Source organism: Panthera onca (assembly GCF_046562875.1).
Source record: "Panthera onca isolate mPanOnc1 chromosome E1 unlocalized genomic scaffold, mPanOnc1 haplotype 2 h2.Chr16_ul_7, whole genome shotgun sequence".
Taxonomy (NCBI): Eukaryota; Metazoa; Chordata; class Mammalia; order Carnivora; family Felidae; genus Panthera; species Panthera onca.
This window is the reverse complement of record NW_027675821.1, coordinates 912,004-983,550: the sequence shown is the minus strand read 5'-3', so window position 1 is coordinate 983,550 and position 71,547 is coordinate 912,004. Positions and strand designations below refer to the sequence as shown.

At 44.2% G+C, this 71,547-nt stretch overlaps 2 protein-coding genes and 2 long non-coding RNA genes across 5 annotated transcripts in view; 2 read left to right on the top strand and 2 right to left on the bottom strand.

The window, feature by feature from the left end:
* LOC144615178 (pleckstrin homology domain-containing family M member 1-like) overlaps positions 1–4,826 on the bottom strand; it is a 19,489-nt gene extending 14,663 nt beyond the window's left edge. Inside the window, exons 1-2 of one of the 2 annotated variants that reach the window (XM_078442054.2) lie at positions 4,686–4,825; positions 2,116–2,258 (exon numbers count right to left, since the gene is read on the bottom strand). The gene's annotated coding sequence lies outside the window, so the exon portion shown is untranslated. Of the gene's footprint in view, positions 1–2,115; positions 2,259–4,685 lie in introns of both variants that reach the window. The other variant, XM_078442055.2, reaches the window with a different exon arrangement.
* Positions 4,827–15,745: 10,919 nt separating this feature from the next.
* On the bottom strand, positions 15,746–67,441 carry LOC144615175 (uncharacterized). The gene is made up of 16 exons (XM_081794855.1): positions 67,343–67,441; positions 61,135–64,675; positions 59,807–60,777; positions 57,468–57,539; positions 52,129–52,200; positions 36,389–36,460; positions 35,751–35,825; positions 27,816–27,934; positions 25,505–25,782; positions 25,037–25,237; positions 23,798–24,865; positions 23,311–23,415; positions 19,081–19,130; positions 17,495–17,549; positions 17,273–17,415; positions 15,746–17,171 (listed from the first exon to the last, which is right to left on the bottom strand). The coding sequence occupies exons 2-16, from the start codon at positions 64,615–64,617 to the stop codon at positions 17,069–17,071; spliced, it is 6,867 nt and encodes a 2,288-aa protein (XP_081650981.1). The 5' UTR covers positions 64,618–64,675; positions 67,343–67,441; the 3' UTR covers positions 15,746–17,068.
* LOC144615185 (uncharacterized) lies at positions 29,385–42,079 on the top strand. Its single transcript, XR_013553664.1, has 2 exons — positions 29,385–29,467; positions 42,043–42,079. It is a non-coding gene; the product is annotated as an uncharacterized LOC144615185 (long non-coding RNA).
* On the top strand, positions 46,208–53,676 carry LOC144615182 (uncharacterized). The gene is made up of 3 exons (XR_013553660.2): positions 46,208–46,487; positions 47,178–47,232; positions 51,519–53,676. It is a non-coding gene; the product is annotated as an uncharacterized LOC144615182 (long non-coding RNA).
* Positions 67,442–71,547: the final 4,106 nt, after the last annotated feature.

Genomic DNA, 71,547 nt, shown 5'->3' with positions numbered 1-71,547 from the left:
CAAAGAAGTTATCAAATGGAGGCATGATGAATGGATTTTGTACTGTTTACACACATTGCTTCATTCATTCCTTGTAACCACCCTAGGCGAGCTCTTTTATTATCCAGATAAATCAAAGCTGACCCAGGTCAGGGAACTTCCCAAGATCCCAGGGCTGATCAGTGGCGGGCTCTACCACCTTCGGCCAGGATGACATCCACCCTTCTGGAAGAGGCGGGTGTGAGCTAGGGCTAAGGGGTGGCTGGGGAGGGGGCAGGGAAGTCTTGGGAGGAGGGCTCTCCAGCTGGGGGCCCAGGTGGCGGGATGCAAGGGAGCATCAGGGTTGAGTCTGGCAGGAAAGGTTTACAGGCGAACAGTGAGGCATGGAGAACGGCAGGGTGGCCCTAAATGATGAAAGACGCTCTGATTCAAGCCCTGGCCTCTGGATCCGGCAGAGGGTGAACAGGACCCAGCGCCGACCTTCCTAAGTAAGGACATGCAAAGGCAGATAGGTGTGTGGAGGACGGCCCCCACGAAACCAGCTCTGGTCAGCGCACAACAGACTGACAGGAGGAACACTAGCCCCTGGCCACAGCCCATCAGACTGTCTCTCCCTCCACCACTTTCCCAGCTCCTACCCACTGGGAATCCTCAGGACCCTTCGCTGGAGACCAGCTCCATGCTCTGGCCACCAGGGCACCGGGAGAAGGGGACATACTATAGAGTCGGTCCTGAAACCGTGCCTGATCCTAGAGGCTGGGTTTCTTCAAGGCTACCCTACGCAGCCCTGCAGGCCACGTTCAGGCTCGCTGGCTTTGAGACCCTGGCATCCAATCCCCTCTGGCAATTCCGGGGGCCTGCCCTTCTAGACAGAGCCTCAAGCCCTAAAACTGCCCTTCCCTCAGCCGGCCTCAAGGCTTGGGCCTCAGCAATCTGAAGAGGAAGACCATTGAGGCCTCATCAACTAATTCACTGAATATAATATTCACTGGAGGGAGGGAGGCTTATCATTAAGTGGGTGCTCTGGCCAAGTCAGGGTCTGCTGAAAAAACAAAGTAAACTGACACTGAGGTCAGAGCAGGGCCAGACAAGAGACAACTGTGACCTAAAACAGTGTCGGGAACGTCACAAAAGGACAACAGTGCAGAGAAACCTAGAAGAATTGCCACTTGACAATTCACAAAACAGAACTGAGACGTGGGGGTCAGGCCAAAGTTCCGGGCACATCTTTCCTTGCAGGAAGCCAAAGCTCCCTACCTACATAGGCCTGTCGGTTCTAGAACGCCTCAGGAAGGCAGGAAATGGCTCAGAGGCAGGACCACGACCATCTACGATGTGAGATCTCTGGGCTCTGGGTCTCCTGACTGCTAGGTCAGCACTCCAGCAGGCTCCTTGGGTGAGCCAGACCCCCATCTACCATGCTATGGGACTGGTTTCACTTTCTATCTTCAGAGCTGTCTTCACTGACACCAAGAAGCAAACGAAAGAGGGGTGGGTCTTCAGGAGACCCAGAAGAAAGAGAGCAAGTAGAGAGTTCAAACATCCCTGATACAGTGGAGCAGAAAAGGTGAGTGCCGTGTGCCTTTAGGAAACTCTTAAGTCACCCTTCGTCTACCTCTGCCCCTCTGTATTGGTTCACTCTGGCACAGGATCTCATTCTCTATCCTCATTTAATTCTTAAAACAATCCTGTGAGAGAAGGATGAGTATCCCTCATTCACAGAAGAGAAAACTGAGGCTCAGTAGAAACATGCCTCAGGTGAGGGACAGAATTTTCTCATTCCAAGCTCTGTGCCTTTCGTCAGTTCATACTGTCCCAGGTCCTTGGTTCAAAGAGTTTCAGGCAAACTTATTATTCACAGACTCTTCAGAAGCTCCACCTTATCAAAGAAGGCCTAACACTGACAAGAAACAATCTTGCCCATCAGATCTGTGGCCCCAACTAGCTGACCACAGGTCCTTTCCATGGCAGCCAGGTTTCCGAGCTGTCCCTCCTCAAATGTTCCAACACACAGGAAGGAATCGTTGGGGTTGATTCTCTTCGTGATACTGCCTGGCCTTCTATAAACATCCAATTTCACTTCCTCCAGAGACTAAGGAAGAACGAAAAGAGGAGAAGGACTCAGATGAGACTTACATTAGAAGAAGAAATGGATAACCTGGCTTCACCACTTTCGAAACACTCCGTTCATCAGTAAACAGCAACCTCTTCTTCTTAGAGACTTCCCCGCCATCCGCGACAGCCTCGTCTCTACGGCCTGACTCCGATCCTGCACCTGGCTATGCAGGACAACAGGCCGGTGTTTAAGCCCTCCAGCTGCTGTACCAGGTGATGAGTCAGGGTTTTCAGCTGGAAACAAATGACAAAGTTATCTTCTGATTCAGAAAGACAGCTGATACTTCAGACATGTGAGTGCTGAGTAAACAGCACCTCCTTCTACCTGAAGAAAGTTGGATTTCTAGACAAGAGCCCTGTGGGGGGTGGGATGGGTGTGGGGGGGGGGGAGTGGGTAGGGCGACAAAGCAACTGAATATCAGCTGGAGGGCAAGCAACTTCTAGCTCGTGATTCCCAGTCCAAAGGCTAGTGGGTGAGGCCAGAAATGTGAGGTCTAGGAACACTGGGTATCTTTCTTTCCTCCCTCCCTCCTTCCATCCAACAACACCCATCTCTCCCATATTCTTGTCCCAGATCCCTTAAGATTCTGGCAAGGACCAAACTCTGAGTGAATGAAAGCAGGACCTTTGCCTGACTCATTCACCATTGTCTTTCTAATGCTTCAAACAGTGCACGGCACACAGTGGTGCTCACAAAATACTTGCTGAATGAACAGATGAGTAAAATAAAAAGGCTCAGACCGTTTCAGACTGTAAGAAGTTGAGGTATACAACTTCTCAGTGGTGGGGTCACTGCAGAACTCCTTCCATTACACCAAGCTGCCAACAGGCTGAAACCCTTCAGAGATCACACCTTAACGGAAGGGGATATTGAAGGTAAAAGGACATCCGATTCTCAAAGGCGTGAGACTATAAATGCAAGCAAACACAAGGGGTCTTCTTTGGGGTCCTTTACAATGGCTGTCAAGTGGCCAATCCTTTGGAGTTTGGTCACCAGAACTTAGAGGGGATGTGCACCCCCAAATCCCAGGAGATTATAAATGTTAACCATGGAGCCTGGGTGCCTCAAGAATGTCTAGCTACTCTGAGATAACTTGACTCTCTGTGTTCATGGGTAATCAAAATGGTCAAAACTCAATGATCCAGCACCTGCAAAAAGAGGAAGCAATTCAACAGCCTCCACGGAGGCCTCGGCGTCCCCAGGATCCACTCATCTCTACTCTTCACAACATGTAACGTCACCTCTGGCACATTCGGTAGCGGGACTAATCTACAACCAGTTCTGGCCAGGAGGAGCACTGGGTGAGGGTCCTTTCTGAGCGGCAGGGCAATGCACATGGACATGATTCTGTGACCACAGCCAACCCCACACAGTGGAACCGCTTGAGTTTCTCCAGATCGTCACCCAAAAGGAAGTGATAAGCTTCCACTGCCCCAGCTGAATGAGTAGCTCCCTCACCTTCCAGGTATTTGGATGATACCTATCATTCCAGCAGCCAACGCGAGTAATGTAATATGGATGCCAGGAATACAATCCTTAAGGACAGGTACAGGGGGCCTGACATCCAGGAAAAGCACTTGACCCACGGGAGAAGGATCTCTACTCCTCCACACTTACTTACCATCTGAGGCCCTGCCTCAATTGAGGTGTTCGGCAAGTGCCTGGCTCTGAGAAAGCAGGTGGGGTTGGCAGGGGACTGCACTAGGTTCTCAGATCAAATGGGGACCACATCAAGGGAAGAGTGGGCACAGAGCTGGGATGAAGAGTTGAAATGGGGATAGGAAGACGTCAATCTAACAAGATTGGGTAGGGGTGGTGGGAACTAGGGCAGCAAGAGTTGGGGGGTGGTTTAGCAAAGACTCAGGAATGAAGTGTCCTCAGGCTGGCTGGGGATGGAAAGAAAGTATGCGGTGGGCTTGGAAGTTAGGGGTTGAGTGGGTGAGGGCAAGAAGATACATACAAGACTTGAGATAGGGCTGAGATCAGAGTTATCAAGAAGAGGGGGGTAAGCGCAATAGGGCATCTACTGTAGTGGTAGGTATTAAATGAGTGGGGGGAGGTGGGTGTTTTGGCTGAGCAGACCTTGGGGGGCTGAGCAGGGGGGCTGGGATAAGAAAGCTGAGCCTGAAAAGGGGTAAGCCAGAAAGACGGGGAGGGGGAGGGGGGGCTCGAGGAGGTTTGCGTGGAGCACTGGGATTGCCAAAGGGGTTGAGGGGTGAGAAGGAGATGCGTTAGAGGGAGGCGGAGGGAAGTGGCTGTCCTAGGGGTTGGAAGTGGGCTACCGTGGGGTCGAGTGTGGCTGCACTTACGCAAGACCAGTGGTGAAGGGGTGAGGGTAAGGGCTGGGCTCGGGTCACGGGTGGAGAAGAGGAAGGGGACGGGTCAGCACTGGCTGTTTGGGCTGAAGGCTCGGGTCCGAGTGGGGTAGGGTGCGGGGCTCAGGCCGGGCAGGGAAAAGGCTCTGAAGCAGGACAGTTTCAAAGCAACCAAGGGTTTGCGATCACGGACAGGGCTGGTGACCCATCGCCCGTTCTCGTCTCGGCCCCGCCGTCCCCTTCTCACCCTCCTCGCCCTCTGACCCCTAACTCACCAGAGGGAGCGGGGAGGGGGCGCGGGGCACTCCTGGCCACTGCAGCCCCTAAGCCTCCGACCAGGCGCTGCGGCCTCCGGGCCAGGGACAACAGGAAACGGCGCTCGCGGCGCCTGACGCCATCACGTTGGTTCGGCGTCCGGCCCCGCCCCCGGACCGCGGAGCCCAGCGCAGGGCCGGCGGAGCCTCGGGGCGGGGCCAGCGCTCAGGAAAGCCCAAGTTCCCAGCTCCAGAGCAGGTGAGTGATCTGGGAGGCTGGGGACTCTGCGACCCGAGATGCGCACGAAGAGGCGAGGCCACCAGGCTAGCCCACCAGTGTCGGGCGGAACGTGTCCTACTGCCCGCCCCCAGCAGTGTCTGCGTCTCACTAGATCCCGGCCGCCTTCTGGGTTCACGACCTTGCCTGGGCACAGCACTATCTACCGTGCTGTCTACGGAGGCTGTCTGTTGGCCTCCTGCCCGGAAGGTTCCCACTTGTAAAATCGGACCAATAACGTCTACCCTAGTTTTGCCTCCCTGAGGGCATCAGTGCAGTTGGTGCTTCCCGCCTGGTGGTTCTCAGGACAAGCATACAGGTTTTGATCACCCCTATCACCAAGGGAGCACCTTTAGGTACCCGTCAGCCCCCAGGCATGAAGCTTAAGGTTCTGGTTATTCTCATCTAGCCAGGAAGTTGTTTGTTTCCTTTACTTGGTAGAGTTGACATTTCTCTTTCACATGGACCCAGAACAAAAGGTCAAGAGTGTGTGTTGGTGGGGGTGGGGACAGATGTCTTGTGCTTTGGACACTTCATACCTGCAGGCTCAGGTCAAGTGGGATCTTAGGGCCTGAGTGTGGGGTGAGTACTGGGGTGGAGAGGTACTGCTACCTGCAGGTCCAGGGGGACTTTGGGGGTGTCTACAGGGCTGGTCTGGGAACGGGACAGTTCTTGGAAGAAAGCTCCACTGATCTGGGCCAGGCTCTCCATCAGCCTTTCTGGGAAGGGGAGAAGAAGGGGTCCCAGTGCCTGTTTCCATTTATAAAACCAGCTGTTGGAGATGTGGCACCTGAGTGTGTGCGGGCTGCCTCTTCAATAATTCTGTCTCTAGGAGCGAGAACCACCTCTCCTCGATTTTAGACTAGATGAATCTGAGTACATTTAGTATGGTTAACAGTTGAACAGAAAGTTAGAAATAAGGACACGGAGGGATGCCTGGGTGGCTCGGTCGGTTAAGTGTCTGACTTCGGCTCAGGTCACAATCTCACAGTTGTGAGTTCCAGCCCTGCATTGGGCTCTGCGCTGACCGTGCAGAGCCTGCTTGGGATTCTCTCTCTCTCTCTCTCTCTCTCTCTCTCTCTGCCCCTCCCTCGCTTGTGCTCTCCCTCTCCAAAGTAAATAAACGTTAAAGATAAATAAATAAGGACACAGAAGCAAAGCATTATCTTAGCGTTAAACAACTTGGAAAGTAAGGAATTTACTGGGAAATCCAGTTTCCTGGGCAAAAGGATAGTGTTTCTGGTTATAATTATAGCACATCAAGAGCATCAGTGTCTTGATACAAGCATGCCCTCCCCCAGATGGAGCCAGCAACATTCCTCAGTTCTTCCAATGAATTTTTGCGCAGCCGCTGTCTGCAAAAGCTGTGGGAACCCCGCATGGTAATCTCTTATCTATCTTTTCAGGAGCCCCTGTCTCCTGGTCTTCTCTTACTTCTCAGGCCTCTCGGCCCCTCTGCAAAGTCTACGGGCTTGTCCTCCTCTCTCCATCTTACTCTGGCGCACATTTCCACCATTCGTGGGCCACGAGTCCACCAGGTAATCTGAGGCCGGAAAAAAAAATCTCCCATTACCCTGTTATTTGAGCAATAATAAAGGTACGTGCAAAGTGCCATGGTGCCAGGGAAGAGGCCTTGAAGGTTATCCTGGCGGAAGCAACTTTTATCTGAGCCTTCCGGGTGGACACAGGAAAGGGCAATGCCTGCGAAGAGACTGGTAGAGAAACGGCCGGTGGGTAGGAATGCAGACTGAGCTCAGGGGAGGGTGCACGGAGAGGTGGAGAGGAAGCTAGGAAGTAAGGCTAGAGTAAGGGGAGGGGGCTTAGAATGGAAGGGGGAGATAAAGACAGATTGGGCAATGGGGAAAGGGAGGAGGCACAGACACAGCTGGAGGCCAGTGCAGGAAGGGCTCAGACGCTCACAAAGGCACTGGTCTGTCAGATTTCAAGCACTACGCATAGTCATTCAAAGCCAGGCAGGAGGACTGCAGGCATCTGAATTTCTCGGGGGTCTAAGGTGTAGATTCCTGAACCCCGCCCCTGCCCTGGAGAGTCACTCTGGGATGAGGTCCAAGTATTTAGCCTTGACCCAAACCTTTTCTGTCTCTTGCCCTACCACCCGTGGATCTGAAGGGTGAGAAAATGTGAGAATCTCTCCTTAACCTAGGAGCTGAAGGGCAAGGCATTTAACAGGTGTGGAAAATAGAGGCTCCTATTTGCCAGATAGGAATTTTGATTTATCCTTAGCAACCACCCTGAAGGTAAGCACCATTGTTATCCCCATGGCATAGATGATAAAACAGGCTTAAGAGAGGTTAAGGAACTTGGGGGCCCAAGGCCATACAACTCATAATTACTACAGGTGGGATCCTCACCCAGCTCTGATTCTAGCTGGAGAACTAGCATAATTCAGTGGCCGAGCAAGTGGGCTTTGGAGCCGGGAATGCTTAGGTTTGAATACCGGCTCTACCCCATACTGTTTTCTAGGCCTTCCCTAAGACAGCGCAGGGCCCAGCACAACCCAGCAAGTGTGGGCCTGAGACCACTGCCACAGTCAGTGGTTTTCATAGGCCCCTCGAGATGGCACCAGAGATAGAAACTTCTAAGTTTGATTGGTGGTTAGAAAAGAGAAGTAAATCACAACACGCTGAGGCCCCTCCGCCTCAGGCAGAGGGGCCAGAGTGTGTGACTTCCGGGAAGTTCCCCAAACTATCTGAGCCTCAGTTCCTCATCTGTAAATTGGGGAAAATATCAGTTGCCATGAGGATTAAATAAGATAATATCCTCAGGACGGTTTCTGGTCTGAAGTAAGCACTTGAGGATAACTAGCTATATTATTATTATTATTATTATTATTATTGTTACAGTTTTGGCTAATTCGTACCTACCCAGTTCAGTCAGATCTCCGTTTTCTAACTGGTCTTTGAGCACTGGAGTGAGAGCCTCTCTTGTTTGAACCCCAGATGTATGCTTACTTGGTCTCTGACCGAAATCATCTAAGCAGAACTAATGCCACCATTTCTTTTGAAACCGGAATAGGTAATGTTCTCATGGCTTCTGTTGCAGGAAGCTGGTTCTTCCCACTCTCTTTAAAAAATGGATTTAAAGGGTTCGTAAAAATTATGTGTCAATTCTATCTCAATAAAGTTGGACACAAATACAGCTTTGAGGTGCCGTTGACAAAAGAATGGACTCTTTAAGCCTCCCAAATGTTATCACACATAGTTTACAGTTCAAATAGTACGAAATGAAGTGGTGAGGAAACAGAATGACCCGCAGCAGCTTCTTGCCTCGACCATCCCCACCCTCCTGGGCCAGCTCGCCAGTCCTCGGTCCTCCTTACCTCTCGCTGGATCTTCTGGTGCTTATCTCCACCTATCTTGTGTTTCTAGCTCTTAATTCTTCCATTTAAAAGAGTTTTTTAATTTTTTTTTTTTTTTGAAAGAGAGAGAAGGAGAGAGAGAATCCCAAGCAGGCTCTGCGCTGTCAACACAAAGTCCGATGCGGGGCTCGAACCCACGAACCGTGAAATCGTGACCTGAGCTGACGTCAGACGCTCAACCGACTGAGCCACCCAGGTGCTCTGATTCACCCATTTTAGACGCTATCTGTGGACTTCCTAGCAACACAGGCAAGGAGTTAGGTCTTTAACACCCCCCACCCATTCCATTCTTGGGGTTTAGTTTTGTCACTCTTGCCCCATGATTGATAGTGGTTGCAGAATTGTGACTAGGTAAGCATTGTTCACCGCAGAGCTTGCTCATGTAGTCCGATGGCACTCGTTTCTGTCCCCTGACCCCCCGGGGTTTAATTTCTTCTCCTTCTCTTTCTGTGCTGCCCGCCACGATCACTCCTCCACTCCGCTCCAGTGCTCTGGCATGACAGTTAGTGCCGTTTCCCTCGGCTACCTCCTTGACCTGTCATACGCTGCTGTCCTGGAACCTTCCTTCGCTGCTTCCTGGGCTGGGGTTTTCCTGGCTCCCTTCTCTTCTTGCTTTCTTTACTCTCTCTCTTAATCTGCAGTTAAGAATCCCTTTCTAATATTAAAAAATAGAATGGTCTTCGGACCTGCTCGTGATCGTAGGGATCCTTTCGATATCTATTAATTGGGACAAAAAATACAGAAAGACCAAAAGTTACTATGAAGGCACTCCTGCTCTTAAGTGAATTTGTGTTTTACTCACAATAGCATCTATGAACGTGTGAAAGCCTGTTCAAAGTTTAGGCTTAGGGTTAGTTCAATCTAGCCTCAATGTCTGGTCTTCCATTTGTCACCTCGCCCCCTCAACTTGCCGTGAGACAACCCCCTCTCTTGACTTTCTATTCAGTTCCTGTGCCCTAGCAGAGACTTAAGTACTGGTTTAAGGCCCACCTTGCAGGTGCACGCTGACCATGGCTGGCCAATCAGGGTCTCCTCCTGCCAGATACAGGGTCCAAGCAGACCAATCAGAGGCTTTTTGAAGACTGGCTTTCCTTTATGAGGCTTGCTCAACCTCAGTGGAGAGTTGGAGTTACTAAGGACTATCTTTGCAGTCTTGGGGCATCCATCCTGTGGCCTGAAGCCGTCATGGAGGAAAGCACAACTGAGGGATAGTTGGGGAGAGAATGACGTTTGAGCGCTAGATGCGGCCAGCTTGAAGATCTTAGGCTTCCCGGTTATGTGAGCCGATACACCGTATGACATTTTTGGCTTAAGCATATTTTAGTTGGATTTCTTTCACTGGGAGCATAAAGAGCGGCGACTGATATCCTGTCTTTGTGAACTTGGGCAGGTTATACAAGCGGTGCGTACAGACTTGGACCGTGACAACGCAGCTCCCACTAGGTCCCCTATGGCTGCCCTGTTATCAGCCTGAGCCTGAGACAGCTTGACATTGAATAGCCCGTTTTAGGGACTGGAGGAAACGACTTACCATGAGTCACTGCCCTAAAATATGCTTTCTACCCACATGCCCGGTGCCTGGAATTCTGTGGTGATGGTGGCATTCGTCAGGGTTAACCATGGCTCTCTTCAAACGGTTCTCCTTTGGAGTGTGAAGTCTGCGATATTTAACTTGTAGAAGTCCTTTCTTCTGGAGGTCCCTCTGGCAGGCAGTGGATCCAGGATGCGGTGTAGACAGACCTAGGTACACATCTCAGTTCCCAATGGCACAGTCCCTTTGCAGCTTTGCGGGCAAACCCCTAGCACTGTGTGCTGACCTTTAGGAGGTCAGTCTGTATCACATAAGGAATCCGACGCAGAGAGTGAAGAAATGGTCTCAGATTCACCCAGTAATCTCCCTGAGTCAGCCCTGAGGGCAGGGCCTGGCCCTAGGCGTTGGGAAGAGGAAGGAGATGTGATTCTTGTCTTGTCAGGGCTCCTGACCTGATAGAGAACTGCGGTTGAGTCTTCACATGGACGGACGCTGTCTTTCACTCTGCGCCATTCGTAGGTGACGCCTAGAAGAGCAGGGCCACCGTGTTGTAGCCTCTGACCCAGGACTCTGTCACATTCTGGGAGAGAGAATTATGGGCCCTCCCCGCATCCCCGCTCCTGCTGTGTCTCCTCGTGGCCACAGTGTACTTTCCCATCCCCTGGCTTGGGGCTGGGGGCTGGTTCCGTGCTTAGGCTCGAAGAGGCCCGATGGCTCTTTTGCTTGCTCTCTTACGCTTCTCTTGGGTAGCCGCTGCCTCTTCAGCCTGGGTCCCGGCAGCAACACAGGGAGAAAAGACCAGCAGTGAGAAGCAGCGCCGATCCAGCCAGCAGGGCATTAAAGTACAGCGGTAACGGCCAACCTGTGAGAATCGGTTTCCCAGCCTCCTCTGAGTTTTGAGGATGGTCTATTAGTTAGCACTGTTGTGGCAAAAGATAACAGATACATGGATTCCCTCCGTTATCAGGTTACGTACAGGTTCAGCTGCTGCAGTAGAGACCCAACACAACAGTGGTTAAGTGATTTTTTTTAATTCTTTTTTTTTAATCCTTTTTTTCGGGGGGCGGGGGGGAGAGTGCAAGCGGGGGAGGGGCAGAGAGAGTGGGGCAGAGGATCCAAAGCGGGCTCTGTGCTGACAGGCTGACAGCACAGAACCCGATGTGGGACTCAAACTCACGAACCCCGAGATCGTGACCTGAGCTGAAGTTGGATGCTTAACCGACTGAGCCACCCAGGCGCCCTTTAATTCCTTTGTTTTTAAATGTTTATTTATTTTTGAGACAGAGACAGAGATTGAGTGGGGGAAGGGCAGAGGGAGACACAGAGTCTGAAGCGGGCTCCAGGCTCCGAGCCGTCAGCACAGAGCCCGATGTGGGGCTTGAACCCACGAACGGTGAGATCCTGACCTGAGCCGAAGTCGGACACCTAACCGACTGAGCCATCCAGGCGCCCCAACAGTGGGTTAAATTAAAAAACAGCTTCTTGGGGGCACCCGGGTGGCTCAGTCGGTCAGGTGTCTGACTTTGGCTCAGGTCACGATCTTGCCGTTCATGGGTTCGAGCCCCATGTCGGGATGTGTGCGGACGGCTCAGAGCCTGGAGCCTGCTTCACGTTCTGTGTCTCCCTCTCTCTCTGCCCCTCCCCTGCTCGTGCTCTGTCTCTGTCTCTCAAAAATAAGTAAACATTGAAAAGAAATTTTTTTAAGAAGCAGCTTCTTGATCTCTCATATGATAATCCGGTTAAGTACTGGATCTGGGGCTGGTTCGGTGGCTCTTATGTCAGGGAGCCAGGCTCCTTCTGTTTTCCTGCTCTACCACCCTGGGGTGTAGCCCTCATCCAGACGAGGCCTTTGTACCGTTGAAATCTTCATTTCCTCCACAGTGTGGCGCCAGACCGCTCTCTGCCGCTGCCCTGGAAACACACGCAGCCTAAGCACCATTCCTGCCTCTGCTCTGGGCCTCGGGACTTTTCTTCTTCTTGAATGAGTGTGCTCCCGCCCCCCAGCTGGTGCTCCACGCCATCCCCCAGGTCTCAACAACATACCCCCACCAGGACCACAGGAGCCAGAGCTGGTCGTGCCTGGTGGTCCTCAGGACTGAGAGGCCCTGACCTCCGTGGGGGCAGGAGCCGGCCAGCATGACCAGTCGGGACTCCCAGGTTAAGAATCCAGTTGAGCCTCCTGGTCATCCTCAATCTGCTCTGCCCTTCGTCTCCCACCCCCAAATCCCTGCCGACCTCCAGCCCTGAAGAAGCCGGAGAACCTCTGCTTCCCCCACCTCCCCGTCCGCCTTGTCCTACTTCAGTCGTTTGGTGAGCATAAAAAGGCCTGTCAAAGTGGTCCCTCTGTTTGGGGGATGGGCTCAGGAGGGGTGGGCATGTGGGTTCGGAGGGTGACAGATTCTTTCTCCAAATGCTCGCCAGGCTCCTCCGAGCCCTCTTCTTGATTCGACCTTGCTTGGCCTGTGAAGGCGAACAAACACGGACGTGGTTGCTGGCAGCTCGTGGCCGCATCCCTAGTAGGACCCTAGCCTCCCTTAAAGTGCCTGCCTGCAAAACTCCCGGCTGTCTAAAGGATTGGCTGCTGAGTCCAGCCAACGCCTGAAGATCGGGCCCCTGTCTCCCAGCTTCTGTGAGAGGGCAGGAGCTTAACTTTGAGAAGTGTCAGCAAAGCCAGATGGGTCTCATATGGGCCAGCGTCCCTTCCTGCTTTTTGTCATCTTTCACTTCTGATTATAGAGCCCCCCACTCATTCCCTTCCCTAGTCCCTCATTCTCCCTGTGAAATACCCCATCACCTCTGTAATAATCCCAGTCGGGTGCCTGCTCACGATGAACCCTTTCCCCTACGGCACTGCAATACTATGTTACTGACTGAAATCTGTCTGGATTACTTTAAGTAGTGTCTGCTTTTGTTTGTTTTCATCAGGGGAGGTGTGCAGGATCAGCCTTTTAATTTTTTTATTTTTAATATTTATTTTTGAGAGAGAGGCAGGGTGCAAGCAGGGGGGTGGGGGAGGGGCAGAGAGCGAGTTAGACACAGACTCCAAAGCGGGCTCCAGGCTCCGCGCTGTCAGCACAGAGCCCGACGTGGGGCTCAAACCCAAGAACCGTGAGATCATGACCTGAGCCGAAGTCGGTCGCTCAACTGACTGAACCACCCAGGTGCCCCAACAGCCTTTGAAATTAAATTATTTTCAGGATCAGCTTTTTAAGTAAGCATCCCAGGGATGTTTGCGTATAGAGGTCCAAAGGCTGTATTTTGAGAAAACATGTTTCCCTGTGGAGATCTTTTCTCTGGCAGCCCTTTTGAATGGGGGCTATGTTTTCTCAGATACTGCATTGCCAATAGTCCATCCAGCTTTAATTCCAGTGAGAACGTTCCAGAGATGAAACTAAGAATCAACTCCAGGCGCTTCTCCAGTCACCTCTGGGGATGAGTGTATGTCGTCAGCATCCAGCGCCTCACCTGCTGCCCAGCTAGAATGACACCTTTCAGGGTTTCCGACTTAGAAACACGACCACCAGGTTACTCCACGTGGACACCACCCCCCTTTTACAAAGCCTTTGAACACCCCCCCATCAGGAGGGGTTTGCTGGATGATGTTGGTTGGCTCTTGACACCCATTTCTAGCCCCTTCTTTGCAGGTCCTGGAAACCCACGAACCATCGTTGACAGATTCCCTCGACAGCAGAATTGTGCCAATAAAGCGTACCTGTGTGAAATTTGGAAGGCGGAGGTGGAAGGAGGTGGAAGCCATGCTTTTCTCCTCTGTAGCAGCAGACATGCGGGCCGAATGTTGGAGTCCATACTCCCCACCAGTCAGGCTTGGGGCCATGGGGCTGTAGTGACCCCGGCAGTGGCTTCCCGAAGTTTCCTGACCGAGTGGCAGCAGCAGCTTTGAATCTATGGAGAGCAACTGTGGTAAAGTAACCTGAGAGCTAGTGGTGCGATTCCCCCCTGGCCCTGACCTTCACCACCGCGAGCCCCACCAGTGGTGAGCACCAATTGCTTGTATGACCTTTGTGTGTGTGTGTGTGTTTGCAATATCTAGAATGGTTTGTTTTCCTGGCTATGGTAGTTTTAAAATATGTTCACAAAACTGACGGTTGATGGGGGGTGGGAGGGAGGGGAGGGTTGGGGATGGGTATTGCGCCTGGGTGGCTCAGTTGGTTGAGCGTCTGACTTTGGCTCAGGTCATGGTCTCACCATTCATGGCTTCGGGCCCCGCATTGGGCTCTGTGCTGACAGCTCAGAGCCTGGAGCCTGCTTCAGATTCTGTGTCTCCCTCTCTCTCTTGTTCTCTCTTCAAAATAAACATTAAAAAAGATGTTTTTTGAGGAATAAATGTTTATTGTTGTTTTTAAAAAATTTTTTTAAATGTTTATTTTGGAGAGAGAAAGAGACAGAGACATAGAGTGCGAGTGGAGGGGTGGCAGAGAGGGTCATAATCTCGTGGTTGGTTCATGGGTTCGAGACCCGCATCGGGCTCTGTGCTGACAGCTCAGAGCCTGGAGCCTGCTTCATATTCTGTGTCTCCCTCTCTCTCTGCCCGCATGCTCTGTCTCTCTCTCTCCCTCTCTCTCAAAAATAAACATTAAAAAAATTAAAAGAAATACGGCAAGGTAGCATTTGAGACTGATAAGTATTGTGCAAATTTGAGGTCGTGTTATAGAAACAACATTTTCTAAGCTTCACTTTATGAACCACATTTGAGCTAATGGAAATATTCCAAAATAGGAGAATGGAGTTGCCTGGAATCCCGGCCCACACTTCGGGAAGCCCAACTATGCACAGATGGGTCTTCTTGGTTTCTCGTCAGCTCTGTCTCTGTGTCCACCTCTCTTCTTCAAAAAGTCACCACCGGCCCCCGCTCCACCCAGCTCATGAAGGAGTTTGAGCTGGCATGAGGAGTTTCTGCCCTTGTGACCTAAGAGTGACTAAAGGGCCTAGTACTGCGCCTGGCTCAAAGCAGGTGCTCAACAAACAGTAGCGGCCACCATCCTCATCGTTATAATTATTGATTCTTTGATGGTAACCATGGCTTAGACGTCTCTGTACCCCTGCACCCTGCAGCAGGGCAGTATAACCGTCAGCAGGCTTTGGAGTTAACAGGCCTGGATTAAACCCCTACCTGGCAGTTTTGGATTTGCGGCCTTGGGCACCTGAACAGGGTACCTACATCCTTTAAGCCCTGTCCCCTTATCTGCCAGATGGGGATAATAAAGTATGTTTTCACGGACTGTTGGGCTAAATTAAGACTGCAAAACACCCAACCCAGGCCTTGACACCAAGTAAGCAAATAGTAAACTAGGTGCTGCTGCCGCTTCCGATTACTGTTACTCTCTAGTCTTGTGCTTTCAACACAGTTATTTGTTGGCTGACGTCACCACACAGAGACAGACACTTGGTGGCCGTTCTCACTAAAACGCTGGGGGAACGGGAGCAGGCACCAGGAGAACAGGTGTCCTTGCCCAGCAGCAGCAAACTAATAAAGCCGAAGAGGCACTGATGGGCCAATCACCCCGCTTGGAACCGTTCCTACCAACCCTGCCAAACCTGCTGGGCTGTGCCCCAGTCCTACTGTCCCCTCGGGGGACTCTGTTGGTGGCCAGCGGTTGGTGCCATATTCCATCACCTATCGCTAAGCCACCAGCATTTATTTGGGGGCATTTAAAGAGATTGTCAGGGGCGCCTGGGCGGCTCAGTCGGTTAAGCATCCGACTCTTGACTTCAGCTCAGGCTGTGATCTCACGGTCGTAAGATCGAGTCCCTCGCATCGGGTTCCACACTGAGCACACAGCCCGCTTGGGACTCTTTCTCTCCCTCTCTCTCTGCCCCTCCCCCCTTGCTCTCTTTCAAAATAAACAGACATTAAGAAAAGAGATTATCAAACCTTGTTAATTCAGGATTTCTTTTATTCACTACTGTATTTTGACTCTGACGTCCTTTTTCTAAAACCTGTCATTCATGTACTCAGAAAGCATAGATGACTTCATTATTTTTAATGTTTATCTATTTTTGAGAGACAGTGTGTGAGCTGGGGGGAGGGACAGAGAGAAAGGGAGACAGAGGATCTGAAGTGGGCTCTGTGCTGACAGCAGAGAGCCCAATGCAGGGCTCAAACTCCCACACCATGAGGTCATGACCTGAGCCAAAGTCGGATGCTCACTGGACTGAGCCACCCAGGCACCCCGACTCCTCCCAACATCCTAAATGTGACTGGTTAACGCCCTCCTCTGCAGAAGTGGAGGGATGTTTGCGTCTTCTGCACGTTGTGCTGCATTATCTCTTGGAATCGTGCAGCCCTGATCTGAGCTGGGTAGGAAAGCAGTGGTAGGTGTGGTGCTGCGCTGAACTGGAGAGAGCCCAGCCGCACGCATCCGACCCTCAGTGGGGTCAGCAGAGGCTAGTGGGGTACAGGTGAACAGTAAGTGCCCCCACCAATAAGTTTTCTGAAATAAAGGCCTGAGCAGGGCAGTCCTGGGTAATTACTGCTCTCACACATTCTTTACTCTAACCCTCCAGCATCTCCCTGCTAGCTCTCTGAGGGTGGGGACTTTTTTTTTTTTTTTTTTTTTTAAAGAAAACAAACAAAAAAACCCAATGGGAATTATCTACTAGCTTGTAAGGTTGAGGAACACCCTACTTCCAACTACACATTTTGTGTCTGAGTTTGAGCTCTTGGGAAGAAAGACAGGCCTCAGCCCTACAGTGGAGGTCGGCTCAGCGATCCAAATATTCTGGCAACCCCAAAGACCTCACAGAGGGGCCAGAGAGAGATGATCCTCTATGGGCAGGGGGTCAAGCGCGTTGTGAATAACTGGTATTTGGTGAGCCAGGGGAGAGAGCACCAGAATAGGCTGTTAATTAACTTAATAGTCTAAGCCCCTTGAAGATACGTTTTCCAGTTTCCAGAGACTGACCGTATCAGGGAAATGACGGAAAGACGCCCCGTTCACCCTACTTTGCCCATACTGTGTCTTGTGGAAATACTGGCTACCACGAGGGACTCTGGCTTCAGTCCTGCTTCTCTCGCCTGTGGCCCCTGTTGTCTGTAGATAAATATTTAACCGTTTACGTTTTAATTCCTTACCACGTGGCTAGAATTGGTTATGGATTTATACATTTTAATATGAGAAAAAAAGTATTTTACAAGCAATGCTGAGAAGCCAGTATCGGAAAGTAAACTTTGTAGGTGGCCTGAGGCAGGACGGCGTTCACTCTGTGACAATCTCACGTGCTGTCTCACTCTCGTCACCCAGCTCTTCAGTAGTGGAATCTGTGGTCCGAGTCTTCTCTGCTGTGGCTTTGCCAGCCTCCCTGGGAAAAGGAGGAGAATGCCAAGGCTTTGACTCTCGAAAGGAACAATTCAACTCTTCATAATTTCCTCATTTTAGAGAAAATCTTCCCCAATCACGTACCCTAGTTCCATGTTGAAAATCTCATCTTCATCAGAAGAATCCTTGTCGTGTAGCTTCTGTGCCATGTTTTTCTTGCGTGTGGCATTGAGAGGTCTGTACATGTCCCTAAGCCAAAGTGGCCGCCTTCTCCAGAAAAAGCCCTTCTAGAAACCAGAAAGGACAACGTTAGGTCTGTTTCCCCTGCCTTCTCCAGCCACGGTACTTTATCCTCCTCAGATTTACCTGATTGTCACTTTCCTCTGAGCATCTCTTACGCAGCAGAGATCCAAAGAAGCCCCTGGAAGGAAACACACACACAGACAATTGGTGATTCGTACCATTTTCCGTGCCTCTCACAATGTATTTCTCCAGTCTTATTAGCAAGCAAAATCAACACAGACCTGGGATCTCAGAAATAATTCCATACATGCTGGGCTTTCAGAATTTTCCTGTGTCTGTCCATAATGGCCCCACAGTGTCCCTGGGAGACCTTTGTATGTAACTTGACATGAAGTATAGGCAGGATTTTCACCCTGCTCACCTTCTGGCCCTTGGCCAAGTGCCCTTGTGCAGTCAACAAACTGGGTGACCACACGGCAGAAGCACCTAACTCTCTCCAGAAGCATTTTACATCAGTCCCCGCCAGGCTTAGCCTCACAGGCATCATTTGCTGGTGGGTGGGGAGGTGTTTCTATTTTCCTAGCTGCTTTACCTTACAAGATGAATCGCACCGAGTGAATGCCTGAGTCCAACCAGCAGTTATCTAGCTCACTGACTTTCACACTGCAGGCAGATGAGTGAGTGAGTCGTGAAATCACCTGAAAACACACGGCTAGCGCTAAAACACAAAATACTCTTTTTGAATACAAACGGAATAGGGGATACCTGGGTGGCTCAGTCAGGTGAGCAGCCCAAGTCTCGATTTTGCCTCAAGTGATGATCTCACAGATTGTGACATTGAGCCCTGTGTCTGGCTCTGTGCTGATAGTGTAGAACCTGCTTGGGATTCTCTCTCTCTCTCTCTCTCTGCTCCACCCTCCCCCCCAAATAAATAATAAACTTAAAAAAAACAGAACAGAAAGAATCAAGAGTGTATGGTAAGTTTGTTTTAGAAGGTACTTATGTCTATACGGTATGTGTGCACTGAGTTGTGACATAAAATGCAGTTCACAGCCCAAGAACAGTGTAGTCAGAGACGTGCCCAACTGGAAAGGAACCATCTTCTTTCTGGTTCTAGTGGTACTAGTGATACAACCGTCCGGCAAGACATCTTCCTTTTCTCCTTCTCCATCTCATTATTATAAAAGGAAGAGATAAATGATTATCTAAGGTCTCTCCCAGTTCAAATTCTATTGGGTCTGGATAAAGGGAATGGAGAGCGGGGCCTCGAAAACCAGAAGGAGGAAGAAGGAAGTTTTCCCCCTACTTTACGGGGGGGACTCATGTATTCTACCCTCCATCATGCTTGAAGACTAGCGCCTTCACCCCACGACTTTTGGCCCTCCCTATCCCTTCTCCAGAGCCTCTGAGAAGGTCTGTGGCCAGGCCTGATGCCCACCGCCAGCGGGAACGGGTCTGAACATTTCCACCCCCATCCCCCCACGATCTTTCTTTAAAGGTCTAGTGAGCAGGTGCTCTGTGCCAGTCCCATTCTAACTCGGGTTTGGCTGGGCAGCTAACTTTGCTGGATCCAGGCAAAGCATTAGGCCAAATATGTATTCTTTCTGCCTTTGGTGATTTCCTGGCTGTAAGACAAGGGGATTGAAATAGATGAGTTTGAAAATCTAGTTCTAAAATTCTACTTTAACGATTGCCAGACTAATATTTACCTTGAGCTTCCTTCTTTACCTTCCTTGGCTGCTGTTCTATGAGAATAAATCTGTTTTGGAAGAAAACATGATCACAGTTACCCATCACAATAACCACTCCCTCCACATCTTTATTCATTCCTTTGCATTTTAGGTCTTATCTACCCAGTGAGATGATAACTTTTCCTAGGACAGGAATTTGTTGAATAGTCCTTTGACTCTTCAATAACACCTAACTCGTGTGCAGCTGGTAATACATTTTACTGACTGCCTCAGATAACATTCAACAGGTAATTCCTAATAAAAATTCTTGGGAGGAGGAAAAGAAAAGTGTCTACCAGAAACCTAAACAGCAGCACTGTTTTAAAATCAAGGACAAGAGTAGGATGTCTGTTATCACTGCTGCTATTCATTGGTGTTGAGGGGGTCCTAACTGATGCACTGGGAAAAAATGGAGTCGTGGAAAGGAAGAACTAAGATGTATTTGCATACGAAATTACAGACAAACTAAAAGGCCCAAGAGAATCAACTAAAATTTTATTGGAAGAAACATGAGAATTCAGCAAGATGGCTAGATATATATAAAATCAAGAGATCAACATGTAAACCTCAATGACTTTCCTATGTTCCATAAACAATTAATCAAAAAACGGAAGAATTATCCCATTTACAATTATCAGTAAAAAGGCATAAAGTACCTAGGAATAAACTTAGCAAAGAATGGGTAAGACCTATGAGATGAAAACACTAAAGCTCTTCTGAAGGACATTAAGAAGAAACAAATACGTGATCTGAGACACCTTTTTCCTGGAATAGTGTAAAGATGTCAGTTCCCTTCAAATTAACCTACAAATTCGAGGCAATCCCATTCAAATCCCAAGACAGTTTTTTAAACAAAAACTGGCCAGCTGACATTTGGTAGAGAAAATGTGCAAGCATAGCTACAAAATGGATGAAAAAGAAGATCACAGAGCAGACGTTAAAATACGTTCTTACAGAGCAACTGCAGTTAAGTATGTAGCGTGATACTGATACAGGAAAAGAAAACCAGGTTGATAGAATAGAGTCCAGATAAAAATAGTATTTTGGATCCATGAAGAAAGAATGAACCATTCAATAAAAGATTTTAAAGTAACTGGATCTTTATGCAAGGGAAAAAAGTTAGATCCCCTACCTCGACCGTACCAAAACACCAGACAGATTCCATACAGATTAAAAATAAATAAATCACAACAAATATTATAAGAGTACAGAAGAAAATATCAGAGACTATTTTTATACCATGAGGCGAAAAGGCCTTGTTAACGAGGCCCATGTCCCATAAGCCATGAGGCAGATATGGTGACGGACTGTCCACACCTCCTGTTCATCGTAGTCCTTGCCCCCTTGATCCCCTGGATTGTTTGTCCTCTTCCTGTTGATTTATAAAACTCTCTTCATATGAAATATATTAATCCTTTCAAGGGCTTTCACTGAATTTCAATGTTTCAAATATTTGTCAGTGTTTTTATCGTGAAGGAGACGGAACAGTGGGATAGGAGCACAGGCTGGCTGCAGGCACAGCTGGGTTCTGCTTTGGATTTTGCCACAGTGGCCTTAAGCTGATCCCCTTCTATGTAGGAAAGAAGGATGGTGATATCATCCTCACAGGACTGTGGGGATTAAATCAGATGTCTGGTTTATTCCAAGCAGAAATCAGACAAGACGATCAAATCTATCAAATGTTTCTGCATGTGGTATCAGGTCACAAAGCTTTTTCTCACCACAAGATTATAAAAGTATTGATTCTATTTTCTTCTAGTACTTTGATGGGTTCTTGTTTCTCTTTTTTTACATGTACTGAAATATGTTTTTTTAAGGTGAGAAATAGGGATCTGTTGTTATTTTCCTCCCAAATAATTAAGCAGTTGTTCTATTACCATTTATTTATTTTCTTCCACTGATTTGAATACTAAAAGGTAACATTTCAATGTTTATTTATTTATTTTTGAGAGCGACAGAGAGAGAGAGTAAGAGTGAGAGAGGGGCAAAGAGAGAGAGACACACACACAGAATCCAGAGCAGGCTCCAGGTTCTGAGCTGTCAGCACAGAGCCCAACACAGGGCTCGAACTCCTGAACCATGAAATTATGACCTGAGCCAAAGTAGGACGCTTAACCAACTGAGCCACCCAGGCGCCTCTAAAAGGTAACATTTTAAAAGTCCTCGTCACCCACGGATCTGTCTATTGCTGGACTCTGTAGGCTACTTCACATAAATATTACGTTGCATTATTCCTCATTGTGAAATTGACACAATGCCTCATCTCTTCCTTTGAACATCATTATTGTCCACTACAGGAAAAAAACTGCATGGTCTCTGACCTCAAAAAGTGTATCATCTAAGTAGGGAGAGGAAATAATGAAACCACATAAAAAAATATAAACACAAGGTTAAACCACATAGGAATTTAAAACAGCAATAGGAGTTTATAGAACTTCCCAAAAGCAAAAGGCTGCAGGCCACCTCAAGATGCAGAGTACTGACTGGACAATGGCCAATGATTTCTCTTCCCAGAGGTCATGGTAAGTTGACCCCATGCTAGTTCCTAGGCTCTTAGGCTGAGAAATCAGACTCTGATCTCATCAAGAGAGAACACACTTCTTTCTGCATGGAGGCAATATCACCTTACCAATGTCACAGGATTGATCAAAATCAGAATGTCAGGTCATGACTTGACAATAAGGAAAACATCCATTCCACAGATAGGGCATCTGTGTCCACATGATTGGGCATCACCTCCTGTGGAGACAGGCCTCTGTGGCACACTGAAGTATAATCAGAAGGCTATTTGGTGAGAAGAGAAGTGGAAGAAAAGTAATTAGCTGAATCCAGTGTTTCATGGAAAGGACGGAGGTAGCTAGATCCATCCATCTGCCCCGCGGGCACAGCCCGGCTGGTGGGCCTGACTCTCATCTGCTGCCTGAGGTGCCATCTCTACTCTTAGGCAAGGCTAGGTGGGCACTGCCCATGTTGGTCTCTTCCTCACCATTTCTATGCTTTTACTACTGACCAACCCTCCAGAAGACAGACATGTTTCTCCTTAGCAGTTAATACATCCAGTCAGGTTTTACTCAAATCTGATAGACCAGGAAGCCTTACATATCTCTGCTCTGATCCATGACCTTGATATTTCTCTCTTGAGGAGCTGCCTTTTAACAAACTGTTTAGCATATTTTTGTTATCAGGGGAGGGGAATGCGTCACTGTAGACCCTAAGAAATGGTGACAATCTCACAGAAGGACTAGGTCCAGGAGTATTACAGTATTCGGGGAAGGCTTTGTGAAGAAAGATGAACTCGAGTTGGCTTTTGAAGGCTCACGGGACTTCCACCAGCAGAGTGAAATAAAGGAATTTCAAGTGGGCAAAGTCACCAACAAAAGTAGGAATGGGCATGGTCTGACTAGGGGATGGTGAGGGGCTGTTTTGGCTGAAATGGAGGGTTGCCATGACAGATGGCAATATATATATATCTATATATAGATAGATAGATAGATAGATAGATAGATATAGATATAGATATATAATAAGCATATGTATATTTGAATAAATATATTGAATATATATTCAATTCATACATAATTGAATAAAAGGTAAACAGGCAAGCTCCAGGAATAGGCAACTGTAATTATGACACGCTCTGAGTAGCCTGATGCAGGATTTTAGCTGCAGGGTTTTAACTGAACCTGTTTACACAATGCCTTGCGAAGTGGGGGAGAGAGCTGTAGGCACATCTAATTAATCAACAAGATGACACTTTTATCTCTAAGCCATGCCCTTTCTTCCAAGATGACTGATAGCTCCATGAAGGTGAAGACTATTTCTCTCTCATCATTTTAGCCAACGAGGAAAGAAATCAGTGGTAGTAGGAGGATGACTGGTGAGTGCATCGAATCGACATCATTTTTTTGAGTTGAAGAAATTTTACTATCATGTCAACTGTGGCCTTCTTAGACCTAATGTCTCAGAACAAGCTAATGGCTTGTTATCTTGGTTACAATCCACAGATGTCTCCCGGCAGTGGGGTTCCTTTTAAAATCCCTGGAATATACTTTGCAATAAAAGGACAAAGCATATCTCAGTCCTCCAGACTGAAGAGGGATATCAAGTCGTGATAGGTGGGAAAGTGGCTTTGATTTTCAGTTTGTGGGTTCTGAATCTATTATAAAGAAGGAATATAGTCTGGGAATCTGAACTAATTGTTGTCCTTACCTCAATGAGACAGAACACTATGATCAAAATCATCACTACTACAGTCACAGATATTGCCAAGATGAGTTTGTTGTTATAGCCATAGCCTGGAACTTCTTTTGTGAGCTAAAAAAAAGGGAAAGAACAATTTTTTTAGAAAACAGAGATAGGATGAAAGTTAACTATTCTTTAACGACTCTAAAACCCCATTCTTTCCGATGAATCGCTTATAGGTTCTTAAGGAATATACCAAATCTAATGTGATATGTAATCTTAATCATTAGCATTTTCTTCAAGACTTGATGTATCTTGTATGTTAGGTCCTCTTTTTGTCTCCTCTGGGAACAGCGGCACTGTTTCCTAAATGAGCAAAGTGGCAGATCACTGCCTTAGCCAAAATTATGTGGCCAAGACAAGACCCGGACTAGGAGCCCCTGGTCCTTGTGCTTGGGTCCATGTCCTAAACCACCTAAATGTCGAGACCCCACATTTGGGGATTTATCCTCACCTCCCTTGACTCCTGCCCTCTCTGTTCACTCTGGACTTCTGTGCTCTCATTGATATAATTCTCATTTTTCCATTGGTCCGTATCCCACTCTGCCTTGGACACCTTTACTTCTTGCTGCTCGCTGAGAAGCTTCATCAGGAGGCCTGTTCTGGAGATGAGCTTGGCACAGGCCAGCTGCACCTGGGTCTCAGAGCAGTCCATTTTCAAAGTCCGGATAACATGAGAAATGAGCCTTCTCACGTCATTGCTGGGGATGAGGGACTGTAGCTGCTGGTTTAACTGAATTTCAAACAGATCACCTGGGGACGAGAGCTTTGACACAGTGAAGCCTGTGGCTTTTGGGGGCAAGCCAGTGCCCGCATTGTGGTATTCCCGTTGTGTATCATTGGTTTGTTTAATGGTCGGCATAGAGTTGTCTGCAGTAACAGTAGAATTAGCAGTGGAAAGATTCTTACGGTCTGTGAATTCAGGGAGGGTTTGTTCTGGCACAGTAGTGTTTCCTGTAGAAATATTTTCTTCAGAAACATTTTGGGCAGTAGTGTTCTCTACAGTAGTGTTTTCTCTGTAAGTTCCTGAAGGAGCAAATAATTCTGGAAAAGGATTTTTCTGAGGACTCAGTTCTCCCGGAGATGAAAAATCCTCTCGTGAAGGGGAATTTATGAGGCTCCTGACTGCAGAGGATGGAGGCCTCTTTGCAAGCAGCTGTCTATTACTGAGTGAACTTTCCTTTCTGGACTTTCGATTCAGTTTGGCCTTGGGTGTTCTGTGGACCACACGGGAGCGACTTTTATGAAAGCGGTGTGTCTTTCTGGGGAGTGAGGCTGGTCTGAAAGGCTTCATATTTCTAACTCTAGCATTTGCATCTTCTAAAACAAAAATGGTGTACGTTAAGTCTTTTGATTCTTTTTTCACGTCAGGTGGGGATTTTGGAGCGGGGGTGGCAGAAGGCCTGCCCAAAGAGTATTGCTTCAGGAAAGAAGAGACCGCTGCCTTGTGCTCATCTACGAACGAAGGCTCTGTATTGAAGGAGCTTCCCACTAATTTGCTGGGCCTGTGCGCCACGGGAAGCTCCCCTGGGGATGGTCTCCTGAGCCTTCTTTCCTTGGGAGCGGGGGTGGCAGAAGGCCTGTCCAAAAAGTATTGCTTCATGAGAGAAGAGACCGCTGCCTTGTGCTCATCTATGAACGAAGGCTCTGTATTGAAGGAGCTTCCCACTGATTTGCTGGGCCTGTGCGCCACGGGAAGCTCCCCCGGGGATGGTGTCCTGAGCCTTCTTTCCTTGGCCATGTTCTCCACAGATGGCTGGGCGCTCTGTTTCCTCTGGATGTTCTGACGTCTCAGTTCTTTTAAGTGCCTTTTCCGTATGCCCTTTGGGCCCTTGATGACCTTGTTCACTCTCAGGAACTTTTTCCCCACACTCTCAACCTCGTCTAGGCTCTTCTCCTGCGGTTGGGCAGTTTCCAATTTCTTTGGAAAGATTTGACGTTTAAACTTGGGACCTAAAAGGCTGGAATGTATAAGCATGGCCATTTTTTCTTTCTTTTTCACGTCATCAATTTTTTCCTGAATTTCTGCATCTACCAAATTTTCCAGAAAGTAGAGTTTTCTCAGTTTATTCTTGTAAGTTGAATTGTTGGATCCAGGTTTAAGAGAAGGGTCCCCTGTGTCGTTCATCGAGTGACCCACGGGCTTGTCTCCCTCTTGCACATTTGAAAACAGAAGTTTAATGAACGGTAACAGCGTCGATTCTACGTCTTCTAGATTGCCCTCCGAGAAATAAGGCAATATGTAATTCAGTGCACTAATGACATCACTTTCGTCATTGAAGTCTAGCTGCTCGTTCATAAAGGCTGACAAACTGACACGATCTATGTCTGAGGACGCCTTCTCTGGCTCAATAGTCAGCTCCGTGCTGGCGCTCTTCTTTCGAGCTGTCAATACCTTCATGAATGATCCCTCTGCCTTCCTTAGGTATACTTCCTGATCTGTCGAAGAAGAAGAAGAGATGAGTTCTGATAATGGAAGACTGACAGCACAGCTCTTTGTCAATGCACAGTCATACGTCCCAGTCAAGCAAATTAAGAATCAGCAAATACTCGAGCGCCATTTAGAGAGGAGACGAACTCAAACTTGGACCCACGATTGGCAACAACAAAAGGACAAAAAGATGTGTTTTGAAAAAGTAGCTATTTCCTCAGAACATTCCACAGTGTGAATAAGTATATTTAGAGTTATTCCATTGGTCCCTAAGGGCCGATTGCCCAGGCCTCAAGAAAAGCCAAGGCCGGAAGATACTCGGCTAAACTGTGTGCAGCTCTAGTGCGACTCCTGGCATTCACATACCCCACCCTGTCCTGCTTCGGGGGCAGAGGGAGCGCGAGTCTTCCTCCTTCTACGTCTTCAGTGGGCTTGAGTTCTTGCTACCATCACATATGCACGGGACAACACCCGTCACCAGCAGGCCCTCATCTGGACACGCCCTCTCCGCCCACCCACCAATTCCTTCGCTTGGTCCCTGCTCCCATATATCGCACCTCCCGTAACATAAGCTCTAGACAGAAAAAACTAAACACAAGACCCGCTAAGTCCACCCTGGTTCTTTGCTTAAATTTGGGCAGAGATGTGGGGTATAGGTTAAGAGATTTTCCAGCTATGAGAGAGATGCCACTGTGGGGCATTCAAAAAAATCAACGGAATGATACTTGAGGTTTTAAAATGCAGAAGGGATAAAGAAACTTTGGTCAAATGCCTACTTTGCTTTCATTTCCTTTCATTTCCAGATTTCTAGCTTTACTGAGGGAACCATCCAGAGCTTCCAACTACATGAAGGTCAAGCGTACAGCTTGTGTACACTGAACAGCACTGTGCAGCTGGGTTTTTCCAGAAGAATTAAAAGTATTTTTAGTGGTGCTGGTGAGAATCGGAGGAGGAGGTGATAAAGGTCACGAGAGAGGAGGAGCAGCGGGCTGGCGGAGCGCCCAAAACGGGAGAGGAGACTCGAGTGCTAGGCTAAGGCACCTCTGATCTCATTTTTCCTCGCCTGTCAAAGGAGATAAAAAAAAAAAATGCCTATTCTGCCCACCTCTAAGGGAGAAGGGAGTAAGATAATTGGTAAAACATTGTTTTGGAAAACAAGCAACACCACTTATAGAAGTAGCAAAGTGTAATTTATGCTGTGCCCTAGACCATTGACAGGGACCCATATTCAAGCTATCCAGGTGCAAAAGCACATTTTGGAAGTCACCAAGTTAGTGCCAATAAAACCTAAGAACAGAAAAATACCTAAAAGCACCTGTGTTTTGGATAGAAAAGCTTAAGATTCAGAACAAGAGTTGGACAGCCCAAGAATAGAAGAGCCCTCTCATCTGTTAGAACGGTTGGGTAGCAGCTTCTGGTTAGGGCACAGAAACACAGAGGCTCCAAATAAAACTTTTTCAGAAATCAGCATCACTTGTACTCTTACACACTTATAAAAACAACAAAATAAACAAAAAGGTATCTCCACCTGTCCTATAAGACAAAGGGCACCTGAGACCTAACGCACGTAAAATCAGCTTATAAGCTGTGATGCACTATGTGAACAGGTTTTCATTTGGGGGTGGGTAGTTGACTTAATAATGTAACTGAGAATCTGACTTTTAACAAAGGAATAGTTCTTAGAAATTTAGGGATCTGAACTCTGAATGAGTAAAAATAATGCAATGACATCATTAGTTTAAAAATTTACCATTGTTAGGGTGCCTGGGTGGCCCAGTCAGTTAAGCATCCGACTTTGGCTCAGGTCATGATATCACAGTTCAGCCCCGCATGGGGCTTGCTGCTGTCAGTGTAGAGCCTGCTTCGGATTCTCTGTCCCCCTCACTCACTCTCTGCCCCCTCCCAGCTCACGCACGTGCATGCTCTCTCTCTCAAAAATGAATAAACATTAAAAAAAATTATCATTGTTGATTAAAAATAAAAGTTAAACCACAAATAAAATAAAAATTTACAAATTTATCATCAGGCAATTAGGACTTACCACAACGTGTGCCATTTGTCAGACATGCACTGTCACAATGTAGCTTGACTGTCTTACAGACAACCTCAATAGTATTTTTAAATTGGCAGAGACAGCAGGCCATACGGCTAGGTAAAATCCTATAAATGGAAACACAGACAATTAAATTAGTGGTAAAGGAGTTACTCGAGCAGGTAGAAGAGGCGGGCCAAAGTCATCACAGGGCTGTGCAAAAAGGAATTCTTGAGGCACATGGCCTGGATGGTTGGGTAGGGACCAGTTGGCCAACTGCTGCTCTTGAATATTATAAATACACAGATAGAAGGACAGAGGTGCCCAACGGAAAGGTAAGGATGACATGGGGTATGGTACCCTTAGAATGAGATAGAGATTAGAACTGGGTGACACTGATCAGTAGTTTAATACACAGGTAACTCCTTCCAAGCCAAAAGTCTCACTTCGGGTTGAGAGCACACAGAAAGAGGGTAGACTTCTAAGAGTTTGAATAAATCTGAAATATGGCCCATACTGAGGATAAAAAGCAATCAACTTTGGCTCAGGTCATAATCTCGTGGTTCATGGGTTTGAGCCCCACATCAGGCTCTGTGCTGAGAGCTCGGAGTCTGGAACCTGCTTCAGATTTAACTTCCTCTCTCTCTACCCCTTCCCTGATCACTCTCTGTGTCTTAAAAATAAACAAATGTTAAATTTTTTTTTTAAAAAAGCAATCAATCAAAAACTAATCCATAATCTACACAAATGCTACAATTAGCAGACAAGGGCATTTAAAAAAGTTATTATAACAGTATTTCATATATGGAAAAAACCCCATGCCTCTCCTTAACTCAATGAATTGTGCAACAACTTCAAGTGGCCTAATATATGTATACTTAGAGTCCACGAAGGAGAGGAGATATAAAAAAAATTTGAAAAACTAATAGCCCCCACATTTCCAAATAAGTAAACCCTATAAACTCACAAATCCAGCAAGGTCAATGAAATCTGAGCACAACATGGATTAAACTACATGTTTAGTTTAATCCATTAAACACGGATAAAACTACACCACGGCACATGATAATCAAACTGGTCAAAGCCAGCGATAAAGAGCAAATCTTAAAAGCAGCCAAAGGAACAAAACCACACATGACACACAGAGCAACAAAGATATAACAATGACAACATATTTCTTGTTGGAAATAATGTAAGCCAGAACTCGGTGGGGCAACATCTTTCAAGCAGTGAAAAGGAGAGGGGGACCAAATAGCTATCAAGCTAGAATTCTATACCCAAATCTTTCAAAAATAAAAGCAAGACAGACTATCTGAGACATACAAGAGCTGGAAGAATTCATCATTAGCAGGCTTACACTGTAGAAATGCCAAAGGAAGTATTTTTTTAAATGTTTATTTGAGAGACAGAGAGAGAGGGCACGTGCAGTATGCGTGTGCAAGGGGGAAAGAGCACTGAGGAGACAGAGAATCCCAAGCAAAGCCCAACGCGGGACTTGAGCTCACAAACTGTGAGATTATGACCTGAGCCAAAATCAAGAGTTGGATGCTTAACTGACTGAGCCACCCAGGTGCCCCTAAAGAAAGTATTTTTAAGCAGAAGGAAAAGGATAGCAGACGGAAATGTGGATCCACACAAAGGAATGAAGAACATTAGAACTGGTAACTATATAGGTTATGATTTCACTTCACTATATGTATGTATATCATTTCACTATATGATTTCACTTATATGTAGAATCTCAGAAAAAAACAAACAAACAAGGGGTGCCTGGATGGGCTAAGTCGATGAAGCATCCTACTCTTGATTTCGGCTCAGGATCTCAGGGTCGTGAGATCGAGCCCTGTGTCAGGCTCCACACTCAGCATGGATTAGATTAAGATTCTCTTAAGATTCTCTCTCTCTCTCTCTCTCTCTCTCTCTCTCTCTCTCTCTCCTCTGCCCCTCTCCCCAACTTGTACACTCTGACTCTAAAATTAAAAAAAAAATACACCAAAAACCATAAGATACCTAGGAATAAACCTAATCAAAGAGGTAAAAGATCTGTATGCTGAAAACAATGGAACGCTTATGAAAATAAATTGAAGAAGACAGAAAGAAATGGAAAAACATCCCATGCTCAAGGATTGGAAGAACAAATATTGTTAAAATGTCTATACTACTCAAAGCAAACTACACATTCAATTCAATCCCTATCAAACACCAGTATTTTTCACAGAGCGAGAACAAACAATTCTAAAAGTTGTATGGAACAAGAAAAGACCCCGAATTATAATGTTGGGAAAAAACAAACAAACAAAGCTGGAGGCATCATGATTCTGGACTTCAAACTGTATTACAAAGCTGGAATCATCAAGACAGTGTGGTACTGCACAAAAACAGACACATAGATCAATAGAATAGAATAGAGAACCGAGAAATGGAGCCACAAATATATGGTCAACTAATCTTCGATAAAGCAGAATATCCAGTGGAAAAAAGATAGTCTTCGCAATAAATGGTGTTGGGAAAACTGGACCGTAACGTGCAGAAGAATGAAACTAAACCACTTTTTTACACCATACACAAAAATAAATTCAAAATGGATGAAAGACCTAAATGTGAGACGGGAAACCATCAAAATCCTAGAGGAGAACACAGGCAGAAACCTCTTTGATCTCAGCTAAAGCAACTTCTTACTAGAGACATGTCTCCAGAGGCAAGGGAAACAAAAGTACAAATGAACTACTGAGGAGTGCCTGGGTGGCTTAGCGGGTTGAATGCCTGACTCTTGGTGTTGGCTCAGGTCGTGATCTCAGGGTCGTGGATTGAATCCCGCATCAGGATTCTCTCTCCACTTGAGATTCTCTCTCTCCCTCTCTCTCTGCTCCCCCCCATGCATACATGTATGTGTGTGTCCATGTTCTTAATTAATTAATTAATTAATAGGGGCACCTGGGTGGCTCAGTTGGTTAAGTATCTCACTTGGCTCAGATCATGATCTTACAGTTCGTGAGTCTGAGCCCCGTGTCAGGCTCTGTGCTGACAGCTTGGAGCCTGGAGCCTGCTTCAGATTCTGTGTCTCCCTCTCTCTCTCTGCCCCTCCCCTGCTTGCACTCTGTCTCTCTCTCTCAAAAATAAACATAAACAAACAAACAAACAACATTTTTTTTAATGAATTATTGGGACCTCATCAAGATAAAAACCTTCTGGGGCACCTGGGTGTCTCAGTCGGTTAAGCTTCTGACTTCAGCTCAGGTCATAATCTCACGGTTTGTGAGCTCGAGTTCCGCATCGACTCTCTGTTGACAGTGCGGAGCCTGCTCAGATCCTCTGTCTCCCTCACTCTCTGCCCCTACCCCACTCTTGTGCTCTCTCTCTCAAAAATAAACATCCATGAAAAAAAGATAAAAAGCTGTACAGCAAAGGAAACAATCAACAAAATTAAAAGGCAACTGATGAAATGGGAGAACATATTTGCAAATGACATAATCTGATAAAGGGCTAGTATCCAAAATATATAAAGGACTCAACACCCAAAAAATCAAATACATAATCCAGTTAAGAAAAGGGCAGAAGACATGAATAGACAGTTTTTCAAAGAAGACATCCGGAAGGCTAACAGACACATGAAAAGATGCTCAATATCACTCATCATCAAGGAAATACAAATCAAAATCACAATGAGATACCACCTCACATGTGTCAGAATGGCTAAAATTAATAACTCAGGAAACAACAGATGTGGAGAAAGGGGAACCCTTCTGCGCTGCTGGTGGGAATGCAAACTGCTGTAGCCACTCTGGAAAACAGTATGGAGGTTTTTAAAAAGTTAAAAATAGAACTACCCTACAACCCAGCAATTGTACTACTAGGCATTTAACCAAAGGATACAAAAATGCTGATTTGAAGGGGCATGTGCACCCAATGTTTATAGCAGCACTATCAACAATAGCCAAAGTATGGAAAGAGCCCAAATGTCCATTGATGGATGAATGGATGAAAGATGTGGTATATATATACAATGGAGTATTACTTGGCAATCAAAAAGAATGAAATCTTGCCGTTTGCAACTACATGGATGGAACTGGAGGGTATTACGCTAAGTGAAATTAGTCAGTGAAAGACAAAAATCCTATCACTTCACTCATATGATGACTTTAAGAGACAAAACAGATGAACATAGGGAAGGGAAACAAAAATAATGTAAGAACAGGGAGGGGGACAAAACAGAAGAGCCTCATAAATATGGAAAACAAACTGAGGGTTACTGGAGGGGTTGTGGGAGGGGGGATGGGCTAAATGGGTAAGGGGCACTAAGGACTCTACTCCTGAAATCATTGTTGCACTATATGCTAACTAATTTGGATGCAAATTTTAAAAAATAAAAAATAAAACAAGGTAAAAAATAAACAAAAAATAAACAAAAAACCAAATGAATGAATAAACAACAACAACAAAGAGAAAACACTTGTAAATACGGAGAACAAACTGGGGATATGGACAAAATGAGTGAAAAGGGTTAAGAGGTACCAACTTGCAGTTATAAAATAAATAAGTCACCAGATGAAAAGTACAGCATAGGGAATATAGTCAATAATACTGTAATATACTTATTGTGGTGAGCATTTCATAATGTATATAATTGATCACTGTGTTGTGAGCATTTCATAATGTATATAAAAGATCACTGTGTTGTACACCTGAAACTAATTTAATATTACATGATCTATATATACTTCAATAAAAGAGATAATTGAGGGGCACCCAGGTGGCTCAGTCAGTTAAGCATCTGACTTCAGCTCAGGTCATGATCTCATAGTCTGTGATTTCAGGCCCCACATCAGGCTCTGTGTCTACAGCTCAGAGCCTGGAGCCTGCTTCAGATTCTGTGTCTCCCTCTCTCTCTGCCCCTCCCCCACTTGCACTCTGTCTCTCTCAAAAATACAAAAATAAAAAAAGATAACTGACTATTTAAACAAAAAAAATAATATGGTGTGCTAAAAGTAAAATGTATGAAAACAATAGCACAAAGGTCAGGAGGGGAACAATGGAAGTACACTATTTATTGTAAGGTTCTTATACTATTCATGAAATCATATAATATCATTTGAAGATAGACTGTGATAAGTTAAACATGAACACTACAAACCATTAAACAGCTACTAAAATAACAAAACCTGAGTTGTAACTATTTATCCCCCCACCAAAAAATAATAAAACGTACTAAATCAACCCAAGAGCAGGAAGAAGAAGAAAAAGAAAAAGAAAAGAAACAAAGAACAGATGGGATACATAGAAAAGAGTAGACAGTAGCTTTAAATGTAAGCATATAAATAATTACATTAAATATAAATGGTATAATCACCTAATTAAAAGATAGAGTTGTCATACTGGATAAAAAAGCAAAAGCCAACTATATGCTGTCTATAAGATTCATCTTCAATACAAAGATATAAGTAGGTTAAAAATATGGAAGAAATTATGCTTTGCTAACACTAATCAAACGAAACCTTGAGTGGCTATATTTACTATAGGACAAAGTCAATTTCAAAGCAAAGATATTACCAGGGATAAATGAGGTTATTCCATTGTGATAGAAATGTCAACTATTAGAAAAGACATAACTTAAGAATTTATGTATCTGATAATAGAACTTCCAAATATATTAAGGAGAATAGGAAAGAGAGACACATAAGCACTCACTTATAGTTGGAGATTTCAATATCCCTCTCTCAATAATTGACAGAAAAAATATATAGAAAATGAGTAATGATACATCAGACTTGAAAAATACTACCAACCTACTTGACCTAGTTGACATTTATAGAATACTCCACACCAAATCAGCAGACTACATATTTTCTTTCAAGTGGACACATAATATTTATCAAAATAGGCCATATTCTCATCTATTACCAGAATTCATTGGCTATAAAACAAGCCTCAATAAATTTAAAAGGATTTCAGTCATCCAACATATTGTTCTGTGACCACAATGGAATTAAATAACAAATTAACAGATCTGTAAAATCTCCAAATATTTAGAAACTAACCAACACACTCCTAAGTAACCCTATTGGTCAAATAAGTCAAAATGGATATTAGAAACTATTTTGTACCAACTGAAACTGAAAACACAACATGTCAACATGTGGGATGTTGCTCATATAGTATTCATCTTCCCCAGTGTCCACTTTTAAGAAACTAGAAAAAGAAAAGGAAATTCATCACTGAGTAAGGAGAGAAAATGGAATGATAAAGATCAAAGCAGAAATTTTTGAAAAGGAAAACAAAAATAGAGAAGTCAGTGTAATGAAAAGGCACTTTTTAGAGAAGATAAGTAAAACTGATAAACTTCTGGCCAGATTTATCAAGAAAAGACAAGAGAAGACCAAATTATCAATATCAAAAATGAGAGGAATGACATCACTACAATTCTACAGATACTAAAAGGATAATAAGGGATTATTATAAAATACTTTATGTCAATAACTTCAAGATGAAATAGATTCCCTGAAAGACATGAACTACTCAAAAAAATAAAGTATGTAATTTAAGTAGCACTATTACAAAAATAAAATCTGTAGTTTAACACTTTCTCACAAAGAAAGCTTCAAGCCCACATGGCTTCACTGGTGAATTCTAGCAAACATTTAAGGAAAAAATAATGCCAATTCTGCACAAACAGTACTAGAGAATTGAAGAGAGGGGAATACTTCCCAACTCAATTTTAAGGCCAACATTCACCTTATGAAAAATAGATAAAGACATTAGAAGAAAGGATAGATAGAAGATCTCATATACTGCTGGCTGGAATGCAAAATGGTACATCCACTTTAGAAAACAGGTAAGCAGTTTCTTAAAAAGTTAAATATACACTCAGCATATGATGTAGCAATCCTGCCATTAGGTATTTTACCACCTGCCCCCCTCCCCCAATGAAAACATATGCTCACACGAAGACCTGCATGTAAGTGTTTTAAGCAAATTTATTCATAAAGGCCAAAAAGCTAGAAACAACTCAAATGCCCATTAACTGATGAATGCATAAACAAACTGGTATATCCTCACAACTGCAATACTACTCGGCAATAAAAAGGAAATGAACTACTGACATGTGCAAAAACATGGATGAGTCTCTGGGGTGCCTGGGTGGCTCAGTCACATAAGTGACCGACTTTGGCTCAGGCCATGATCTCATGTTCCGCAGGTTCATGTCCTGTATTGGGCTCTGCGCTGACAGAGCCTGGAGCCTGCTTCGGGTTCTGTGTCTCTCTCTCTCTCTCTCTGCCCCTCTCCTGCTTATGCTCTCTGTTTCTCAAAAATAAATAAACGTTAAAAAAGTTAAAAAAAAAAACATGGATGAATCTCAAAAGGATTATGCTGAAAGGATCCAATCACAGAAGACTGCATACTGTATGATTTCATTTATTTATTTTTTTTAATGTTCATTTATTTTTGAGAGAGAGAGAGAGATGGAGTGCAAGTGGGGAAGGGGTAGAGAGACAGGGAGACACAGAATCTGAAGCAGGCTCCAGGCTCTGAGCTGTCAGGACAGAGTCCGCTGCAGGGCTTGAACTCACAGACCGCGAGATCATGACCTGAGCTGAAGTCGGACGCTTAACTGCCTGAGCCACCCAGGTGCCCCTGGTATGATTTCATTTATAAGACACTGTGGAAAAGGCAAAACTATAGGGACAAAAATTAGGTTGGTGGTTGCCAGGGCTGGTGGTGAGAAAAGGGGATTGGCTGCAAAGGCACATAGGGGCCTTTTGGGGTGACAGAAATGTTCTACGTCTCAAATGTGGTGGTGGTTACATAACTACACGTTTGTCAAAACTCATCAAACTGTATGCTTAAAAAGAGTAAATTTTATACCTCAATAAATCTGACTTAAGAAAACAATAAAACAAATCTAAGTAAACAACTAAGTGAAAATACACATAAGAAAAATCAACTTACAGTGTTTCCAATTCAAGGGTCATCATGAGGAGGCTCTCAACTGTTGTAAGTGACACCTGTGTTGATCCCATGTCTCTGAAGGAGAAAGCCCAAACATGCATGATTTGAACCCAAGGATAAAAATTCTGTACCTAAAAAGATACTTAACAACATGTGATTACTTCAATTCTGGCTTCTTTGTCAAGTCAGCTCAAGAGTTTTCTTGCTATGGACAATAATTTCAGAAAGCTCCCAATGAAGACATTTTATGTGCATCATCAAATTAATCACCTTGGTGCTCAACAGTACAATCCTTTTTACTCTTATCCTCATTTTCATTCTCAGTTGCATCCACCTCTCTTGATTAGTCTTTTTTTCTTTTAATATACACCTTACTCCACTTTCCACTTTGAGATAAATGGTATTTCTACCTACATCTACAAGTCCCATGTCTGTTATGTGTTCTTCAATACTACTCCTTCCTCTGCAGGCTATCTTGCCCATATACGTTTTTTCTTTGCTAATAATGCTTATTTCAATAACCCAGTTAAAATTTAAATTACGACTTTTTAACCAAAACGCAAAATACTTAATCTTTTGATGACAACAAAAAAGATCAGAAATCATCTCATGAGCCATGAGATTGTTGCAATACTTACAAATATTTTAATGCTGGCAACTTAAAAAGATAGGAATCTTCAACAGTTGACAGAGGGTTACGACTGATAATTCTGAAAAATGCAATGGAATTAAAATTATCTGCATTTCCAGTAATGACTACCATGAAAGTTTATGTTCATTTTGGGTGTATGGAACTGGAAGGTGAAAACTAATCATTTTCTGCCTTTGCCTATAAATCACCCTTAGATTCTGTAAAGCACTCTTCCTTTGGGAACTACCCAGCTCTCTGGACGATAAAGTGGAGAACAGAAAGAGGAAAAAAAATTTTTTTTTTTTTTACGTGGACAGCAAAGCAAAGATATGCCAAAGAACTTTTTGGGCTGAAAATCCTAGAAGTGACTATGCTGGTAGGAAGCCCAGGCTCTGTAGGAAAGACTGTTTCTAGTGTCCTCTATAATTCTAGGTGCTTTTCCTTTATCTCTAGAAATGTAAAAAATTCCACAGTTTAAAACACCCGGTTAAAGACAAAAATAGGACCAATTTCTCAGTTTGGGGGCCAAAGACAAAGGGATTAATCTAAGAGGAAATGGTGAAAGCTATACCCCCACCATGTGTATTCTCCTATGACAGCCTTTGTTAGGTGGCATATGATCCCGTTTCCTTATCCATCTCCTGGACTGCCAGCTCCTTGAGGGCAGGGACCATGCTCTATTGTCATTTTTGTCCCTGTGCCTGACAGAGTGCTTGTTATTTACTAGTTACTTAGTGAAGGCTTGTTGAATAAATAACATTTTGTCACTGTTTGACACAAGTTTTTATTCCAAAATGCCGAGTAGATTTTCTTCTCAGTTCTTTACAGCAAAAATAAAGTGAAGGAAACAGGAAGAAAGAAAAGAAAATCTGCCTTTAAGTTGACTCTGCTCAAGAATCATCACTGTACTTTTGCAAAATTATAAGGATAATCATCACAACCAATACTATTGAGCTATAGGGCATCTGTGATCAGCATTTCACATTTAAACCTCACAATAACCTTATGTGATAGATACATCATTACCCCATTTTACAAGTGAGGAAACTGAAGTACAGAGAGGTTGTATAATTTGTCCCAGTTTGTCAAGCCAGTCAAGAAGCAGAGCTGGAATCTGAACTCAGTTCTGACTCCAAAGCCTGTATTTAACTTGTATGAAAAAAAAAGGGGGTTTAAAATAGCCGTTACCTTAAACTTAACTTTGAGAGCATTAAATATAGAAACACTTTGCTGAACTTCATCTCTCCATCTGGGAGAGCTTCTCTAAGAATTACATTTTCTATTTTTATTCCTTTCCTCTAATCATCTCCCATGATTAAGTATTTAATTAGCCTGTGATCATTGAGACTTTAGAGATTTCATTTTTTATTTTTGTATTCTATTTTTTGAGAGAGAGAGTACAAGAGTATGAGTGAAGGAGAGGCAGAGGAAGAGAGAGAGAGAGAATCCCAAGCAGGCTCCATGCCCAGTGCAGAGCCTGACATGGGGCTTGATCCCATGACCGCAAGATCATGACCTGAGCCGAAATCAAGAGTCAGGCAGTTAACTGAGCCACCCAGGTGCCCTGAGACTTTAGACATTTTAAAGCCCTGTTACAGGTGAATCAGTGAAAATGAGAAAGGAAGGACGTCTGAAAATTCATCCTTCCGTAAAAGCAACAACAACAACAAAAACTAGCAAAAATGGTCAAAATCAACTTTCTCAGAACTTTGGAAATTTTAACCAATGGGCTTGCAGCAACCCGGAGAGCATTTATTAAAGAAAAAATTACTAATTTCTATGAGAACAGTGAGCTCTGTTGTTTTAACTTGTCCTCAACCTCTGCTCTCCATCCTGATGGTAGCCTTAAAAATTGCCCACATCCCAGGGGAACAGAATGGAGCTGAAGTTCCTTAAAGCCTCATTCCCAAGGAACAAACTGTCATTGTTTTACCTGTCTAGTGGGGTCCCTAAAAAACTTCACTTGAAAGCCTTGCCCTTGACCTCACTGAGAACTGCACAGTGCTAAAATAGCCTCTTCCCAAGGGGCATTTTTTGAAAACAATTATAGATAAATGTTTTAATCTGGCAGCTATGTGAGGCAATTGATAACAAGACAAAAAATAGCCTAAACAAAAAGCCTAAAAGGAAAAAGCTGAGAAATGAGATGTCCATAGGGACTTTGAAATGCTCCAACATCTTCCTGGGTAACTAGAAGACCACAAGACATATTCCTGGGAATGTAGAAAAAAAACCTTAGCACTAATAAATGAGTTCAGCAAGGTTACAGGACACAAGATCAATATGTAAAAATTAGCTTTATTTCTATACATCAGCAATGACTATTCCAAAAATGAAATTAGGAAAACAATTCCATGTATAACAGTACTCAAAAGAACAAAATACTTAGGAAAACATTTAACCAAAGAAGTGCAAGAATCACACTAAAAACCACAAAACGTTGTTGAAAGAAATTAAAGAAGATTGAAATAAATGTAAAGATATGCCATGTTCACGGATCAGAAGACAATAGTGTTAAAATGGCACTATACCCCAAATTGAACTGTGGTTTCAGTATAATCCCTATCCAAACCCCAACTGACTTCTTTCCAAAAATTGGCAAGCTAATTCTAAAATCTGTATGTCAATTCAAGGGACCGAGAATAGCCAAAATGATCTTTTTAAAAAAAAAAAAAGTTTATCTATTCATTTTGAGAGACAGCGAGCATACACACCCGTGCAGAAGAGCAAACATGAGCGAGTGTGAGTGGGGAAAAGTGTGAGCAGGGGAGGGGCAGAGGGAGAAGGAGAGGGAGCATCCCAAGCAGGCTCCATGCTGTCAGTGCAGATTGCAACACAGGGTTCCATCTCACAAACCATGAGGTCATGACCTGAGCTGAAATCAAGAGCCGGCCACTTAACCAACTGAGCTACCCGGGTGCTCCAAAACGATTTTGACACAGAACAACAAAATGGGAAGACTCACATGCCCTGGTTTCAAAACCTACTTCAAAACTACAGTAATCACGGTGTGGTACTGGCAAAAGAACAGACATGTAAGTTGATGGAACAGAACTGACAGTCCAGGAACAAATCCTCACATTTATGGCCCACTGATTTTCAACAAGGGTGCCAACACCATTCAACGTGGGAAGACTAGTCTTTTCAAATGATGCTGGGACAACCGTATATCCCCATACCAAATAATGTAGTTGGATTCCTACACTTCACACCATATATAAATATTAACTCAAAATGAGTCAAAGACCTAAATGGAAGAGCTCAAGCTATAAAACTCTCAGGAGAGAAATCTTTATGACCTTGGATTTAGGCGCCAGTTTCTTAGACATGACACAAAAAGCACAACAAACCAAAGGAAAAATAGATAAACTGGACTTTATTTAAAAATAAAAAAACAACCCAAAACTATCATATGTCTGATACAAGTCTAGTATCCAGAACATCCAGAATATATAAAGAACTCTTAAAACTCAGTGAAAAGACAAATAATCAAATGTTTAAATGGGTAAAGGATTTGAAGAGACATTTCGCCAAAGAAAATACATGAATGGCCAATAAGCACATGAAAAGATGCTCAATGTCTTAGGTCATTAGGGAAATATAAATCAAAGCTACAATGAGATAGTACTCTACACTCACTAAGATGGCTATGATCGAACAGAGAGACAATGATAAGTGGTAGCAAGATTTGGGGAAACCAGAATCTTCATACATTGGTGGGAATGTAAAATGGTGTAGTCACTGTGGAAAACAGTTCGGCAGTTCCTCAAAAGGGTTAAATATAGAGTTACTACATGACCCAGCAATTCCACTCTTAGGTATGTACCCAAGAGAATTAAAAACATATGACCACACAAAAACTTGTACATGAATACTCATAGCAGCATTATTCACAATAGCCAAAAAGTCAAAATAATCCAAATGTCCAATAACTCACGAATGGATGAACAAAATGTGACTGGAGCACCTGGGTGGCTCAGTCGGTTAAGCATCTGACTTTGGCTCAGGTCGTCATCTCACAGTTCATGAGTTCGAGCTCTACATCAGGCTCTGTGGTTTTGGATCCTCTGTCCCCCTCTCTCTCTGCCCCTTCCCCGCTTGTGTGTGCTCTCTTTCAAAAATAAATAAACATTAAAAAAAGGAATGAAGTACTGAAACATGCTACAACCGGATAAATCTTGAAGCCAACAAGCCATGTGAAAGAAACTAGACACACATTTCTATGAAATGTCCAGAATAGGCAAATCCATAGGGGCAGAAGGTAAATTAGTTGTTGCCAGGGGCCTGGGAAGAGGGGAGAATGGGGAGTAAAGGCTGATGGGTATGGTATTTCTTTCGAGGGGGGCGATGACAATGTTCTGGATTAGCAGTGATTATTGTCTATCAAAGTATACCATTGGACTATATACTTTATAATGTTGCATATTCTATTATGCGGACTATATCTCAATTTGAAAAAAAAAAAAAAAAGAACCATGTTGTGATAAATAGAGAACCAGTTGCCAGAAGATCAAACACGTTAGTAGGTGGAGAAAAGGGGAGCGAAGACTCAAACTCTTCCACGCGGAGGTCAGAGGGAGTTAGCGGTGCGGCTGGGAGCCATGCATTTTTGTTCTTGCCTTGGAAACTCCCCTATTCTTCCTATTCCAGCCCCTTCTTCTACGTTTTTCAAGGCCCATTAACATGTCGGGTTTGTGTAACACTAGTTAATATCCAGTCAGACAATGTTATGAAGAGAAAGAACGTGAGTGTCACATGTCTGGTTAAACACAGTTCCTCAACCTTGAGGCTCCGAATGTCCTTTGGCTTTGAAAACATAAAAATGGCATTAATACCTACAAGCTTACTGGCGGGCTCTGTGCAAGTAACCTCTTCCACGTGTGTGTCTTCCCCTGCCCACTTCTCCCCCCCCCCCACCCCGCCCCCCTGGCTCCCTATTAAGAAAGACTATGAAGAATTATGCAGCCAAAACAATTTAGTAGTTTGTTATCCTTCCCCCCAACTATCTCAGTGCTCTACCCCCACTGTCCCCCCCTCTTTCCTGGTAGCTCACCCATGGCCTTATACCCATCGGCTCGGTGCTTCCTCTTACCCAGGCAGCCCTCCTGCTGAGATGAATGCCCTGTGTTTATCTGTAGTGAAAACAAAATACAGGCCACTCCAAGTTATCCTATCTCCTCCTGTCTTTAGTGCCGCCTTCTCTTCATGGAGCTATTGTGCCCGAGCCAAGGGGAGAATGAGAACTGACCCGACAGGTTACATCTGCTGGACCGACAGCAATTGTCTTTCCACAGACTGCGATACGCACGAACGGTGGACGCTGCACTAGACATCATCTCCATTTCCGTTCAATTCCCTCATTTTACAGATAAAACGTGTGCTGACTCAGTCTATTGGCTTTTGGATATTCGTGGGCTTATCTTTATGGGAGTAAAACATAACAACAGTTATCCTCAAAGACTGTCTCATAATCAAAGTTGAAGAAATACTGTTCTAGATATTTTTTTGTTTTTTAAAAACTCTATCTTATTTGAAGAGGAAAACTCAAGTATTTTTGCAAAAGCTTTCCGTTGCAGAGCAACGGGACAGACTAAAGGTAGCTCACAAAATAAGGGAACATTTCTTACGTGTTATTTTTTTTTTCTCCAAATTCTTCTACAGAGGTCCAGACAGATGGGCTACGTTTCCTTTCTATTAACTGAGGAGACAGAGAAGACTTGAGGACTGAAGCTTGTCACCACTGTCCTGAATGTACTGAAATCCTAACAGCTTTGGCTGAAAAAATGTCCAAAGCAGGCAGTGAAAATACATTTCAAATAGGACAGACTCCAAACTCTCTATGCTGGAATCCCAAGGCATGGAGGGAAAACTGGCTCCTTGGAGGAAAGCAGTTGAAGAAATAAGTAGAGTGATCTAGACCCTATTCCAGTATGTTTGAAGTACTTGGGGATAGAATAACCCCTTTCCTTTATTCATCTACATAGGTCCATGAGCCATGAGAACATGACTCCCCATGCGAAGCTCCTCAATACAAGACATCTAACGGCATCACATAGATCCTTTCTCAGGGGTTGGGTGGGGGGAGGGGCGAAGCCTAAAGAATCTGAAATGGTGAGCCCATGTTTTAATTCAAGTTCTGAGAACAGCCTTGAAGAGGAGTTTCTGGCAGTGAGGAACAGCCCAAGAAGCAAGGGCCCCGGAATCAGGCAGACCTAGGTCTGAATTCTGGCTGTCACTTCCTGGTGAAGGGACTTAAGTAACGAACGTCTCCGAGTCTTTTTAGCAGCATTTACCTCATAAGACAACTTGAAGATTAAAGGAAAGAGCATGTGCAAAGCACCTAGCATAAGGCTGGGCACAGAGTGGGTGCCTAGCAGTGACGATGTGATATTTGCACCAGGCGGTGAGCAGGAAGCCTGGGGATGCCCATAGGTGGCATGGCCAGGAGCTCCCGAAGCATAGGGAAAAGGAGCTCCCTGCTCGAAAGGTCCTATTCCAGTGAGAAGCTGACTCCAAGGGACGACGCCCAAAAGGCCGGTTGTCATTCAGGTCCTACCTAGTGCCAGGGAATGCGGAATTGTATTACTCGCGAAGCTTCTTAAGTGGTTCTGTCACTTATTGACAGTGTGAACCTAGGCAAGTCACCCGATGTCTCTGAGTTTCAACTTCCTCATCCCCGAAATGAGGATGATACTACCTGTATCACAAGAGTTGCTGGAAAAACGAAAATGAAGTGGCGTGTGAGGGGCCACGTCCGGAGCATTTCCCACGTGCCAGGCTCTATTCTAAGAGTTTAAGACACACTGTCTTACTTGCAGCACAAGCGAAAGGTCTTAGCGTAGTGCCGGAGCGCAGTAAATACCTAACAGAGGTAGGTATTAAAGAAATGATATGGGGCAGAGGAGCAACTACCATGCTTCCCAGAGAAAGAAGATGCCTTGGCATATACGTGGGAAGAATCAGAGGCAGCTGGGAGAAGAAAAGTAACAGTTGGGTATGACTATCGCAAAGCTTCTGAACTACCACACACGGAAAATAATAAAAGTTACCCTAAATCACCCCAAAAGGACAGCCCTGAGTTGTCATCTTCATCCTTAACGTTGATGCCTTTCTGAATCTGAGAAGAAGCTGCCAGGATTTCCAGTACATACCAAAAAGCGATGACAATATCCTGAAGTGTGTCAACTTGTGTGGGCACGCAGCCGTCTAAAAGGAAGCAGATGCCAGTTGACTGGGGGAGCGTTAGGGCGTCAATGTGACTGCGGCTCGACTTTGCCTTCAGAGGGTGGCCACACCTACCTCAACGATATTCTCAACAATAATTCAAAAGGGGTAAGGCTTAGATTTTCCTTATTCTCCCTTAGAGCTTATGTTCTTGGCACAATACTGATGCGCCACAGACGAGCCAGCATGTGAATGTGCTCTATCCCGATAAGGTACAGCCTTTCTACATCGTAGAGTCCTTCGGCTTCTAAACTCATGGAGCTCGTACTGTTAGAAGCAATGAAGTGAATTTTTTAAAATAAGCCATCGGTCTGCACCTGTGTAGGTGAATGAAGGAGAAGCACTTTAAAGTCAGGAAAAAAAAAAGTATACTTAACATTTAGGATTATCAACCACTGTTGGTTTTCCATAATATATTTCATTCCTGATTTCATCTGAAAGAAATAGGATTATTACTACCATTCAAAAAGTGGTACCTTATTAATAAACTCTTGGCATGGCTTTGAGGTGGATTTCAGATTCAAAATAGACTTTACCACACCGCTAACGTGTTCACTCAGTGTTTATCAATAACTTAAGAGGCTTCATTCAAAAAACTTACTGAGATAGAATTACCTGAAACCCAGGGGTGTATCGAGGCCTTGTAGGGTCTGAACCTCATCTACTTTGGGAAATCCTGCCTCATCAAAACATGCAAAATTATGCGTACAGGAACTGCGAGGGTCCCTCCCAAGACTTTGGAAGGGGCCTATGTAAGTGAGAAGACCTGAAGTTTAAGCTTCAGTCAGTTCAAGATAAATCCACCTCAGCTGGGGCCCAAAAGGTTTACAAACTTATTTAATGCTGGAGAAAATATTGTTTCAACTTATAAACACCCCAGTAATTAAGTCACATAGGTAATAACGTGACTGAATTCACGGGATGGCATCTCCCTTGCGCATGCTCTCTTTCTCTCAGAATAAATAAATAAACGTTAAAAAGAAAAAAGAAAAGAAAAGTTTGGCCCCAAACAAGGAGCCCAACCTCCAATACACACTTACTGTACTGTGATAATTTTTTGGAAGTTAACTGTGAATTCGTTTTAGTAGTACAGCTCTATTCAAACCACATTGAAAGGGCGGGCCTACGCCGGCTGACTCCATCTTGTTCTGTGTCCTTCACCTTGACCACACCTCCTCCCCTTGAGTAACCCCCCCCCCCACCTGCCTAACAGCACTCTTCCCCAGGACCCTTCCCCAGCCAATCAGCTGAGGCCACAGCCATTACCTCACCAACTGCCCCTAGGCCCCCATAAAACCTTTGTCCTTTTGAAACTGGCTCTCTCTCCCCGGTATCTCACCTCTGCATCAGTGCAGGTAGGGGATTGAGCTCGAGCTAGCTCGAATAAAGGCTCTTTTGCTTTTACATCGGACTCGGCTCCCTGGCGGTATTTGGGGATCACGAATTCTGGGCATAACACACATGACATGAGTATTAATTTATTCTCAATACCAGCTAGCTCTGGTTCTTTAATTACCTTTTTCTGTCATGTAAGATTGATGAGGGAGCATGAGGCAAGTTGAGGGCAAGATACAAGTTAGCACATGCCCCTGCCCCAGGTGGGATATGTGTGATTCTGGCTGCTCGAGGACAAAGGAAAGGAAAGAAAACAAATGGTTAACTGATAAGAGATCTCAGTCGGGCAAGATAGGAGTTTCCATCAGTTTACAAATATCTTAGTAAATTACAAGAAAAAGGCAATCTTATCAATAGCCTAATCGCCAGAAACCTACAGAATCAGCTTCCTGGAGACCCCACATCACCCCTCCATAGTGATATGGGGAACAAAGGCAAGAAGGAAATCTCAGGTAAAATTAAATTTCCTTATAACCTGCAGCCTATTGACAGATACTTGAGGCAGGCAAATAAAATATTTCTCCAGGAACTCCCTACTGTCTTAATGCTTTGCTAGACGGAAAAACAACCTTAGCTTGACAATAGCAAGGCCTCTGGTATCTTAGGAGTCCTCTTTCACATATCACAGTCCCTCTGGAGACTTCCCTTTTGACTTGACCTCCCAATTCCATAGCATATAACCTGTCACTCTTCACAACCCCAGCGCAGTTCTTTCTGCCCACGGTCCTGTCCCTGTGCTTTAATAAAATCACCTTTTTGCACCAAAGACATGTTCAAGAATTCTTTCTTGGCCGTCGGCTCCCGACTCCCCACCATCTCCCCAAAACTTCATCAAGATGAACGTGGAAACTCAACACAAGCAAGTTGTTGCCTTTTCCACAACAAATCTTTTCTATTCCACAACCATCCCCTACTTTGTCACCCCCTAGCTCGTTACCCTGCTGCACTGATGCCAGCATGGCTCACATACGTTTTCCCATCAACGGCCATCTTTTTCTCCTTCCAGTATGAAAGATTCTTGGGGACAGTCCCTGTGTATTCTTTGTACCCCCAGTACTTAGTACACTGTCGACATAGAGTGCGCGTGGCACTGAGTGTTTTTCAATGAATTCATTCATTGTTATCAACGGATTCCACCCTATTTTGTCCTGTATTGCCTACCTAACTATGAAATTCAGATTCTTGGAAGAGACTCTCGGTGTTATAAGATGCTTAGTAGAGGTGGTGAGTTTTAAGACATTATATTGACACCACTAAAACCTCTTGGTGGAGAAACTCAATGAGCCCGTTCTCTGGCATGCCGGCAAAACAAAAAACTGACCCTCAGTATTCTTTCCCCAAGTTAGGCATCAGCAAATTAATGAGAGGAGAGAGGAGGCCCCTGCTCTTGGGCACCCGCAGGAACTTACTCCAGCTCCGGACACACCGTAAACACTTTCATCTAACGGAAGATAAGTTGTGAAATCGGATTTCTGAACCACAAGACAGTAAGACAGTCTTTTCCAGCGTCTGCTTTAGAGGAGGGTCTTCAACCTTGAGTCTAAAAATCCCCCTCAGGCCACTGAACATGTCCAGTATGATTTGCTTTTTTACAGAGAAATCACAGAATTTTCCGGCTGAAAGGGAATAACATACTTCTTAATTGAAGAGTGGTCAGGAAAGAAAACACATGGAGAGCAGTGCCCTGTGGCAGGCATTCAGGAGTTCTTTCTGCTTTCCTGATGGCTCAAGAAGCACCCACACCTTTTGCTGCCTGGAAAACTCTGTGCTAAACTTAGTTCTTTGAAGTTCTCTTTTGCATAGGAAACTTGCACATGAGCAGGAATCAAAGTTAAATTCAAAAGTGGATTTCAAGGACCATGCACACCTTGGGGAAGCATCACTGTCACGAATTCCCATGATAATACTGACTTGGGTGTTACTTGCTTGGGGCTTTCATTGCCCACACAAAGCTGGGTACGAGGGAGGGCAGAGAGTGCCATTTAGGAGTTAAGACAAGTCTCTTGGCCTCTTTGTACCTTAGTTTCCTCATTTGAAAAAAAAAAAATGGATTTTAAGACCTACTTTCCAGAATTCATACTGGGTTTATTAACACACACCTAACCAATCACTGTATGATATTTTTACATGTAGTTTTTTTTTTTTTTACATGTATTCATTTTCTATTTCACTTACAGCTTGTGTAAAAACGGCATTCCATGCCAGGCCTGAAATGTTCCAAAGCTCAGTTCGGTGAGTAAATTGCAACCAAGATTTCTACACACACACACACACACACAAAAACAAGACAAACAAAGAGAAAAAAAAGATATTCTTTCAGAATATTTATCCTTTGGCAGTGATTCTAATTTATAGATAATGAAACATAACCACAATACTCTCTCCATACACTAAAGAAATCTCACTAGGAAAGATACTTGCCTTTTTAAAAAAATATTTGCATGAAAGATTTATACTTTCATGTTTATACATGTGGTGCATTAGATACAAATCAGTAAATGCTCAATAAATACTTGTGTTAAGTAAGTATTTTTTTCTAGAGAAGTAAGTTTATTTCTCTAGAAAAACGTTTCACAACTTTAGCACTGTTGAGATTTATGGTTGGATAATCTTTGTTATGGGGGGGGGGGGTGCTGCCCTGTGAACTGTAGGGTGTGACAGCAGCCCTGGCCTCCACCCACTAGATGCCAGGAGCACATCTACAGTCTGACAATCAAAAATGTCTCCAGACACTACCAAGTGTCACCTGGATGCAAAATCACCCTGGCAGAGAACTGCTGCTCTAGAACGATTCACTCTGATCTCTATAATAACTCTCACACCAAACTTTGCCACAGACAAAAAAGATTTGCTACATAATTTTAGTAGCTTTCGACTAATAAAGGTTCATTCATTCCAAATGAATAACAAAGAGGTTTACAATTAAGTTTAATACAAATTCCAAATATAATGAAATTATATTTGTAACTTACATAAACTTCAAAAAAGGTAGTGATTCAAATGTACGTCTTTCAATAGATTGTATTTTATTGCAGGATAAATCTCTAGGAAAAGGAAAAGGAAAATATTGCCTCAATTAGCTATAAGATATCTAATTAGTAGGATGGTAGTATTGAATAAGTAGCTTTTGGCTAAACTCTGAGTATTAGGAATTGTTAATTGAACCTTCCAGAGCCCCTAACCCTGTCCTCACCTTTCTTAAGAGTCTCACCTTTGTGATCTTCATACATAAAATATACAACTATAGATCTTGATAGATCTTGGAAGTAATGTTTCCTGAGAGCAGAAGAATTGATTAAATGACTTTTTGTGGCCTCATCAATTTCTAAATTATGAGCTCAAAGTTGTGATCGCCACATATAATTTCTTTTTTTTTTTTTTTTTTCAACGTTTATTTATTTTTGGGACAGAGAGAGACAGAGCATGAACGGGGGAGGGACAGAGAGAGAGGGAGACACAGAATCGGAAACAGGCTCCAGGCTCCGAGCCATCAGCCCAGAGCCTGACGCGGGGCTCGAACTCACGGACCGTGAGATCGTGACCTGGCTGAAGTCGGACGCTTAACCGACTGCGCCACCCAGGCGCCCCTATAATTTCTAACATTAAAAGGGATATTCTCACATTAGCACACCTTCCTGGTTTAGTTCTACTTCTTGACACCAAGTCAATACCAGAAGAGGTAAAAGATACCTTTTCATTTAACTTGAAAAGAAGTTACTCCTCTAATCAATACCTAACTTTGAACGAACTCAGAATTATATTATCATATTAATAGAAATTTATTTTTGGTTGTACGTTGCCTAAACGGTCTATGAATTTATCAATTGCTTCAGCTGCAAGTGGGGCCAACAAAAAAACAACACGGTCCTGGATTTTTATTTGGAAACACCCATTCTTGATTATGGTTGACCCTCTTATTTCCATGGATTTCAGCCGAGTCCCTCACTTTCCACCTACATGGGTACCACCATCTTCTGACTGGCATTTTCATCTCTGGTCTCTCCCATTCTAATCTATACTGCACACAGTCACCAGATTAATTCTCCAGGAGTGGTTCTCAAATATCAGAGTCACTTGGGAACTTACTCAAGATGCAAATTCTCAGCTCTACTCTGGACTGAGTGAATCAGGAACTGTGGAGGTGGAACCTGTGTTCTGACAAGGCCTCCCGGTGACCCTGGTGCAGTCTAAAGTTTGTCCTAGAGCACTGCTGTGATAACACGGTAGCCTGGCATATTATCCAAGGCCTTCAAAATCCTAAATCCGGCTCTAGTTTCCTACTCTACAGATACCAAAGAAATTTCTCCTGCATTTTGCCTTTCACTCACTCTATCTTGCAAGCATATTCTTCCCAAGATGTCTATCTGATGATACGTCATAGCCATTCAAGGTTCTGTTCAAACAGTATTTCTCTAGTAACTTCCCTGATCCAACTTGAAGTCTTCCCCCCCTCTTCTGTGTTCCAAAAACAACTTATACTTCTCATTGCCCAAATCCATTTCTTCCCCTCCCCCTCTCCTCCTCCTCCTTCTTCTCCTTCTTTTAATTTTTTAAAGTAGACTCCACGCCCAACCTGGGGCTTGAACTCACGACCCTGAGATCAAGAGTCGCATGCTCTACTGACTCAGCCGGTCAGGTGCCCCAATTTCTTCTTAATATAGTTATTCTGGCATTCCATTTCCTCTGGGCATAAACTCCATGAAAGTATGGACTAGTCTTGCTCATCTGCGTTGTCTACTGTGTTTAAAACTGATGCATGGACAAAGAACAAACTCAAATATTTATAAAATAAATTAACAGCTGGGTAGTGAGTAGAAGGAGCAAAACGACTGAAAAGAAATGTGGTTTTACGACTTTGTGGCTCCCTCTTCTGCACTTTGTCAGTGCTTCATCATCCATTTAGTGCTTAGGCATTATGGTTTAAGCTTCTGTTTATTTTCCCTGTGAAATCATGAGTTCCTACAAGGGTGGGAAGCCTGTCTTAACCATCTGCGTGCCTATGGTACTGGGCATAGGGCCTGTCACATTCTTTTTTAGGTTTTGATTCACATTTTTTTTGAATGAATGAATGAGAACACTTCACCTGACATGAAATAATTGGCTTACAAAGTACCTCATAGTAGAAATAATGAAAGGCCCTATCCATTGCGCAGTTTGTCTCTTTTGGTTTTCTCCAAACTGTGTTTGTAACGTTTGGAGCCCAGATGGCAGAGGTAGCCAAGAAGACCAATACAAAGTGGTTGTCCCCTAAGACTTGGAAGGTTTGATAATTTGAAGGGCTATTTTTAGTGTCATATGAGATTCTTTTTACTCACTACCCTTAAGCCTTCCACATTTGCAAGAAGAATCTATTTTCTAAAGCACATCATTAATAAGGATTAATGAGGGGTGCCTGGATGGCTTAGTCGATTGAGCATCTGACTTCGTTCGGTTCAGGTCATGATCTCACTGCTCATGAATTCGAGCCCCGCATCAGGCTCTGGGCCAACAGCTCAGAGACTGAAGCCCGCTTCGGATTCTGTGTCTCCCTCTCTCTCTGTGCCTACCCTGCTCATACTCTGTCTCTCTCTCTCTCTCTCTCAAAAATAAATAAACATTAAAAAAATTTTTTAAAAAGGATTAATGAAATACACAGCTTTGCATGGCATGGACAAAGAATAAACACTGAACCTCCATAGCAAAGAACATTAGTATCTCTGTATGTCTAATGTACAGAGATATATGCAAACATTTCTTCCTTGACAATGAGGCTGGAGAGATGTTTATTCTGTAATTAGCGAAGTTAGAGGCATTTCTGATGTTTGTTTAGTGTAAACATTTCTAACTATACCACTTAACCATCATTATATTTTTAAAGATTTCATTTTTTTTAAGTAATCTCTATACCTAACATGGGGCTCTAACCTACAACCTCGAGATCAAGAGTTGCAGACTCTAATGACTGAGACAGCCACGTGCCCCTTAGCCATCATTTTTTTAATGTTTATTTATTTTTGAGAGAGACAGAGCATGAGTGGGGGAGGGGCAGAGAGAGAGGGAGACAGAATCTGAAACAGGCTCCGGGCTCTGAGCTGTCAGCACAGAGCCCGACACGGGGCTCAAACCCACAAACTGTGAGATCACGACCTGAGTCAAAGTCGGACGCCCAACCAACTGAGCCACCCAGGAGCCCCAACCCCTTAACCATCATTTTAAACATCTATTTTTATGGTGGCATAAGAATTTCCACACTGATCACAGGAATCTACTCCTGAAGCCAAGTGCACATTGTATGTTAGCTAACTTAACAATAAATGACATAAAAAATAATAATAAAAAAATAAACTAATAAAATTTCCCACACTGAAATCCTTAATCTCTTAATAATTTAATATGTACTTGGTAATACTGCTTACATAATTCACCTGCTTAGTTAAATATTTAATATTTAAATATTTAATTTAGATTAAATTATTTAAAAATTCTGGGTTAATGGCATTCAAATTAATGTAAGTGTTCTATATTTTCTTGTCTTGTAGGTGACAATTTGAGGTTAACTTCAATTCCTCTCATTTTACTAAGCCAACTTTTTCAAACCTTTTCTGTAAAGGCCAGACAGTAAATATTTTAGGCTTTGCAGGCCATATACGGTCTCTGTCACATATTCTCTGTTTCTTTCTCTTCTTTTCTCTTTTACAGCCCTTTAAGAACATGAAAATCATTCTGAACTCATAGGTTGTATCAAGACAGACCATACACAGGATTTGATCCATGGGCCATAAATAATAAATATAAATAAAAGCAGATGGTATATGAACACTTACATAACAAGGTTCATATGGGTGTCCATAATTGCTCAGACTTCATTACCCCTTTTCCTCTACAACTGAAGGGCTTTTTCCTATATCTTGTCTATAAAATTAAAAAGTTGAAAATGCATAGGAGGTATTTAATGCTAGAGATGGGCTGGGTCCCCACAGACTTACAGAGTTATAGAATTTAATAGAGAGAATTATAGAATTCCACTATAGAGAATTATAGAATTCTACTGTTAGAAGAAATTGTTGCAATTATCCAATTTGAACCCTGTATTTTTTAATAAATAATATAACTAAAAACTCATAATAAATGATGAACTGATTAACTTACAAATACTGGAGGGATAGCAGGCCTTCAAATGTGTCTTTATGTAATTCGGTCAGATAATTGTCCCTGAGAATTCTGCAAAATGAAAAGGTCATTTCTGGGTCAAAATGCAAAAATAACTACAACTATTTGCTACACAGGACCGCTAGATGTGAGAGAAACCTGGGTAATGGTGCCACCAAATACACTAATTCTTATTTAATGTAGGGATGGTGATCTCTGCTGTTTGATTCAAATCTTTTCTTCTCACATACTCCTTTGTCTCTCCCTCTCTCTCTCTCTCTCTCTCTCTCTCTCTCTCTCTCTCACACACACACACACACACACACACACACACACACACCCCTATCCACTCTTCACACCAAAATGTACATTTAATGCCTACTCTCTGGATCACAAAATCTCTGTTAGAACCCAGCCCTGAGTGGCAAAAACATGGACAGAACTGCCACTTCCTCCTCTCTTTTCCCAAATTTTATTGTGGAAGCCCTATTTATAACCATATCAGTGCTACAAGTAAAGCCATCTAATTTTTTTCCCCATCTAAAAAATATCTGTGAGAACTAAAAATGTGCATAAAATGCACATAACATAAATGCTCAGTTTAATAAGTATAGAGTAAATACCCGTGTAACACTATTTGTTCATTCTACTGTTGGTGGATACTAGATTTTTCTAATTTTTAGTTATTATAAACAGTGCTGCTTTGGACATTTTTCTGTTTATATCCTAGTACACATTTGCCTAAGTTTCTCCAGGATTTAACAGGGGTACAAAATTGTCTTCCTAAGAGGTTGTGCTATTTCAAGCTGGCAGATTGAAACATGCCAAGTCTCTACCAAACTCCAAACTCCACCAAAGTCCCTAAGGATGATTAGAAAAGATACAATTAGAAAATCCACAACCTTAGCTCAAAGCCAAGGGAGTAGCTCTACAAACACTCCCCACCAGAAATGCCTTGGAGCCACCTACAGGGTGATTAGCTGGGATACTGCAGTAGGACCAAGGACAGCACATCAACCCCACATCCTTCCTCCTTGGATCTGGCAGCAAAGGGTGTTTTCTTCCAGGCAGGAGCCATTGGTGTTAGAAGGGGGCAGGGTCCCAGAACCCTGGAGGAAGGGTATACACTCTGACTAGCCATTAGAAGTCACCTCCCACCTCTTCTTTAACTCTCAGGGGGACCTGTCACCAATAACAAGCCCCGTGGTTCATTTCACCTCTTCCTTAGGACCAGAAAACAGAAGCAAGTCAAATCTCAACTACAAAGATAAATTGCACTCAGGAATGACCAAATGGAGTGAGAAAGCCAATTCTATTCAGGACAGAAAATAAAAAACAAATATAACAGCTTATAGTCAATGACACAGTTAACAGAGAAAACACAAAAGGATTTGAGAATACCAACATTAATGGGGCACCTGCGTGGCTCAGTCGGTTAAGCATCCGACTTTGGCTCAGGTTGCAGTCCATGGGTTCAAGCCCTGCACTGGGCTCTGTGCTGAAGCTCAGAGCCTGGAGCCTGCTTCCGATTCTGTGTCTCCCTCTCTCTCTGCCCCTCCCCAACTTGCACTCTGTCTCTCACTCTCTCTCTCTCTCAAAACTAAACAGTATACAAAATTTAGAATGGCATCATTAATATATCCTCAGACAGAGGTAAACAGTACATCTAATAAAAAGAACCAACTCAAGATTATATGAATGAAAAGTATTATCATTAGTAAAAAACTCAGTCTATGAGCAGCAGAAACGGTCGTTGAATAAATTAGAAAACTTGAGAGATCTGGCCACTGATTTCTTACCAATACTTGAAATTCTATGTATTTATTATATTTACATATTTGTTTTTATATTATATATTTGTAAACCCCTTGACAAGTGGGATATTTGGTCAGTTTTGTTCTTGGGCTTATATCCCTGGCATGTAAAACAGTTCCTGGGACATAGGAGATGCTCCATAAATATTTGTTGAATGAATTCAGAAAGTGACAGGTATCAATTTGCAAATATACTACTTTTAATTAAAACAAATCATTCATTTATCATCATTTATGAGAATAAGTACAACTTCACAGGAAAACAAATGTCTTTCTCCACCTCCGCCCCAATTTGTGACTCAATCTTTTGAGACAAGAACCTTTTGAGAATTTCATAAAAGCTATGGAATGGACCCTTTCCCTAGAAAACTGCACTTTCTTGAATACGTGCAAAGGTGTGCATGCGATTTCAATTTGCAGACCATCCCTTTAGGGCTCAGGTCCGTGAATAGAATGGACTGAATTTGTGGGTGCCAAACTTGGATGGGAAATAGAATCACATCTCTATTTTCACAAACCTCTAACTAGAATTAGCATTTCCTTCCATTATGAATGTAGGCAACAAACCACAGATTAGTGTAGTTAATTTGGTCCCCAGCAGAAATCAGATATTTTCATATCACATATTTGGCGTGGATATCTCAAAATATCATTTATTCTCATCAGTACCTTGAAGTTATAATAGTTAGTAGGCGTACCATTATATTTTGTTATTTAATATTCTAACAGAAGCAGATTTATTGCTATATCACTAATCTTTTTAAAAAATTTTTGAAAACTCTATTTCCACATAATTTCCTTTTCCTATATATTTTAACTTATTATACATTTGAAAACATTATCCCAAGAACATAAGCTTCTGCAGATCATCAATACATATATAGAAGGGTGCCTGGGTGGCTCAGTCTGTTAAGTGTCCAACTTCAGCTCAGGTCATGATCTCACGGTTCGTGGGTTCGAGCCCCACATTGGGCTCTCTGCTGACAGATCAGAGCCTGGAGCCTGCTTCCAATTCTGTGTCTCCCTCTCTTTCTGCCCCTCCCCTGTTCATGCTCTGTCTCTCAGCAATAAATAAATGTTGAAAAAAATTTTTTTTAAAATTTGATATATAGAAAAAAAGGTTAAAAATCCTGCCCCAGGGGACTATTGACCCATAGTTAAAAACTTCTGTCTTACAAGGCATAACCCTCAAGCTGAATTAGAAATCATCAAATCTTGGGGCACCTGGGTGGCTCAGTTGCTTAAGTGTCTGACTTCGGCTCAAGTCATCATTTCACAGTTTGTGGGGTCGAGCCCCACATCAGGCTCTGTGCTGACAGCTCGGAGCCTAGAGCCTGCTTTGGACTCTGTGTCTCCCTCTCTCTCTGCCCCTTCCCTGCTCACTCACTCTCTCTCTCTCTCTCTCTCTCTCTCAAAAATAAATAAACATTTAAAAATTTTTTAAGAATCATCAAATCTTACCAGATTCATCTTCTAGTATATAAACTACCAAATACACGCTTTTCAAAAAATATTTTTTTAATTTCAGTTTATTTTTTTTAATAGGTAATATATATTTGCATGGCTCAGAATTCCAAAGGTATATAATACACAATTCAAAGTTTTTCTCCTACCCCTGTCCCTCAGCCTACCCACTCTCTCCACTCTCTCTTGTTCCTTGTGCCAAATTACTTTCATTTTTCTTACAAGTTTGGGAAATAAGATCTCCAAGTTAGATACTATCATGAGAAAATATAAACTATATATAGTATTTAAGAAATTCATAAAATTCATAAGAAAACAACTACCTTGTTCTACCATTTGTCCCTTACCAGTAAGGTTATCAGACTAAGGGGCAGGGGGGAATCTACTTTAGGGGGATCATAATCCCTACATTTAGATTACTATGACTGTTATGTCTTTTATTATTAATTCAGAAGTCATTTATGACTTATCTACCCAAGTTGAACTAATGATATGACACACAATCTGTCATGAAAAATGCCAGTCAGTTACTTTGAGTATAATATTGTTTCCAAAATTACTTGTGTCTACACTGACTTTTTCTACAAATCAATTTAAAAAAAAGATAACAACAAAATTGGCAAAGGACAGAAAATTCAGACAAGAAACACAAATGCCCAGGAAACATACAGAGATATTTAAATGTATACGTAATCAGAAAAATTCAAATTCAGAAGGGACCCATTTTATTCACCCACCAGATCAGCCAAGAAATGGAGAATATCCAAGAGTGGGAGGGTAGGAGGAAATGAATGCTGTCATGGTGTATGGATTGGTGTGTAAATTGGCACACCTTTTTTGAGGGCAATTAAAATTGTATATATCGACATCGTCTTCATCCCAACAGTTCCATTTCCAGGGATCTATTCTACAGAAATACCCACCCACGTACACAAAGATGCATGTATGAGGTGGTCCATGCAGCAATGCATGTAATAAGAAAACTGGACACAGCCTAAACATCCATCAGGAGGGGAATTACTAAATCGTAATACACTCATACTATGGAATATTATGCAGCAGCTTGCATGGATGGGGTAACCCTCTATGTACTGGAAGAAAAAAAGTCTAAGACATACCACGAAGCAAAAGAATCGAGTTGTAGGATGTTACAATTTATGTAAAAAAAAGATAAGAAACTCACACAACAAACCTATTTTGCTGTAAATATGTATGTAGGCAAATGCATGGAAAAAGGTCTGGAAGGATATATACTAAATCCAGAGTAGTGGCTATCCCAGCAGTGGGGGGATTAGAACATAAGGCAGGTGTTCACTAGATCTGTTATTTCATCAAAAAAAATTTTTTTAATGTTTATTTATTTTTGAGACAGAGAGAGAGAGGGAATGAATGAGCAGGAGAGGGGCAGAGAGAGAGGGAGACAGAATCCGAAGCAGGCTCCAGGCTCTGAGCTGTCAACACAGAGCCCAACGTGGGGCTTGAACCCACGAACCGTTGAGATTATGACCTGAGCCGAAGTTGGACACTTAACCGAATAAGCCCCCCAGGTCCCCCTGTTATTTCATTTTTATATATTGAGACTATAATCACGTATTCCTTGTATAATGGAAAATAAGTTGAAATTGATTCTAATTTTAAAGGGAACCTGCCAAATTTAATTTTTAAAATAAACACAGATGGGGCGCCTGGGTGGCTCAGTCGGTTAAGCGGCCGACTTCAGCTCAGGTCATGATCTCGCGGTCCGTGAGTTCGAGCCCTGCGTCGGGCTCTGTGCTGACAGCTCAGAGCCTGGAGCCTGTTTCAGATTCTCTGTCTCCCTCTCTCTGACCCTCCCCCGTTCATGCTCTGTCTCTCTCTGTTTCAAAAATAAATAAACGTTAAAAAAAAAATTAACACAGAATTGCAATCGGTAGAGGTCGAGTTGGGATATGGAAGGGGAAACACCTTTCCTCAGAGCTACTGACTTCAAAGTTCTGGACCAAGAAGGACCTTAGAATGCAGTTAGTTTTTTTTTTTGTTTTTTTTTTTTTTTGTATTCGTATTTGGAGAGAATATACTCACAGTTTCTCAGCCCAACGGTATCCCTTCCATACATTTTCATCAATGTGAGAAATAGAGTTTCCTTGGAAATTTCTGTGAAGAAACACAGTTCAGATCCTTGAATAGGTAGGAAAGGAATGAACAGAATAAATAAAAGAATCACTGGCAACCTTGTGGGGAATATTCCAATGCAGTAAATGCCAACTTTCTAATTTCCGCGGCTATCAGCATCCCAGGTGGTGCAATTAATAAAGAGATAGCGTGGGGCCACTGGCACAAACAAGCCAGCTCCTTAGAACCTGAACTTCCTATTTGTTCCATTCCTTGGGTAGATAACGCCTGTTAATTACTCTGGAGATAAGTATTTTTTTCCCCCAAATCACTTATGTGTCTAAAATGGTTCCTTCCACAAATCAATGAGAAAATAATAATTCAACGAAAAAAATGGTAAAAAATTTACCATTATCAGCAAACAAATGTAAAGAAGCCCTCTACTGAAACCTCTCTAGGTGTTAGAAGGATAAGGGAAGTTAGAAATTAGAATAACTAACATGGAAAGATTTCTTAGACATATTGTATAGGGAAAAGCAACAAATCACTGGGCAAGGAATTAAAAAGTATCCCCTCATTAGGAAATTAGGAAAAAATGCAAAGGAAAGAGATGGGAAGGAAGGACACACACCAAAAAGGTGACAGGAGTTATCTTATGAGTGGTAGGGAGGGTGGGGTGGGATTTTCACGTTTTATCCTCTATACCTGTGACATTAAAAACAAAAAAAAGTATCCATGATAATTCATGTATCCATGAATTACACATGTTTAAGAGAAGCTATTAAATGCCTGAGGTTCAGTTTCAACCGCTAACTCTGCGTATGACTTTGAATCTTTACCTTTAGTTTTGTCCTCTTCCCTCAGCAACAGCTTACCTGGTCAGTTTATATACACATTTTTTTCAGGGGAGTCAGGAATAAATTCAAAACAGATACCCATCTGCCCATGTGCCTGGTGGACATTTCCAGTCAACCTGAAGCCTTCTGGTTGCTCTGTGTTCCCTGGTAAAAGATGCCTCAACTTCCATCATTCTCCTTATCTGGGACAGAAGTTTCAGAGTAATATCTGAGTTTTCTCTTTCCCGTGCACACCCCACCCGCGACTGTCATCAGTTAGTCTATCTTGTCACTTCCTCCTTTGCAGTGCTCTCAAGGCTTTTCTTTCTACTCTTTTCAGCCACTCTGAGTCGGCCCCTTGTTACTTTATTCCCAGGTTTTGTTAGAACATTCTATCTGGTCTCGCTGGATCAAGCTCTCCTCTCCAGATCGGCCTATATGGGGAACTGAAAATAATCCTGTTTCAGCGTTCTGTATATCTCATGCTTGAAAACTTTCAATGGCTCTCTATAACTCAGAATCTAACGTTCAAACCTCTCTAGCTGATAGTCAAGGTTTCTCGTAATTGGATCTTTAACTGCTTAACCTAATTCTTAATTCCTGATCATTCCTGCAGCCGTGCCTTTGCCTAGACTTATACCCATTTTTTCTCTATTTAACACATCAGAGCCACTCTTTAAGTCTCAGCTAAAGTGTTAGCTTATCCATGCAGCTCTCCCTGACCTCCATACTCCGCTGATTACAGAGTCTGCTGAATTCCAACACCCATGGTACCTCTTTTAGTACTTAATTACATGCCACCTCCCTTTTTATGACCATTTCCTTTCTTCCCACCTGTCATTTCATGTTCTGAAGACGATTTCATCCTAGTGTGGCGCCCATAGTACTTACTCTTGGGTTGGGCCCAAACTGAGTACTGTATGTGGAAGGCCGGGCGTCAAAGATGAGGTCTGGGGAATCAAAATAATAACAGCTAACACTCATATTTCGCCAGGCACTGATCCAAGTGCTTCATATGTATTACCTCATCTAGATCTCACCATAATCCCATGAGATGGTAACTATCATAATTTCCATTTCACAGAAAAGGAAACTGAGTCACAAAGCTAATAGATGACAGACCTCGGCCCAAACGCAGGCAATCTAGTTCCAGAATCTCTACTCTTCACTACTCTGTTGTATCCTATTATAGAGGATGGAGCAAAAATGGGAGAGTAGAGGTTAAGGAATGAAATAATGGGGCTAAAAATTGGATAAGGAAAAAGAATAAGGACAATTACAAGTAAAAGATTGCAGAAGGGCGAACAGTAGTAAAAAGGAAAATGAAGATAAGGGATAGTTGACAAAGAAAAGGTAAAAACAGAAAGTCAGTCAACGTGGTTGGGGAGATGAGGAAGGCCCAGGACGACATTGAGGAAGAGACTGCCATGTCAAGCAGGAGGCAGAGAACAAACAAGTAAAGGCGATTCTTACAAGATGGTGAAGGTGCCGTTGTAGGTGTCGGGCTCCAGCACGGGCACTCTGCGGAGCCTCTGCTGTGGGCTGAGACCAACACACGACAGTGTCTCCTCTTTGCAGGTACAGCGCTCACATATTTTGAGGTCTGTGGTGGCATTCTGTTCTGGTTGCCAAGTTAAAGTTGTGTATGCCTTTTCTGAGGTATACTTTACAAAATGCACCACAGGATGTTCAGTTGTTGGAGGAAAACCTGTCTCAAATGACTCTGGTTGCTGACTTACAGGAATTTCTAGGTCCATAGGTGGAACCGTGACTTCAGTCAGGTTTCGATGTTGACTCTGAACCTGTTTTGGATGTGCAAGTGTCACCTCAAGGTCCTTTGGGGGAGGAGTTGTAGTCTTCTTCAGGGTTGTCGAATGTTCAGCCTCTGTAATAGGTTCTGGAGTTATAGTAAGCTCCACATGACGAAATGGGATGATGGGTGATGCTGGATGCTGACCTTGATCCTTACTTGGAGTTGGAACTGTCACTTCCTGCTGGAATGGATATTGAACTACAACCTCCTTAGGTGGCTCTGGAGGCTGAGTTGGGGTGTCTCGCATGGTTGGAGAAGGTTCAGTCTCCACACTGGATCCTGCAGTTACAGTAAGTTCCAGGTCCATAGGTGGAACTGTGACTTCAGTCAGGTTTGGATGCTGACTCTGAACCTGCTCTGGATGTGCAAGTGTCACCTCAAGGTCCTTTGGAGGAGGAGCTGTAGTCTCCTTCACGGGTGTAGAATGTTCAGCCTCTGTAGTAGGTTCTGGAGTTATGGTAAGCCCCAAGTCCACACGATGAGCTGTGACACTGGGCAATGTTGGTTGCTGACCTTGATCCTTACTTGGAGTAGGAACTGTCACTTCCTGTTGGGACGGATACTGAACAACCTCCTTAGGTGGCTCTGGAGGCTGGGTTGGGGTCTCTTGCATGGTTAGAGAAGGTTCAGTCTCTGTAGTGGATTCTGGAGTTACGGTAAGCCCTGGGTCCAAAGGTTTAACTGTGACTTTAGTTAAGGTTGGATGCTGAATGTGCTCTGAATGTGGAAATGTCACCTCAAGGTCCTTTGGAGGAGCGGTAGTTTGCTGCAGGGCTGAGGAATGTTTAACATCCGTAGTGGGTTCTGTAGTTACAGTAAGCACCAAGTCCAAAGGCTGAACTGTTACATTAGGTGACGATGGATGACGAGCTTGATCCAGACCTGGAGTTGGAACTGTCACCTCCTGAAACAGTGGAGGCTGAACTACAACCTCCTTAGGTGGCTCTGAAGGGTGACCTGGGATCTCTTGCGTGGTTGAAGTTTCAACCTCTGTAGTGGGTTCTGGAGTTATGGTCAGTTCCAGGTCTAAAGGCTGAACTCTGACTTCAGTCAAATTTGGATGCTGAGCCTGGACCTGCTCTGGATGTGGAGGTGTCACCTCAGTGTCCTCTGGAGGAGCTAGAGTCTGCTGCATGATTGTAGACTGCTCAGCCTCCACAGTAGGTTCTGGAGTTACAGTAAGCTCCAGGTCAGCAGGCTGAACAGTAACATTGGGCAAGTTTGGATGCTGAGCTTGCTCTTGTCCTAGAGGTGGAACTGTCACCTCATTATGGACTGGAGGTTGTGCTACAACCTCCTCAGGTGGCTCTGGAGGCTGAACTGGGGCCTCCTGCTGGGCTGGAGGAGTTTCTGCCTCCTTAGAGGGCTCCGGAGGTTGAGTTGGAGACTGCTGCAGAATTGGAGATGGTTCTACCTTCTCAGGGGCCTCTGAAGGCTGAGCTTGTACCTCCTGTTGTGTTAGAGAAGGTTCTATCTCCTTAAGTGGCTCGAGAGGTAGAGATAGGGTTTCCTGCTGGACTGGAGATGGTTCCACCTTCTCAGGAGGGTCTGAAGGCTGAGGTGGGGCCTCCTGCTGTGTGGAAGGTTCTACCTCCTTAGGGGGCTCAGGGGATACAACTGGGGCTCCCTGCTGAGTTGGAAAAGATTCTGCCTCATTACCGGGCTCTGAAGGCTGAGCTGGGGGCTCCTGAGGTGTGGGAGAAGGTTCCACCTCCTTAGGGGGCTCAGGGGATATAGCTGGGGACTCCTGGAGGACTGGAAACTGAGCTGGGGCCACCTGCTGGGTTGAAGATTCAACCTCCTCAGGGGTCTGTGGATGCTGAGCTGGGGACTCCTCCTGGGTTGTAGGTGGTTCACTCCCCTCGGAGGCCTGTGGGTGCTGACCCTGGCCCTCCTCCTGGAGAGGGGAAGGTTCACCCTCTTCCTGGGCCTCTGGAAGCTGAGTCGGGGCCTCCTCCTGGGTTGAGGATGATTCACCCTCCTCAGGGGCCTGTGATTGCTGAGCTAGGGCCTCCTGCTGGGTTGTAGAAGGTTCAACTTCTCCAGGATATTCTGGATACTGAACTGGGGTCTCCTGCTGTGTTGGAAGTTTCTCCTGTGTGGTAGATTCTGGAGATTGCGTTGGAGTCTCCTGTTGGACTGGCAAAGATTCAACCTCAGGGGACTGTGGAGGCAGAGTTGGGGCTTCATGCTGGGTTTCAAAAGGTTCCACATTAAGAGGCACTGAGGGCTGAGCTATAGTCTCGTGCCGAACTGCAGAAGGTCCCACCTCTGTAGTGGGTTCTGCAGTCATGGTAAGCTGCACATCTGGAGGTTTCACACTGACATTGGGCAGGTTTAAATGTTGATCATGGTAGTGACCTGGAGGTGAAACTGTCATCTTATGATGCCATAGAGGTTGAGCTGGGTGCTCCTGCTGGGTTGGAGAAGGTTCCACCTCCCTGGAAGGCAGCTCTGGAGGCTGAGCTGGTTGCTCTTGCAGGGTTGCAGAAGATTCTATCTCCCCTGGAGACTGAGCTGGAGTCTCCTGCTGGGTTGAAGATTCTGCCTCATTAAGGAGCTCTGCAAGCTGAGCTAAGGCCTCCTCCTGGGTTGGAGAAAGTTCAGCTTCTCCAAAACGGTCTGGAAGCTGAGCTGGGGGTTCCTGTTTGCTTAGAGAAGGCTTACCTTCCTCAGGAGGCACTGAAGGCTGAGCTGGGGTCTCCTGCTGCCTTAGAGAAGGATCAATCACCCCAGGAGGCTCGGAAGGCTGACCTGGGGTCTCCTGCTCACTTGAAGGCTCAACCTCCTCTGGAGGCTTACCCGAGGTCTCTTGCTGGGTTAGAGAAAGTTCTGCTTCCTCAGTATGTTCAAGAGGCTGAGGTGGGGCCTCTTGCTGGGCTATAGAAGATTCAACACCTTTATCAGGCCCTGGAGTTGTGGTAAATTCCACATCTAAAGGCTTACCTATAACCCTGGGAAACATTAAATAATCTGGATACTGACCTAGAGGTAGAGATGTCACCTCATCACTTACTGCAAGTTGAGTTAAATACTCGATAGGGAACTCTGGAACTAGAGTTGGGGCCTCCTGCTGGACTGGGGTAGGTTCAACCTCCTCGAGGCGCTCTGCAGGCTGAGGAGGGGCCTCCTGCTGGACTGGGGTAGGTTCAACCTCCTCGAGGCGCTCTGCACGCTGAGCAGGGGCCTCCTGCTGGACTGGGGTAGGTCCAGCCTCCTCAGGGTGCTCCGCAGGCTGAGTTAGAGTTATGGTAAGATCCAGAGGTTTAACAGTGACATTGGGGAAGCTTGGCTTCTGAGCTTCACTCTGACTTGGAGATAGCACATTTACTTCATGATGTGCTAACAGTTGAGATATGATGTCCTTAGATGGCTCTGGAGGCTGAGCAGGGGCCTCCTGGGGGGTTGGAGAAGGTTCCACTTCCTCGGGGGCCTCTGTAGGATGAGCTGAGGCTTCCTGCTGGACTGAAGAAGGTTCGACCTCTTCAGGGGTACTTGAAGGCTCAGCTGGGGCCTCTTGTGGGTTTGCTGAATTTCCATCCTTAAGGGACTCTGGATGCTGAGATGGAGCCTCCTGCTCAAGTAGAGATGTTTCTGTCTCTTCAGAGGGCTCTGGATGCTGAGCCTGAGCCTCCCCTTGGGGCAAAAAAGATTCAGCTTCCTCAGGGGACTCTAGATGATTTGGGGTCTTCTGCAAGGGTGGAGAAATTTCAGCCTCCTCAGAGAAGTTTGGAAGTTGATCTGGTCCCCCTGGGAAACCCATAGGTAGGTTCTCCTCAGGATACAGGAGACCCATATTGGAATCTAAATAATCATCCTGCAGCTGTTGTTGTAGGTGCTCTTTATTTGCAAATTGGTTTGGAGTTCTAACAACTTTGGCAAGCCTTCGATGCTGAGCTAGATCTTTCTTCAGGTTTAGGGGTGAAACAATAAACTTTGTTGGCTTTGAACTCTGACTATCCAGAGATGGAACAAGTATTTCAAATGACTGGTGATCTTCGGCCTGATCTAAACCTACAGTTTTAGTCTTACTTTTGAGTTGAGGAGGCGGAGCTATGGTCTGATTCTGATCCCAACCTGGCACTGGAACCACCTCTGGGAGCCTTTGATGCTGGGTTAGCTGGTCATTCAGATCCTCATCTGGCCCTGGGGGTAGCTCACCAAACGAATCCGTGTCCAGGAATGGAACCAAAGTCTCGGTCAACTCCTTAGGCGGGGCCAACATCTGGGCTGGAGCAGAGGACCCCGGGTAATTAAAGCCCCCCGGCTCAGCTGGGCGTGTAAGTGCCTGGGGCGATTCGGGCGGGGGATCAGAGGAGCGAGAAGACCAGGGCTCAGCCGCCTCCAGGGGGTCGGAAGTCAGCTGGGCAGGGTCCAGGGCCCACTCCGGAGGCTGAGCTGCCTGGACCAGCAGCCACAACGGTTGCCACATAAAGAGAAGCAGTGGGGCCAACAGGCGCAGCCGGGACATGACACGCGGAGGCTCCGGGGTGCAGCGACCCAGGCGAGTGGGGTACTGGCGCTGGGCCCTGAGCGGGAGCCAAACCATTATGGCAGCCCCGTGATGCGCACGCGCAGTTAGCAACTGTGCGCCCTCCCCGCCCACGTCCCACCCTTTATTTATGATGTCTTTATTTACACCACCTTTATTAGCTCCCTGGAGATGGGCTCCGCACCAGCAGAGCGGGCCCTTTTCCCAGAATCACTTGGGGCCCAGGCCTCCCTCCACCCTGCAAAGGCCACCACTCCCCCCCACTCCCCCCCTCCCCCCTCCCCCCCCCTCCCCTGCCCGGGGCTGCTCACAGCAAGGTAGTACTTGGACTCAGATCTGGGTGGCCCCGCACTCCCGCAGCTCTGAGGGGTGGAAGGGTGGGGGAGTGGAGCAGAGCTTCCAAGGAAGCCACAGGACCTGGCATCCTGGGAAATTAAAAAATGCTAGTCCAGCTCTAGCAATTTGAACTCTTGCTCTTCAAAGCTTAAATCCGAGAGACGTTCTTCCTCCCCCTGGCCATACTGCTTCCAAGAAAAGTAGCTGACCTGCAAAATAAGCACCAGTTAGGGCGATGGGGAGGAGAACACACTTCACAGTCAGATATTCTAAAATGTTGCCATTTCCTCTAAATTCTCAATACCCATGGCTGATTATTAATTCACCACTCTGTTAGATGGGGGCCTACCACTGAATCTGCGATGGCCCCTAAATGTCTGTAGGAGGAGTTTGGGGGGAGTGCTAAGCAATTCATTCTGGGAAAGAGGGCCGGAAACCAATTCTAGCCCTTTATTTACACTGGGTGGGAAAACTTCCCCCATCTCATCTTGACTGGACATAGCCATTGATCTAGAAAAAGTAACAAGGCCACTTTTCAGAGGTCCACTCTGTGCGCCCACATGGAGAAGGCACTTAGGATGTTATAGTCAGCGTGTTAAACAATTTTCTTGAAATACTGCAACTAGCACTCAGTTTACTTCCTTCACAGCCCCTTTTCTAATGTATTTTTAGTCCTTGCTTATGGTCTGGCACAACCTCTAGCATGTAAAATGCAAGAGAGAGGGGGTTTTTATCTTAATCCCAATGTCTAGCACACAGGAATAGTTTTTATATGGAACTGATTCCAAGACTGGCCTCATGCAGGAATGGATCTGTTGCTATAATCAGGTTTCTGAAATCTTTAGCATCAATGCTGAATCTTTTTCTCATCTTTTCACCTTTTTCAGGAAGCTAGACTTTTTTTTTTTAATTTTTTTTTTTCCTGAGAGAGAGAAAGCGTGAGCGGAGGAGAGGGACAGAGGGAGAGACAGAGAGAATCCCAAGTAGGCTCCACGCTCAGCACAGAGCCCGACGTGGGGCTGACCCCACAAACTCTGGGATCGTGACCTGAGCCAAAATCAAGAGTCGGATGCTCAACCTATGGAGCCACCCAGGCACCCCAGGAAGCGAGACTTCTCAAAGCCTAAACTTGGAAACGTCTGAAGTTTCCTCGACTGGTTTGATTTAGATTCAATTAACATTATTATTTTGCACGAAAAATCTTCCAGTGCTTTTTCAAAAAGTAACCATCTTCTCTTTCTCCACTCTCTTCCCTTCAAAACAAACTTTGCAACTGTGGGGTGAGTTAAATATTCAGAAATCGAGGGGCGGCTGGGTGGCTCAGCTGGCTGAGTGCCTGATTTCGGCTCAGGTCATGATCTCGCAGTCTGTGAGTTCGAGCCCCGCGCCGGGCTCTGTGCTGACAGCTCCGAGCCTGGAGCCTGCTTCAGATTCTGCGTCTCCCTCTCTCTCTGCCCCTCCCCAGCTCACGCTCTTTCTCACTCTCAAAAATAAATAAACATTAAAAAAAAAAATCGAAAAAAAAAAATTCACAAATCTAGCCCCAAATTAAGCTCTCAATGACCTGAAACACATTTTTGCTTTTTTTTTTTTTTTTTTTTTTTTTTTTAACATTCTGTATGTGGCACATTACTATTTTCTTTTAGAAATTATTTTGGCGGGGCGCCTGGGTGGCTCAGTCGGTTGGGCGGCTGACTCCGGCTCAGGTCATGATCTCGTGGTCCGTGAGTTCGAGCCCCGCGTCGGGCTCTGTGCTGACAGCTCAGAGCCTGGAGCCTGTTTCAGATTCTGTGTCTCCCTCTCTCTCTGACCCTCCCCCGTTCATGCTCTGTCTCTCTCTGTCTCAAAAATAAATAAATGTAAAAAAAAAATTTTTTTTAGAAATTATTTCGGCAACTTAATCCCTAATTCAGGACATCCATGTGAGTGATTTACAGAAAAGTTCTTCAGCAAGATATTCACGCAAGATATATATGAGATGCCGACATCTGGGTGATACATCCTATTTGAATGGCATAATGGTTTCAAACGCTGTAGTATAATCACATTTAAGGCCATAGTTACTCTGTTCCCAAATCCTTGAGATTCTGTTTGAGGGGAGCTCTAAAAGGCTTGTGTCCTCTCCTATGTCCACAACTGTGGCAGTGCTCTGATGAAATTTGCTCTCCAAATTTCAAATAAGGGGTCAGAGCCAAGGGTCAGGACTTCAGGAAAAGCCCCAGAAATCCCCTGCAGTCAAAAGCAGTTTTTGAGTTTCACATTTCCCAAAGGATGATAGAGCTAATGCCAAAGTCTTCCAAATTCTGCTGGTTGCTTTACATTATGGCTACAGTGGCTATGTCACCCTTGAACTTTAATCTCCACATACTTGAATTAAATCCTGTAGCTCGTCTGCAGTACTGGCATCTGTGATCTCTTCACAGGGTCTGTATTCCACAGCTATTTTACCACTTTCTGAAATAAAGTGAATAAGGATTGGAAAAAAAAAAAAAAAAAAAAGAGGGCGCCTGGATGGCTCAGTCAGTTAAGCGTCTGACTTCAGCTTAGGTCATGATCTCATGGTTCATGAGTTCAAGCCCCATACTGGGGTCTCTGCTGTAAGCACTAGAGCCCACTTCAGATCCTCTGTCCCCCTCTCTCCGCCTCTCCCCTGCTTACTCTCTCAAAAATCAACATTTAAAAAATAAAGTTAACAAGATCAATTCAGAATTTTCCTTGTTCTAAAACTAGCTGTATACAATGATAGCACCCAATAACTAGACATTCTTTTTATTTATAAAAGCAGAAAATAAAAGCATTTCCCTAGAAGTTTTCTCATCTCACACTTCAGTTTTTAATCATAACTATGTGTGAAAAAATACACATGAAGTTAACAACTGTGTGGTTCAAAAACGCTATCATCTTAAGAGATAGGAACTAAGGAATAATGACACAGGAAGTTAAAACTATGGAAACAACAATGTTCAAAATCAGATGACTAGACAGTAAGGCATTAGGTAGAGGTCAGTGTGAGTTCTGGAATAGAGACCATGGACTATAGCTGATACTTCATGTTAGAAACAAGGCAAGTGTCTACTCCCCGGAAACAAAATCCCACCAGATACGATGAACAATGCTTTGGAGGGAGGGGGAGGGGGAAGGGGAGGGAGAGAATGCGCTTGGACAGTTTATTGGCAGAAATGGCCCATGTCCCTTATAGACAATACAATTCCCCTTAAGGCAAAGTACAGCTACAACATTTTGATCGTGTACAAGGGATACCATAGCATGTTAGGGAGAGGTCAGCAACCCAAAGGTTTAGTTTGGTTCTTAAAGGTTGTTACTCAGAATTGACAGCTAATGGAGATTCTACCTGATGACCAGGGAAGTCAACTTTCACTGCAAGAGCTGTCCAGGCTGGAAGCCTGAGACCAATCCAGGGTCAACTCTTATGGGCAAATAAGGCCTCTGAAACTTAGCTAGGATTTCTCAGTCTCTAAGCCTGCAAGACTGTGAAGCGGCGAGGGTGGGGTGGGGGGGGGCAATTGTTTGGGGACTCGTTACTAATTATAAAATTCCCTTGGAGCACAGCCTGTAACATTCACACCATCGTAGAACTCAATAGAGAACACAATCGATGCTATTCAATAGCCTGACCACTTTCAAGGTTCACAAAAATATAGCTGACCCTAATATAAGAATCATATTCATGGCACAAAAACAGACACATAGACCAATGGAATAGAATAGAGACCCCAGAACTAGACCCACAAACGTATGGCCAACTCATCTTTGACAAAGCAGGAAAGAACATCCAATGGAAAAAAGACAGTCTCTTTAACAAATGGTGCTGGGAGAACTGGACAGCAACATGCAGAAGGTTGAAACTAGACCACTTTCTCACACCATTCACAAAAATAAACTCAAAATGGATAAAGGACCTGAATGTGAGACAGGAAACCACCAAAACCCTAGAGGAGAAAGCAGGAAAAGACCTCTCTGACCTCAGCCGTAGCAATCTCTTACTCGACACATCCCCAAAGGCAAGGGAATTAAAAGCAAAAGTGAACTACTGGGGCCTTATGAAGATAAAAAGCTTCTGCACAGCAAAGGAAACAACCAACAAAACTAAAAGGCAACCAACGGAATGGGAAAAGATATGTGCAAATGACATATCGGACAAAGGGCTAGTATCCAAAATCTATAAAGAGCTCACCAAACTCCACACCCGAAAAACAAATAACCCAGTGAAGAAATGGGCAGAAAACATGAATAGACACTTCTCTAAAGAAGACATCCGGATGGCCAACAGGCACATGAAAAGATGTTCAACGTCGCTCCTTATCAGGGAAATACAAATCAAAACCACACTCGGATATCACCTCACGCCAGTCAGAGTGGCCAAAATGAAGAAATCAGGAGACTATAGATGCTGGAGAGGATGTGGAGAAACGGGAACCCTCTTGCACTGTTGGTGGGAATGCAAATTGGTGCAGCCGCTCTGGAAAGCAGTGTGGAGGTTCCTCAGAAAATTAAAAATAGACCTACCCTATGACCCAGCACTAGCACTGCTAGGAATTTACCCAAGGGATACAGGAGTACTGATGCATAGGGGCACTTGTACCCCAATGTTGATAGCAGCACTCTCAACAATAGCCAAATTATGGAAAGAGCCTAAATGTCCATCAACTGATGAATGGAGAAAGAAATTGTGGTTTATATACACAATGGAATACTACGTGGCAATGAGAAAGAATGAAATATGGCCCTTTGTAGCAACGTGGATGGAACTGGAGAGTGTGATGCTAAGTGAAATAAGCCATACAGAGAAAGACAGATACCATATGGTTTCACTCTTATGTGGATCCTGAGAGACTTAACAGAAACCCATCGGGGAGGGGAAGGAAAAAAAAAAAAAAGAGGTTAGAGTGGGAGAGAGCCAAAGCATAAGAGACTGTTAAAAACTGAGACCAAACTGAGGGTTGATGGGGGGTGGGAGGGAGGGTAGGGTGGGTGATGGGTATTGAGGAGGGCACCTTTTGGGATGAGCACTGGGTGTTGTATGGAAACCAATTTGACAATAAATTTCATATTAATTTTTTTTTTAATTTTTAAAGTTGTATTTATTTATTTTTAAGATTTTAAGTTGATTTATTTATTTTGAGAGAGAGAGAGAATGAATGGAGGAAGGGCAGAGAGAGAGGGGGACAGAGGATCCAAAGTGGGCTCTGTGCTGACAGCAGAGAGTCTGATGTGGGGCTCGAACTCACAAACTGTGAGATCATGACCTTAGTTGAAGTCAGATGCCGTATGAACTGAGCCATCCAGGTGCCCCTTAATTTTTAAAAAAACTTTATTTAAATCCAAGTTAGTTAACATATAATGTAATAATGGTTTCAGGAGTGGAATTTAGTGATTCATCACTTACATATTACTCTCAGTGCTCATCCCAACAAGTGCCCTCCTTAATGCCCATCACCCATTTAGCCCATCCCCTGCCCACCTCCCTCCATCAACCCTCATTTTGTTTTCTGCCATTAAGAGTCTTTTATGCTTTGCTTCCCGCTCTCTTAAGAATCTTTTATGGGGGCACCTGGGTGGTGGTTAAGTGTCTGACTTCAGCTCAGGTCATGATCTCAAGGTCCATGGGTTCACCCATGTCCGGCTCTGTGCTGACAGCTCAGAGCCTGGAGTCTGCTTCAGATTCTGTGTCTCCCTCTCTTTCTGCCCCTCCCCTGCTCACATTCTGTCTTTCTCTCTCTCAAAAATAAATAAACAATAAAAACTTTTTTTTAAAAGAATCTTTTTATGATTTGCCTCCCTCTCTGTTTCTATCTTATTTTTTCCTTCCCTTCCCCTATGTTCACATGCTTTGTGTCTTAGATTCCACATATGAGTGAAATCCTATGATATTTATCTTTCTCTGACTTATTTTCCTTAGTATAATACACTGTATCTCCATCCACGTTGTTGCAAGTGGCAGAATATCATTCTTTTTGATTGCTGAATAGTATTCCATTGTATATATATTTTGCATTTTCTTTATCTATTCATCAGTCGCTGGACCTTTGGGCTCTTTCCATAATTTGGCTATTGTTGACAGTACTGCTAAAAACATTGGGGTGCACGTGCCCCTTTGAATCAGCATTTTTGTATCCTTTTGGTAAATACCTAGTAGTGCAGTTGTATCATAGGGTAGTTCTATTTTTAATTTTTTGAGCAAACTCTACACTGTTTTCCAAAGTGGCTGCACAAGTTTGCATTCCCACCGACAGCACAAAAGTGTTCCCCTTTCTCTGCAATGTCACTAACATCTGTTGTTTCCTGAATTGTTAATGTTAGCCATTCTGACAGGCGTGAGGTGGTATCTCAGTGTGATTTTGATTTGTATTTCTGTGATGATAAGTGATGTTGAGCATCTTTTCATGTGTCTGTTAGCCATCTTCATTGGAAGCCATGTCTTCATTGGGTAAGTATCTGTTCATGTCTTTTGCCCATTTCTTCACTGAGTTGATAAGTTGAGTTTGATAAGTTCTTTATAGATTTTTAGGAGCTGGTTCTTTTAAAAGATCAGCAAAATTGATAAACTAGCCA

Coding starts and splice junctions, on each gene's coding strand:
- LOC144615175 (XM_081794855.1), bottom strand. CDS start 64,617: ATGTCCCGGCTGCGCCTGTTGGCCCCACTGCTTCTCTTTATGTGGCAA. Junction 24,866..25,036: donor CATCCCCGGGGGAGCTTCCC/GTGGCGCACAGG, acceptor TCCCCAGGGGAG/CTTCCCGTGGCGCACAGGCC. Junction 17,550..19,080: donor GGTAAAGAAGGAAGCTCAAG/GTAAATATTAGT, acceptor GTTTCCTTCCAG/GGGCTTCTTTGGATCTCTGC.